The sequence below is a fragment of the Hevea brasiliensis genome, chromosome 7 (assembly GCF_030052815.1).
Source record: "Hevea brasiliensis isolate MT/VB/25A 57/8 chromosome 7, ASM3005281v1, whole genome shotgun sequence".
NCBI classification, from domain to species: Eukaryota; Viridiplantae; Streptophyta; class Magnoliopsida; order Malpighiales; family Euphorbiaceae; genus Hevea; species Hevea brasiliensis.
The window spans coordinates 89,184,481-89,256,569 of record NC_079499.1 but is presented as its reverse complement, the minus strand read 5'-3'; the positions used below and the strand labels follow the sequence as shown (position 1 = coordinate 89,256,569).

At 33.0% G+C, this 72,089-nt stretch overlaps 2 protein-coding genes, 1 non-coding gene and 1 pseudogene across 4 annotated transcripts; 3 read left to right on the top strand and 1 right to left on the bottom strand.

The window, feature by feature from the left end:
* Positions 1-25,963: 25,963 nt before the first annotated feature.
* Positions 25,964-27,345, bottom strand: LOC110658702 (elongation of fatty acids protein 3-like; annotated as a pseudogene).
* An 8,605-nt stretch (positions 27,346-35,950) lies between these two features.
* On the top strand, positions 35,951-37,650 carry LOC110658703 (uncharacterized). Of its 2 annotated transcripts, none has more exons than XM_021816429.2 (2): positions 35,951-36,218; positions 36,741-37,650. In XM_021816429.2, the coding sequence occupies exon 2, from the start codon at positions 36,749-36,751 to the stop codon at positions 37,442-37,444; it is 696 nt and encodes a 231-aa protein (XP_021672121.2). In that variant the 5' UTR covers positions 35,951-36,218; positions 36,741-36,748; the 3' UTR covers positions 37,445-37,650. The 2 variants fall into 2 exon arrangements, with proteins under 2 accessions (XP_021672121.2, XP_021672120.2); XM_021816428.2 differs by having other exon boundaries at positions 35,952-36,218; positions 36,719-37,650.
* Positions 37,651-45,117: 7,467 nt separating this feature from the next.
* On the top strand, positions 45,118-45,225 carry LOC131181841 (small nucleolar RNA R71). Its single transcript, XR_009150317.1, has one exon. It is a non-coding gene; the product is annotated as a small nucleolar RNA R71 (small nucleolar RNA).
* Positions 45,226-52,639: 7,414 nt separating this feature from the next.
* Positions 52,640-54,110, top strand: LOC110658704 (probable galacturonosyltransferase-like 1). The gene has a single exon (XM_021816430.2). The coding sequence runs from the start codon at positions 52,842-52,844 to the stop codon at positions 53,865-53,867; it is 1,026 nt and encodes a 341-aa protein (XP_021672122.2). The 5' UTR covers positions 52,640-52,841; the 3' UTR covers positions 53,868-54,110.
* Positions 54,111-72,089: the final 17,979 nt, after the last annotated feature.

The window sequence follows — 72,089 nt, the reverse complement described above, 5'->3', positions numbered from 1 at the left end:
TTTCTTTAACAAGATCTTAATCTAATGGTCTAAAATTAAATTCTAAAATATGTAATGGCTAGATTAATTTAGGACTATTTTATTTTATTACTTTTTGATGTAAAGGTCTAGATTTTTCTTACAAATGCACAAAATTACTTTAACTAACTCCTAATCGAAGGGTTTAAAATTAAACCCTAAAAATGGATGGCTAAGATTAATTTGTACCATTTTTGTCATTTTAACTTTTTTAATCATAAGATTTAAATTAATTCTTACGAAAATAAAGGTCAAAATTAAAAGGTACAAAATGGTTTAATTAATTCTTAATCCAATGATGGAAATTAAACCCTAAGAAAAATTAAAGGTTAGGATTAAAAGTATCAAATTTGTTTTTATTCTCCTAAATCTAATGGCTAATAAATAAAGTTAAAAGAAAATCAAGGGTGGTGATTAATTGAAACAATTTTACTCTTTTTCTTCAATGTTTCTAAAATTAAATTTTAAATCTAAAGGATTAAATTAAATTTTGATAAAATGATGGTCAAGATCAAAATTGATAGAAAAGGAATTTTTTTAAATTAAAACTGAAATTAAAAGAAATGCAATCTAACTAAGAGTCAGAGATGGAAAAAAAATAAAATTCAAATTAAAATTTGATTAGGCTAAAAATGAAAGTTAAAATTGAAGATGGATTAAATTTCATAATTAGAATTAAAACTTGTTTTAAATTAACAATTGAATTGACATATAGAAATAAACAAAATTTAATTATTATAAATTATCATTTTTATTATAATATCCAGATAAAATATAGTGTCTACACCTGCCCCTCTTTACATGCTTTCGGTTAGAGGAAATGAGAAAAAAATTTTGAGTTTCCTCTAAACAGGAAACATAAAAAGACGTAGACCCATATTTTGGATGGGTGAAACCTAAAACTAAGTCAAATTTTAAAGACACTTGGAATACAAGGTTTGATGAACTAAAATTTGAAAATGAACTGAAATTCAAAATCAGAAGAAGAAACAACAAAATGAGAAATTAAATTACGAAATCTTAAATGAACATGGATTTTAAGGTTCAACATGTAAATTGTGAGAAAATTAAAATGACATGGACTTCAGGGGCTAAAAAGTAAATTATAGAAAAAAAAAACATAGACTTTGGGACTAGAGGTTGATAAAAAAATTAACTTGGACTTTCATAACCCGAGGTCAATAATAGAAAAGTAAATTGTAGAAAATAAAATCAATTTGGACTTTGAGACAAGAGGTTGATAACAAGAAAGTAAATTGCATAAAATAAAATCAACTTAGACTTTAAGACCAGAGGTTGATAATCGGAAAGTAAATTGTAGAAAAAAAATCAACTTGGACCTTCAGTCCAGAGGTTGATAATAGAAAAGTAAATTACAAAAAATAAAATCAAAATAAGCCTTGAGTCTAGAGGTTGATAGCATGAAAGTAAATTTCAGAATAAAATCAACATAGGCCTTGAGTCCAGAGGTTGATAAGCAGAAAATTAAATTGTAGATATAAAAATTAACATGAGCCTTGAGTCCAGAGGTTGATAAGCAAGAAATTAAATTACAAAAATAAATATCAATATGGGCCTTGAGTCCAGAGGTTGATAAACAGAAAATTAAATTGCCAAAATAAAAATAAACATGGGCCATTAGTCCAGAGGTTGATAACATAAAAATTAAATGCAGAAGTTAAAATCAACACTGGCCTTGAGTCCAGAGGTTGATAACATAAAAATTAAATGTATAAATTAAAATTAACATGGACCTTGACTGTAGGGGTTGATGACAGGAAGATGTAGAAAGAAAGTAATTTGGCATTTGGGATATTAAGGGCGAATAATTATCATTGGACATGTGCCTACATGATAAATCAATATGTTGATTTTGAGCTTGCTAAGAGCATCCATTTATTAAGGAAAAGCTGTGCATATGATAGATGCTTAATTACTAACTACTAAACAATAACTAAAATTTAAATATAATAAATACAATGGAGCTAAATGAGGATAATACATGCATGACTTTATTAGTATTTCGACTTTGAAGAAAATCTGATGAAAAATCTTGCCCACCGTTGAGAATTTACTTAATCCTGAACTTCAAATCCAATGAGTTGATTGGAGCATCAATAGTAGTTCCAAAGACTCGCTATTTTATCCTCTTTTACTCCCCTTCTCCCATACTTTCCTTCATCATCCTTTCTTCTTTTTCTTTTTTCTTTTATTTTTATTTTTTTTAAATCACTTTTTTAGGACGCCCTTTTGGGTTTCATCATTCCCTCATTTTGCAGAAAGCACTCTTTTGGGTTTTCTCCCTCTTTCTCTCATTTTGCTAGGAGCACCTTTTCAGGTTTTCACTCATACTTTTTACTTTTTTTTTTCGTGTTCCAGTCTCTTAGTAGTCTCTCTTGTCTATATGCTTCTTAACCATCAGTTACCTTATCTAATGTAATTTCAAAGCAATATATATATAGTTACCTACATTTGATAAATTCTTATTTTATAATAAAACATTCAGAAGAGAATAGCGCATATTCCAAAGCAAAAGCAAGTGATAAGTTATGCACAAGGTATCATAATAGGAATATTGAAATAATTCATTTGAATATAAGCTTTTAACAATAGAAGGCAAGGTACATAAGAAATCTACAAATTTGGAGAAAGGATAGGATTATCTCATGAATTCCTTTTAATTAACTTCTAAGACCACTCATTTTCGTGAATACCAGTAATACCAAAAAATGAGAACACCTTTGCCATGATGAGCAGTTATAGTTTTGATTATATTGATCCTCCTTATCCCTCTAATCTATATATTATAGGTTTTTGAAGGATGCCTTTTATGGGTTTTCATCCTTTTTTTCTTAAGTCATTTTTTTAAGATACCCTTTTGAGTTTTCATCATTTCCTCATTTGTAGCAAGCACCTTTTTGAGTTTTTGCCTTCTTTCCCTCATTTTGCTAGGATGGCCTTTTTAGGTTTTCACTCCCACCTTTTTTTAAGCATAATAACTTTTTATAACATCTGTATTTGCTAGTTTTGGTAGTTCTTTGCCATCCATATGAGTCAAGATCAAAGCACCACCAGAAAATACTTTCTTTACTATATATAGTCCCTTATAAATTGGTGACCATTTGCCTCAAGGATCACTTTGGTTTGGCAATATTTTTCTCAAAACAAGATCTCTGGGTTGGAATTCTTGAGGGCATACTTTCTTATCAAATGATCTAGCCATTCTGCTTTGATATAATTGCCCGTGACAAACTACAGCTAGCCTTTTCTCATCAATCAAATTTAGCTGGTCAAATCTTATTTTGACCCATTCAATTTCATCCAATTCTGCCTCTATCAAGATCTGTAGAGAGAAAATTTCCATCTCTATCGGTAAAACTACCTCCAAGCCATACATTAATGAATATAAAGTTGCCCCAATTGATGTCCTTATTGTAATATGGTAAGTATAAAGAGCAAAAAGAAGCATGCCATGCCAATATTTGTAAGTGATGGTCATTTTCTGAATTATTCTTTTGGGATTCTTATTTATAGCCTTGATAGCTCCATTCATTTAAGGCCAATAGGGTGATGAATTAAGGTGATAGATTTTATACTAATCACACAACTTCTTGACATTTGAGCCATTGAAATTTTTAGCATTATCAGTGATAATCTCACTAGGGAGGCCATATTTGCAAATGATGTTGTTCTTGAGAAACTTTATAACTGCATTCTGAGTGACATGAGCATATGACGCAGCCTCAACCCATTTAATGAAATAATCAATAGTTATCAAAATGAATATGTGCCCATTGGAGGCTTTGGGATTAATTGGACCAATGACGCTGATGCCCCACATCACAAATGGCCACAGGGCTACCAAATTGTAAAGTTGATGGGAGGGGCATTTATTCAATTAGAATAAATTTGACACTTATGACATCTTCAAAAGTAATAAATACAGTCCTTTTCTAAGGTGGCCCAAAAATATCCTCGCCACAAGATTTTCCTAGCCATCATATGTCCATTGGTGTGTGTGGTACAATTCCCCTCATGAGTTTCAAAAAGAATTCTTTTGGCCTCATTTGTATCCACGCTTCTTAACAATTCACCATTAAAGTTTCTTTTGTATAGGATTTCGTTACTGGGGAAATACCCTAAGGCTAATCTTCTAATCATCCTTCTTTCATTCTTGCTTGCCCTTTGCGGGTATTCCCTTGTTTTAATGTACTGTCGAATGTCATGATACTAAGGCTTCCCATCTATCTCTTCTTAAATTACAAGGCAGTATGCTGGATCATCTCTTGCTTTTATAAATAATAACTGCACCTTTTGCCCTTTTTCTATTTGAGTCATAACTGTTAGTGTGGCTAAAGCATCTCTGAATTGGTTCTTATCATGACCTAAATGAGTAAAAGAGATCTCATCAAATTTCTTAATCAATCAAGGAGATATTTTTGGCATGTGATCAACTTAGGGTCTCCGGTTTGCCATTCCCCTTTCACTCAGTGGATTATCAAAGCTAAATCTCCAAACACTTCTAATTTCTTTACTTTCATCTCTATAGCAGCTTATAAGCTACTCTTCATATTCAGTGACATTATTAGTACCCTCAAATCTCAGCTTAACTGCTACTAGAAAGTGTTTCCAATATTGAGATTGTTATAACAAGCACGCAAATCTAAGGCACACACACCAATCGCACAATCACACAGTATTGAAAAGACAAGAAAAATAACACAGGATTTAACGTGGTTCAACTATAAGGTCTACGTACACGGGCAAGAAAAGAGAAAAAAAAGGTTCTACTATGATGAAAAGAGCAAGATACAATCAATCAGAACTACAAACCCTAACCCTAGTGTGTTTCCCAAATATCTCACAACTCTGTCGCAGAGGGTAGAATATTACAATATTTATAATGGTCCATACCGTGGAGACGTTGCCCTTGCACCCCCAAGGAGATCAATGGTGGGCTTCGGGCCTGGGCTTATCGGTCCATGCCCTCCACTACTACTATAAGTCTCACTTTTTATCCTAATCGGGTCACAACGTGAAACTTTCGGGTCCGGTCACAATTCGAGTCCATGAAAAAATATATCCAAAATTCAAGCCACAAAATATAACAATTCTTCCCCTTTGCTTGAGCTCCCTTTATCATCAACAAATATAACCACAAAATACTCTGTCTTGCCATATGCCCTCGCAAGGGCATTACTGAGCACTACAAATACCAACCAAGTCTGACTGGGACTCCCTTGGTCATCATATCTGCTGGATTATCATGTGTAGAGACTTTCTGCACAACTATAGTCCCCTGAGATATAATGTCACGAATGAAGTGATGTTTGACATCAATGCGCTTAGTTCACTCATGGTACATCTGATTATTTGTGAGATGTATTGCACTATGCCTGTCTCAAAACACTGTTGCCTTATTCTGTATCAACCCAAGATCACCCACTAAACCTTGTAACCATAAAACTTTCTTTACTGCCTCTGCTAAGGCTATATATTCAGCCTCTGTGGTAGACAAAGCAATTGTAGCTTGCAATGTTGCCTTCCAACTTATAGCACTTCCAGAAAGAGTAAACAAATAACCTGTCAAAGATCTCCTCTTGTCTAAGTCCCCTGTAAAATCTGAATTCACATAGCCAACGACTGAATCACTCATCTTGGCCTTGTCAAATGTCAAACCAACATCTGTAGTACCCTTCAAATACCTTAAAATCCATTTCACTACCTGCCAATGCTCTTTCCAAGGACACGCCATGAATCTACTCACAACATTAACTGCATGTGAAATGTCAGGATGGGTGCATACCATAGCATATATGATGCTACCAATAGCACTCGAATAGGGAACACTGGACATGTGCTCCATCTCCTCATTTGTTTTAGGTGACATGTTTGTAGATAACTTGAAATGGGTAGCTAACGGAACAGTCACAGGCTTAGCATTATTCATGTTGAAACGCTTAAGCACTTTCTAAACATAGGCCTGTTGAGATAAGAAAAACTTCACAACACTTCTATCCCTAGTAATTTCCATTCCCAATATCTTCTTTGCAGCACCCAAATCTTTTATCTCAAATTCATCACTCAACTGCTTTTTTAGAATGTTAATTTGTGACATGCTTTTAGCAGCAATAAGCATGTCATTCACATACAACAGCAAATAAAGAAAGGAATCATCTGAAAGCTTCTTATGATACACACAACTATCATATGAACTACGATTAAAGCCATTACGAACCATGAATATATCAAATCTTTTGTACCACTGCCTAGGAGACTATTTCAAACCACATAAAGATTTCTTAAGTAAGCAAACATGGTTTTCCATACCTAGAATGAGAAATCCCTCAGGCTAACTCATATAAATTTGCTTCTCCAGCTCAACATGCAAAAATATTGTCTTCACATCTAGTTGCTCAAGCTCTAGATTATAAAGAGCAACCATAGCAAGCAAAACTCTGATAGAACTGTGCTTCACAACTAGAGAAAACACTTCATTAAAGTCAATCCCCTCCCTCTGAGTAAAACCTTTTGCCACCAACTGTGCCTTATATCGAGGTGCTTCAACCCCTGGGGTGCCTTCCTTTTTCTTGAACACCCATTTGCAACCTACCACTTTTTGTCCCTTAGGCAATGTTATAAGCTCCTAAGTCTGATTCTTGTGAAGAGATTCAATTTCTTCACTCATAGCACCGACCCACTGATCTACATCTGAACAAGAAATAGCTTCTCTATAATTGCTGGGTTCATGCACATCAACTGTCTGAGCAACTGATAAGGCAAACGCAACTAGATCTGCATATGCATATCTCTGTGGTGGTCTAATCTGTCTTCTCTCTCTACTAGTTGCAATGCTATATGGTTCTTGTTGCTGTTGGTCAGGTGCATCCTCTTATTGATCAGGATCTTGCACCTCATCCTTTGAATCACTGGACTAAACTGCTGAAGTATCAATATCAAGCTCCACCTGTTCTCTGACGCTGTGATCTGATTCTGCTATTGACTTCTCCCTCTAACTATACAATGAAGCAAACTCATTAAATGTCACATCCCTGCTGATAATTAATCCTGGAGACTTTGGATCATTGCACCACAACCTGTAGCCTTTTACTCTAGATGCATACCCTAGAAATATGCATTTTCTTGCCCTCGGCTCAAGCTTACCATCTCTCACCTGAGTAAAAGTAGGGCAATCAAATATTCTCAGCTGAGAGTAATCAGCAGGTGAACCGAACTAGATCTCAAAAGAGTTTTGCACTCAATAGCTGTAGATGGAGATCTATTAACCAAGAAACAGGCTGTATTAATTGCTTCAGCCCAGAAATCCTTTCCCAATCCTAAATGTGAGAGCATGCTTCGTGCTTTGTCATAAAGCATTCCGTTCATGCATTCTGCAATACCATTATGTTGTGGTGTCCTTATACAAGTGCGATGTCTCACTATAGCTTCATTGCTGCAAAATGCATTAAACTAACGATTGCAAAATTTCAACCTGTTATCAGTTCTAAGACGCTTGACCTTCTTTTCTGTCTGCTTCTTAATCATCGTCTTCCACTTTACAAAGGTTGAAAATGGCTCATCTTTTATTTTAAGAAAATATACCCACACCATCCGAGAGTAATCATCAATCAAAGTCATGAAGTACCCGGCACCGCTCTCGGAAGGGATTTTGTTAGGACCCTATAGATCTGAGTGGATATAATCCACCATTCCTCTGGTCTTGTGCATTGCTTTTTTGTCAAATGTCACCCTAGTCTGTTTGCCAAATACACAGCATTCACAAAAGTCCATAGATTCTATTTTCTGCCCGTTCAATAAATCCCGCATGCTTAACACAGATAATCCTCTTTCACTCATATGACCAAGACGCATATGCCATAATTGAGTCTGATTCTGATTATTGCTTTCGGATGCTACTGCAGCTTCCCCTGAAACTGTACTGCTCCGAAGAAAATACAATCTTGTAAACAAAATGCTCTTCATGAGAACCATAGAGCCCTTGCACACTTTGAGAACTCCATTCTCTAAATGGTATTTGAATCCATGAGAGTCAAGTGTCCCAAGAGAAATCAAGTTCCTCTTTAGTCCTGGAACATGCCAACACTCTATAGTTCTGATAAAGCCATCAAACATCTGAAGGAGCGAAAGCATGAAAAACACAAGTTTAGATCATTGAAATTCAAAATTTTTATCTAGGGTCAATGCATCATGCAAGATTCATTTTTATCTATTTGATTTCAATGATAAACAACATATTAAAACTCTTTTAATATATTTTGGATCTACATTTGCTATTTAAGATTTTAGAATTAATCAGATTAATTATTAGAACCCTAGATTAGATCAAGAACAAGTGCACAAACCTTTTGATGCACTGTAGTGTGCTTGGTACCTTTGGGATGCATCTTTAGGACACCAGATGTTGTCCTTCTAGCTTGTCCACACCAAGATCACCTATGGTAGCCCTTGAATAGCTTCTAAAGCTTTTTCTATGAATTAGAAAATCAAGTTTTGCCTTTTGAGAGATTTCAAATGTAAACAGGACACTAGAAACAATTTCTAGCATTTTTAATTCAAGAGATTGTTTGCTAATCTCTTTGAATTGATGAGAGATGAAGAAGAAGAAGGGAGAGGGCAGCCAAGGGTGGTAGCACAAAGAGAGAATAATAGCTTGTTATTTTTCTCTTTTCATAGCAACACATTATATAGCTAGGTCACCACTTAAAACCCTTGCCACATGTCACCCTCTGATTGGTTATAGGTTTAATTGACCCAATCACATTGTGCCAAGTGTTAAACCTATATTAATCTTGACTTTGATCATCTTACATGATTAAAAGACATTTGGCAAGCTTATGTGTAGTGCCATGTGTCACCATCTCATAGTGCCACATGTTACTCTGTGAAATGACCAAAATACCCCTATGTCTTAATTTTGAGTTCTCAACCCAAAATAATCATTTCTCTTCTTCTAATCAATTTATATCAAATATAAATTAATTAATTAACCTTTATTAATTAATTTCTCATTAATTAATTTCATATTTAAACACTTTAAATATAAACTTAACTTATACTATACATCCAATAACCTAGATTTGGTTTCAAGCCATGCTAGAGAATTTACAATCTAATTGCAAACCAAACCTATTTAATTAATCAATTAAACTTTTTAATTAATTAATTAAATCATATTTAATTTGGTGATTACTTCTGTATGAGTGTGACTTACTAGGCTCATCACTAATTGGCAATGAGACATGATATCAACTCTTAATATCATCAGAACTCTTTCTTACCATAAATGATTTCTCTAAATCATTTTATGCACCTTATAGAACATGGTTAACACCTAGCATAGCATGCCATGGCCACCCAATTAGTAATAAAGTTTACCTTAAATGAACTTATAATCATATGTTACCATGCACTAGAATCTCTCTGTTACAAAATCCCAATTCGAGCTGGAGTCATGATTTATGTCAAACCCCATTTGCTATGAATATTATGTTCTCTTTTAATTCCAGTTCTTGATTAAAAGATTTTTCTCATTAGAAACTCTTTTCTGATTAAATCTATCTGTCCTGGCCAGGAACTTGAAACATCAAGAATAATTAAATAAAGATAGGATTTTATCCCTATTTACTTAGAGGAACCGATTCCATCTTGATCAATACCTACCTCCATATAAAACTAGTAGGAGCCAACACATGCCCATATACCCATACACAGTACAAGTATGAAAGCAGTATCAAACTCAAACCACCTATATACAAGATAACTGTGCTATCTCAAGTCTAAAGATTATATGCATTGATATGATTTATGACAATGCATTGACAAGAGTAAACTCCATGTGCTTGTCATAAGTGTCAATGGTTCGGCCTACTTATCATGTATAAATGCCTACCATGTATGTTATATGGCATGAGACTCACCATTACATCTTATTTATATCTCATATAAATAACTTGGGAACGAACATGAATACAATCTTTCTGGATAAGTCGTGTCCTTATTGTGAAGTATCCTCAATTGTGAACCAATTTATGATACTTTGTACTAGAAATACTGTCACTCATATTCTTAACAACTTAAGAATAGAATTTCTAACAAAATATCAATGGACCTTTTCTATTACACATAAATATATTATGTAAACGGAAAAGTGAAAATGCCTTTTATTAATAAAAACATGTACAAGATACATACTAAATGATATGCTTTAGGGCATACTACTAACAATCTCTCACTAGCACTAGAGCCATTCATTACAATATTTAAGACCCATCTTCTCAAGATGTCGGTCTAGCTGAGTCTGTGACATAGGCTTAGTGAATGGATCAGTTGGATTTTCAGCTGATGCTATTTTCTGCATGGCTACATCACTTTGTCCAACTATTTCTTTGATAATGCGGTAGCGCCTTTCTATGTGTTTGGATTTCTGGTGAGATCGGGGTTCCTTAGCCTGTATGATTGCTCCATTATTGTCACAATGAAGTGGAATTGCTAACTCAATGAAGGAACTACTGTAAGTTCTGTCATAAACTTATTTATCCAAACAGCTTCCTTTGCAGCATCTGATGCAGCAATATACTCAGTATCGTAGTGGAATCTGCAGTCGTACTCTGTTTGGAACTCTTCCAACTGACTGCACCTCCATTACAAATGAACACATACCCAGAGGTAGACTTTCTATCATCGATATATGATTGGAAATCAGAATTAGTATAAACATCCAATTGCAAGTCTCCATCTCCATAAGTCAAGAATAAATCCTTAGTTCTTCTAAAGTACTTAAGGATATTCTTGATAGCTATCCAGTGTTCCAAACCTGGATTGGATTGATACCTACTAGTCAAACTAACAGCATATGCGATATCCGGCCTAGTACACAACATTGCATATATTAAACTTTTAATAGCTGAAGCATATGGAATCCTGGCCATTTTATCTCTTTCTTCAGGTGTCTTTGGAGACATCTCTTTAGAAAGGTGGATACCATGTCTCACTGGTAACAATCCTCTCTTGGAATCAAGCATGTTAAACCTCTTTAACACCTTTTTCAAGTATAGACTTTGGGACAAACCAATTATTCTTTTCGCTCTATCTCTATAGATGTGAATCCCAAGAATATAGGTTACCTCTCCTAAGTCTTTCATGAAGAATGTATTTGACAACCATACCTTTCTAGTTGTCAACATACCTGTGTCATTACCCATCAACAAAATATCATCCACATATAAGACAAGGAAAGTGACAGCACTATCACTAACCTTCTTATATACACATGGCTCATCCTCATTTTTGATAAAACCAAATGACTTAATGGCTTCATCAAAACGGATGTTTCAACTCCTCGAAGCTTGTTTCAACCCATAAATGGATCACTTTAGCTTGCATACCTTGGAACCATCTTGGGATTCAAAACCCCTAGGTTGTTCCATGAAAATGTTTTCTTCAATGTATCCATTAAGAAAAGCTATTTTGACATCCATCTGCTAAATCTCATAATCGTAGTATGTAGCTATTGCTAATAGAATCCTAATTGATTTAAGCATGGCAACAGGCGAGAAAGTCTCCTCATAGTCGATTCCTTGCCTTTGGCGAAACCCTTTCGCTACTAGCCTTGCCTTATAGGTCTCTACCTTTCCTTCAGAACCAATTTTCTTCTTGAAAACCCATTTGTTTCCTATAGGTACAATACCTTCAGGTGGGTCAACAAGATCCCAAACTTGATTCTTATACATGGAATCAATTTCGGATTTCATAGCATCAATCCATTTTGAAGAGTTTATATATGATATAGCTTCTTCATAGGTAAGTGGATCATCTCCATGATCTACTTCTTCATGAGTAGACAACTCTTGTTCTTCTTCATGAAGGAAACCATATCTCACTGGTGGGTGAGATACCCTGGTTGTTCTACGAGGAACAGCTATAGATGTTATATCAATAGGTGTAGGTTGACTAGATGGATCTATATCCATCTGATTTGTTGGTTGGTCAGAATTCTCCAATTCTAACTCTATTTGCCTTCCTTTGCCTCCTTTTTGAACAAACTATTGTTCAAGAAATGTGGCATCCCTACTTATCACAACCTTTGGTGATGTAAGCAAATAAAAATGGTATCCAAAACTATCTTTTGGATATCCAACAAATTGACCCTTTTCTGATCTGGTTTCCAATTTATCAGTGTTCAGCTTTTTGATATAAGCTGGATAACCCCAAATCTTAAGATGCTTAAGACTTGGCTTTCTTCCATGCCATATCTCATAAGGTGAGGAAGAAACTGATTTTGATGGAATCCTATTCAGAATATACAAAGCTGATTCTAATGCAAATCACCAAAAAGAGATTGGCATATCAGTATAGCTCATCATACTACGTACCATATCCAATAGGGTACGATTTCTCCTTTCAGATACACCATTCAGCTGTGGTGTTCCTAGAGGAGTAAGCTAGGAAATAATGCCGTGCTCTCTCAAGTATCATCAAATTTAGTACTCAAATATTCACCTCCACGATCTGATCGAAGAGCTTTAATACTCTTTCTTGTTTGATTTTCTACTTCAGATTTAAATTCTTTGAACTTTTCAAAGGATTCATGTTTGTATTTCATCAAATACAAATACCCAAATCTTGATTTATCATCAGTAAAGGTAATAAAGTAATGAAAACCACCTCTAGCCATTTCCTTAAATGGACCACATACATCACTATGTATGAGCTCCAAAATATTTTCAGCTCTTAGCCCTTGTCCAATAAAGGGTGTCTAGTCATTTTGCCCTGAAGGCAAGATTCACAAGTTGGAGTAGGCTCAGAGCCCATGAGGATAGAATCCCCATTTTCTCCAGTTTTGTAATCCTATCTTTTGCAACATGACCTAACCTTAAGTGCCAAATACATTTTGAACTTGAGTCGATTTTCACCATGGCATTGCATTCATTTAGATCACTTGCATTCATTTTGTGTTTGTCATTATTATCCAAATAATAAAGGCCATCATTCATATAACCCAAACCAACATATTTATTTCCAAAATAAATATTGCAAACATCATCTGTGAATTGAAATTCATAGCCATTTCTAGTCAAACTTGATACAGAAATGATGTTCTTAAAAGCATCAGGTACATATAAAATATTATCCAAACACATAACATGTCTAAACATGTAAAAAGATTTAGATCCTATGGCTAAAGCTTCAACAGTTGAGCCATTGCCAATCCGGACTCTAACATCTCGAGAATGCAAGCTGCTACTATTTGCTAGTTCTTGCATATCGTAAGAAATGTGAGAACTGGCACCAGTATCTAAAACCCTAGCTGTAGATGAACTATGAGTATCATCAGAATCTAAATAACAAGTTATAGACATACCTTTCAAAAGTCTATCCTTCTTGTCCTTCAGAGAAGTAAGATACTCTGGGCAAATTCTTTTCCAGTGCCCATCCTTTTGGCAGTAGAAACACTTTTCTTTGCCTCTATTAGCTTTAGTCTTCCCTTTCTGTTTAGCTATTTTCTTGGAAGGACCAGGAATCTGAAGTTTCTTTTTCTTATTGCCCTTCTTTCTGTTGGACTTTCTAGCATAAGAAGATGCAATCAAAGCTACGTCTTTTCCTTTATTGCTCGGCATATTCTTTTAGGCAATAACCAGCATGTTGAGTAAACCAGCCAAGGTGCATTCCTGTTTAGTCATATGGATATTTGTTACAAAATTCCCAAAAGACTCAGGAAGGGACTGAAGGATCAAATCCATCTGCAGTTGGAAATCCATGTTAAAGTCAAGATGTTCCAGCTGCTCAATCAGCCGAATCATCTTATGGACATGATCCCCAACATTTTGTCCCTTAGACATCCTCATGCGGAATAGCTGCCTAGATATCTCGTACCTAGCATTCCTGCTGTGCTCACCATACAACTCTTGTAGGTGAAGGAGGATCTCACTCGCACTCTGCATGTTTTCATGCTGCTTCTGTAACTCATTACTCATGGAAGCAAGCATGTAACGCTTAGCTCTCATATCATGCTCCTTCCACTTGTCCAAAGTTTCATGTTTCTCTTGAGTGGCCTCTGGAGGTAAGGGACCAGGAACATTTGAGTCTAGAACATATCCTATATGTTCAAGATTCAGGACAAGTTTCAAATTTCTTAGCCAATCAGACAGATTAGGTCCTGTCAACCTATTGTGATCAAGTATGCTTGCAAGGATATTGGATAGTGGTGGCTGTTCTGTGCTCATTATTATCTGAAAACTAATTGTAAAAAATAATCAGATTAATTAGTAAATGTATCATGTAATTAACCAAAATGATTATGGTTTTTTAATCAAATTGGTCCTCCCACTAACTTAGCGAATCCTACACTTCCAAAGTAGAAAACAGAAATTCTAGTTGGATGGATTTCTAGTGGGTGATTGAATTCTTATAATTCTATTGATCATCCTCAGGTACATCCATTATTGGAATTACAATAAATTATAAGTGAGCAACTCTTTGCCCATCACATCTCATGTGAGGTTCAATCCTTTACCTAGCCCCTAATGCTCAAAATCTCAGGTACATCCATTATTGACTTATCTTACATTAGTTAAGTTGATCCCATTGAGCCAGTAATTATGCAAATAATTTTAATGTCCTTAGGTACATCCAATATTGGCCACCAAACCATTTACATATTTACAACATCTCATGCTTAACAATTATTCTTAAGAAAATCTCTTAAGTTAATTATCTTATGCAAGTATTTAAAATTTCTTAAAATAATTGCCTCAATGGAGAGCCCATGTTATAATTAATTTAATTATACCATTTCCAACTTAATCATTTGTTTGGAAGATTTTATGATCGTCCTAATTACTATTAAGGTCTCACTTTGCATATTATCCAATTAGCATGCATATATCATATACTTGCACACATTCCCATACATCTCATGCATTCGTGGATAATAAATAAATATGGTATGATCATGGACTTTTTTAAGGGATTCAATTCTGAGCCAGCAAGAATTGAATCAGAGCATTCCTAGGTGCATTTCATTCATTCATATTACAAGAGTTGTTGAAGGAGCACATAATCAACACTTGATCTTGAATTCCTCCCACTGGTCCCACCAATGCTCTTGACCTCCTTGATCTTCTTGCAATCCAATTACATAGTAATCTTTGGCATACCAAGGCGAAATTTACAAGAACTAAATAAATGAAATTACAACCCAAAATTATTACAACCTTAATAATACATGCCCAATAATAAATTAAAATAAATTAAAATAAATTAATTAATTTACAACCCAAAGAAACATAAAAGAAATAAATCTAATCACATTGGTCTTTTATAGTCCTTGATCATCCATTATGCATATCACTATTTAACAATTAAATAAAACATACATACTTAAATTAAATTGAATATCTCATATTCAACTTAAAAATCCAGATTTGAATACGATTCAAACAAATTTAAAAATTCAGATTTGAATTTTATTCAAATAAATTTAAAAATTCAGATTTGAATCACATTCAAACAAATTTAAAAATTCAGATTTGTATCACATTCAAACGACTTTTAAAAATTCAGATTTGAATCACATTCAAACAACTTTAAAAATTTAGATTTGAATCACATTCAAACAACTTTTAAAATTCAGATTTGAATCACATTCAAATAATTTTAAAAATTCATATTTGAATCACATTCAAACAACTTTTAAAATTCAGATTTGAATCACATTAAAACAATTTTAAAAATTAAGATCTGAATCAAAATTTAATTGTGTGATTAAAACCCTAATTAAAAAATTTAATTAGACATAGGATGGTGACCATCATTGGTGACCACAAAGCGTGCGCACCAATGGTGTTGGTCACCAAGGCACCACCTTTCTTTGCAACCAGCAATGGATCTATCATCTCATGATCATACCACACAATTAAATCATATAATCAACAATTTAAATGACAAATATAGTGGCTTTGATACCAATTGAAAGAGCGGAAGCATGAAAAATACAAGTTTAGATCATTAAAATTCAAAATTTTTATCTAGGGTCACATGCATCATGCAAGATTCATTTATATCTATTTGATTTCAATGATAAACAGTATATTAAAACTCTTTTAATATATTTTGGATCTACATTTGCCATTTAAGATTTTAGAATTAATCAGATTAATTATTAGAACCCTAGATTAGATCAAGAATAAGTGCACTAACCTTTTGATGCACTGCAGTGTGTTTGGCACATTTGGGATACATCTTTAGGACACCAGATGTTGTCCCTTTAGCTTGTCCACACCAAGATCACCTATGACAGCCCTTGAATAGCTTCTAAAGCTTTTTCTATGAATTAGAAAATCAAGTTTTGCCTTTTGAGAGATTTCAGATGTAAATAGGACACTAGAAACAATTTCTAGTATTTTTAATTCAAGAGATTGTTTGCTAATCTCTTTGAATTGATGAGAGATGAAGAAGAAGAAGGGAGAGGGCAGCCAAGGGTGGTGGCACAAAGAGAGAATAGCAGCTTGTTATTTTTTTCTTTTCATAACAACACATTATATAGCTAGGTCACCATTTAAAACCCTTGCCACATGTCACCCTCTGATTGGTTCTAGGTTTAATTGACCCAATCACATTGTGCCAAGTGTCAAACCTATGTTTAATCTTGACTTTGATCATCTTACATGATTAAAAGACATTTGGCAAGCTTATGTGTAGTGCCATGTGTCACCATCTCATGGTACCACATGTCACTCTGTGAAATGACCAAAATACTCCTGTGTCTTAATTTTAAGTTCTCAACCCAAAATAATTATTTCTCTTCTTCTAATCAATTTATATCAAATATAAAATAATTAATTAATCTTTATTAATTAATTTCTCATTAATTAAATTCATATTTAAACACTTTAAATATAAACTTAACTTATACTATACATCTAATAACGTAGATTTGGTTTCAAGCCATGCTAGGGACTTTGCAATCTAATTTTAAACCAAACTATTTAATTAATCAATTAAACTCTTTAATTAATTAATTAAATCATATTTAATTTGGTGATTACTTGCTTATGCGTGTGACTTACTAGGCTCATTACTAATTGGCAATGAGACATGATATCAACTCTTAATATCATTAGAACTCTTTCTTACCATAAATGATTTCTCTAAATCATTTTATGCACCTCATAGACCATGGTTAACACCTAGCATAGCATGCCATGGCCACCCAATTAGTAATAAGGTTTACCTTAAATGAACCTATAATCATATGTTACCATGCACTAGAATCTCTCTGTTACAAAATCCCAATTCGAGCTGGAGTCATGATTTATATCAAACCCCATTTGCTATGAATATTATGTTCTCTTTTAATACCAGTTCTTGATTAAAAGATTTTTCTCATTAGAAACTCTTTTCTGATTAAATCTATCTGTCCTAGCTAGGAACTTAAAACATCAAGAACAATTAAATGAACATAGGATTTTATCCCTATTTACTTAGAGAAACAGATTCCATCTTGATCAACACCTACCTCCATATAAAACTAATAGGAGCCAATAGATGCACATATACCCATACACAGTACAAGTATGAAAGTAGTATCAAACTCAAACCACCTATATACAAGATAACTATGCTATCTCAGGTCTAACGATTATATGCACTTATATGATTTATGACAATGCATTGACAAGAGTAAACTCCATGTGCTTATCATAAGTGTCACTGGTTCGGCCTACTTATCATGTATAAGTGCCTATCATGTATGTTATATGGCATGAGACTCACCATTCCATCTTATTTATATCTCATATAAATAAGTTGGGAACAAACATGAATACAATCTTTCTGGATAAGTCATGTCCTTATTGTGAAGTATCCTCGATTGTGAACCTATTTATGATATTTTGTACTAGAAATACTGTCACTCATATTCTTAACAACTTAATAATAGAATTTCTAACAAAATATCAATGGACCTTTTCTATTACACATAAATATATTATGTAAACGGAAAAGTGAAAATGCCTTTTATTAACAAAAATATGTACAAGATACATACTAAATGATATGTTCTAGGGCATTCTACTAACAACATCCTTAATCTAATGTTACCAAATCCTTCAACAGATAATGCACGATCATTACCTAAAAACACCTTGCCACTCATCTGTTTATAAGTGACAAATCAGTTTCTGTGTGAACACATGTTATAAGTAGCACCAGTATTAAGAATCCAAGAATTTTGTCCATGATCTGAACTCACTGATAAAATTTCTTCAACACTGTTATCACTATTAGAATTAATAAAACTATCAACCACATTTGCAAAATTTTCTGGTTGCTTTCCATTTTTATTTTTCAACTTGGGACAGTCTCTCCTGTAGTGACCTTGCTCCTCGCACTCAAAACAGTTGGCCTTTTTCATTCTTGACTTAGATCTAGCCTTAGATTTCTTCCTGCTGGAAAAACCCTCCCTTGAATGTGTTCTTCCCCTGCTCACCAAACCTTCCCCCTTAAATCTTTCTCTATTATCTGGAAATTTCTTTTTCAACTCCTTCAATATAAGAGAACTACTAACATCGTCTAGTGAAATACTGTCTTTTCCATACAACAGAGTATCAACAAAAGTTTTATAGGAGGGTGGCAAAGAACATAACACAATAAAGGCCTGATCCTCATTATCAATCTCAATATCAATATCAATATTCTTTAGGTCCATAATGATTGAATTGAATTCATCCAAATGTTCTTTAATGGATGTACCTTCACTCATTCTTAGATTGTAAAGCCTTTTCTTCAGATACAGGCTATTGATCAATGATTTGGTAGAGTATAACTCCTTTAATTTCCTTCATGCCGCAGATGCTGAGCTTTCACCAGGAATCTCGCGTAGGACATTATCAGTTACACTTATGAAAATCGCACTCAAGGCTCTCTCGTTTAGATCAGCCTTCTTCGCCTCTTTCATACCTTCTGGAAAGTTATTCTCAATTGCCTTCCATAGACCTTGTAGGATCAAGGAAGATTTAATTTTAATCTTCCATAGACGTAAACTTGATCCACCATCAAACTTCTTATAACACCATCACTGTAACCATTCCATACATTCTACTGTTCCGGTGACCGATGTCGGTCCGTACAGCTAGAATGTTTGGAAAAAAATATTTAAACTAAAGTAAGGAACCATAATTAACTCAAATATTAATAAGAAAAATGTAGGAAAAAATTTTAGAAATAAAATACAACCAAGTTAAATGAGCCGGTGGCCTAGCGATGGGTAATCCCGTGGGAAGTTGCGGTCTTCGCAGCTAAAAGCCCTAAACCCGGGAGAAAATTCATAAAATAATTTTTGAGACTCCAGAGAAGAGTCATTGAGGTTTTTATGACATTAGAATACCAAGAAAATTCTTAGAAAAATTTTTCAATTGGTACAGACAATTTTGGTCTATTAAGCCAAACGGAAGGCATTTTGGTCATTTTACCTTTAGAGGTGATTTTTGACGTACTTGTCCAGTTAAGTAAATAATTATTATGATCTAAAATATGAATAAATATTGTTAAAAATTGAATTGAAAATGAGTAGCAAAGAAAAGAAAAGAAAAGAAAATGAATTAAAATTGCAATTTTGACCTCATGCTAATGTCACTAAGCACTCTCACCCAATCATATTGTGACACATGTCTTTAAATCACTTAAAATGAGCAAAATGGGCATAAAAATTGAAGAAATAATCTGCTTCTTCTTCACAAATGAACCAACTCCCTCTCTTCTATGATTGAAGCTTCACCCAAGCTTCCAAACCTCTACCAAAACCACCTCAAAACCTCATCTTCCCTTCACAAAAATTTGTCTCTACCACTAGAGCTAGACTTGGGCAGCCATTAGAAGAGGAGAAAGTGAAAGAAAGTGAGGTGTGAATAAGCTTAGAAAATCACCAAAGAGGTTAGTGCCATATTCTTTGCTTTTACATCTTTCTAAACATGAATTTAAGCTAAGTTAAGTTGAGAATTTGATAAAAATTGAATTAATGAGGCATGATTATGTTCCATGAAATTTTGGCAGCCTTGACATGAGTTAGGCTTAGGAGAATTCTTTGATTTAAAGTGACATATTAGCTGCCCCTAGTATAAATTATATGATTAGTATAGCAAATTAGGGGTAAGATGCATGAATTAGAGGCTTGGTCAATTAGGGTTAGGGTTTTGAAATTTAATTTTAGTGGTGGATGAAAATAGACATAAACTAAAGTTGTAATGGTCAATTAGTGACATTTGGCTATGTTTGATTAGGAAATGAAGTGATTTGTGCCATGGGAATTGAAGTTAGGTATGCTACCCTTGAGTGCCCCACAGGTCTGGATGTGAGTCCAGTATGTTTGGGCAGCTATAAATGGAGTTGTATAGGTTCAGGACAATTGGACATGAAACTAAACACATAATGACACAACTTTGGTGAAGAAACCCTGCCCAAAAAACCAAAGCAAGTTGACCTAAAAATTGCCCTGATCTGGGTGACTTGCAATTTGCCTGGGCAAAATGACCAAATAAACAGTATTTATTTATTTGGTCATAACTCAATGCAGAAAGATCCAATTGACTTGAAATTTTACCAGCAGAAAGCTGAGACATAGATCTACAACTTTCATGAAGAACACAAATCTAAATTCTAACCATAACCTAGTCAAATTGCCAACCAAACTTAGGTTACCAAATCTGGCAGAACCAGTTTTGCCCAGAATTTTGGATTCTATCCAATCCGGCCAGTTATGGTTTTTAGGCCATAACTTGAGCTACAAAACTCCAAATGGAGTGATTCAGAAAAAAGAAATGTAACTAGACCAAAATAAGGAACGACTTTCATGAAGACAATTTTGCCAAATTCCTACTATACAAATGACCAATGGAACAGTAAACATGAGGCTTGAAATCTGAAAATTTTGAATAACTAACACTAAGCTTTGAAATGGAATTGGCAACTAATGCCAACAACTTTAGAATGCAAAATGTGGTATGTTGATGATATTTGAACCAATATACCTATTATCTATGAAAAAGTCAACATTTTAGTTGACTAATAAAATAAATAGTAACCTTACACATAAAGTACAAATATTCAAGAAATGACTTTGTAATATTCTCTAGTAGGCCTAATGTGATTGGTTTGCATAGGTTGGCATGCCAATAGGGTTCTGATAGCAGTACTGCATATGATGTATGGCTTTATTGCCATTCTGTGATGTGATAGCCTATGGCTATATTGATTATGATGTTTTACTTGGCTTTATGCCTTATTGCTTTTATGGCTTATTAGCCATTATGTTTGCACATCGGGAGACACATTGTGATCGATGGTGTGACGGCTCGAGATACCTGGTACCCAGTGCTAGTTTACCCGTTTATCCAATCCGGTCAATTTGTATAGGTTACTTGGGCATAGAAAAGTGTAACTATAATTGAACTAATTATTAAAGAAAATACGTAAATTAAATATCAAGAATGATTACAATAAAATACAAAGAAGCTCAAAATCATCAAGAAAATAATTAACAAAATGCATGAAGAAGTTAATATTATAAAATGTAATTAGCCCTCGACTAAATAATAAGTTAGTAATTATTCATTTCTTATGAACACAATAACTAGGAAATTATTACTTTTATTTGCATATTATATTTTCTTGTATTATTGGCACCACTAAACTTTATGCTTAACGCGTCGTTTTTGCAATGCGTAGGTACTGAAGATTTGGACAGAGGGCCTAGTAGACCACAGATTGGGTAAGGCCGTTCACAGTTCTGCATAGTGTCCATGTCACCTCACAAGCTACAGTGCATTGGTAGGACACTAGGTTCCATTTTGTATTTTTGTGATTTTTGTAAGTTTTGTAATTAAACTTTTATTTTATCATGTATATTTGAAACCTATGTAATATAATTTTATATTAATGTAAGTATTTGTAACTTTGTGTTTATAAATAACATATGAGGATTTATTTATGATTTGAGCCTGATGATGATGTGAAATGAATGAATGACAAATGGAGGAATTGTTAAGAAATTATTGTAAATTGATGTGATACAAATGGAGTTTGAGAATGATTAGAAATTATTGGAAGTGTTTTTCACAGGTTCCGAAGAACTGTTTTCTCTATTTTTAGCCGGCACTCTGCCAGATTTTCTATAAAATTTTCGGAGCCGCAAATTAATTTATAATTTCAATAAATGATCTAAATGAGATCAATTTCATAAATTTCACTTAATAACTATAATAAATAAATTAAGAACTGATAAATATCAATGAGATAAATTATGGTGTTCCGGTATACTGTGTGGCATATCTTGCTCGACTACACTGTAGATGGATAAGGGGTGTCACACTTCTCCATCTCATACTTCGTTGAAGATGACGCCACCTAGATTTTGCTCACAAACCTTTGATACTAGTTTGTTATAACAAGCATGCAAATCTAAGATACACACACAAATTGCATAATCACACAGTATTGAAAAGAAAAGAAGAATAACACAGGTTTAACGTGGTTCAACCATGAGGTCTACGTCCACAGGCAAGACAAGAGAAAAAAAATTCCACTATGATGAAAAGACTAAGATACAATCAATCATAACTCTCAAACCCTAACCCCAGTGTATTTCTCGAATATCTCACAACTCTGCCGTAAATGGTAGAATATTACAATATTTATAATGGTCCATACTGCAGTGGTGTTGCCCCCACACCCCCAAGGAGATCAGTGGTGGGCTTCGGGCCCAGGCCTATCGGCCCAGGCCTATCGGCCCATGCCCTCCACTACCACCATAGATCTCACTTTTTATCCCAATCAGGTTGCAGCACAAAACTTTCGGGTCAGATCACAATTTGAGTCCATGAAAAAATATATTCAAAATTCAAGCCACAAAATATAACAGGGATATTAAACCTGCTCCAATTCCACTACTTGAGAGGTTAATTGCTCCATGGAAATATATTTGCCATACATCATCTTGCCCCTTTGTTTCTTCATTTATTACATTAATATGTTCATCTAGGAATTAAAATCCAAAGCCTCATAGTTAATTATTCGATTTTCTATCAAGAGATTTGCTATCACACTTCCTTTTACTTCTTTCCTTGTCATGTAGATAATGTCATATTGTGATAGTATGACTTGCCACTTTTCTATCCTTCCCAGTATAAATCGGCTTTCAAATATATACTTGATTGGATCCATTCGAGAAATGAGCCAAGTTTTGTAGTTCAACATGTAATGCTTGAGATGATGTGTTATCCAAGCTAGTGCATAACAAACCCTTTCCATAAATGAATATCACGCTTCACATTCATTGAACTTTTTGCTTAAATAATAAATAGCTCTTTTCTTTCTTTTTGTGTCATCATGTTGTTGTAGAACACATCCCATAAAGACTTGAAGAACTGCTATGTATAAGATCAATGGTCTACCTGGCATTGGGAGAATTAGGAAATGTGGATTTGATAAATAAAGGCCTCCTGACATGCTTCATCCCATTTTGTAGTATTATTCTTCTTTAATAATTTACAGATTGGCTCGGTTTTAGCTATGAGATTAGAGATGAATCTGGAGATGTAATTCAGTTTCCCAAGAAAGCTACACATATCCCTTTCTATTTTCAGAGATGGCATTTCTTGAATGTTTGTGATTTTATTTGGGTCAATTTCTATCCCTTTCTCATTGGCTATATGTCATGTAGACGATGTCATATTGTGATAGTATGACTTGCACTTTGCTATCCTTTCCAGTATAAATGGGCTTTCAAATATATACTTGATTGGATCTATTCGAGAAATGAGCCAAGTTTTGTAGTTCAACATGTAATGCTTGAGATGATGTGTTATCCAAGCTAGTGCATAACAAGCCCTTTCCATAAATGAATATCACGCTTCACATTCATTGAACTTTTTGCTTAAATAATAAATAGCTCTTTTCTTTCTTCTTGTGTCCTCATGTTGTTGTAGAACACATCCCATAGAGACTTGAAGAACTGCTATGTATAAGATCAATGGTTTACCTAGCGTTGGGGGAATTAGGACAGCTGGATTTGATAAATAAAGGCCTTTTGACATGCTTCATCCCATTTTGTAGTATTATTCTTCTTTAATAATTTACAGATTGGCTAGGTTTTAGCTGTGAGATTAGAGATGAATCTGGAGATGCAATTCAGTTTTCCAAGAAAGCTACACACATCCCTTTCTATTTTCAGAGATGGCATTTCTTGAATGTTTGTGATTTTATTTGGGTCAATTTCTATCCCTTTCTCATTGGCTATAAATCCAAATAATTTTTTGGATTTTGCCTGAATATCCATTTTCCTGGGTTTAATTTTAGCTTGTATTTTCTTAGCCTTTCGAACACCTTTCTTATAACTGCTATATGGCTTTCTACCCCTCTTGACTTGATAATCATGTCGTCCTCATAAACTTCTACTTCTTCATGCATCATATCGTGGAACAATGTTACCATGGCATAGTTTTAACATAAATCAACTCCAAATTGTTTTCTATTTTTCACATATTAATTTTTTATTTTAGTTAATTATTTTTTATAAAATTTTATATTTAATTAAAGTAAAAGTAAGATTAAGAATTTTAAATTTATATAAACTCTAAAATTAAGAATTTTAAATTTAAATAAACTAAAATTAATTTTAATAATAATAATATAATTATAATTAATTTAAAAAATAAAAAAATATATATTTTTAATAAAATTAATATTTTCCTTCTCACATTTATATATAATATAAATTAATGATTTGCTCTGTAATAATCGTAAAGAGCAAAGGTTTGCAAAGGGATAACTATTATACGTTGAAATCTAAGGCTACTTAGCCACATAAGTTAGGAAGAATTAGATAAAAACAAAGCCCAATGCATATTGTTTTAAAAAAAAAAAATTAAAATCAGTTTTTGGTTTTGAAAAAATAAAAAACAACCAAACAAACCCTTGCTTTTAAATGCACAATAATTTACTTTTCAAGTATACTTAATTTATATTTCTTGTAATCATTCAATATAGAATTTCCTGACAAAATGCATTCTAAATTTAGTTTTTCATTTACTGCTTTACAATCATTCTACATAGAAATCAGAAAATAAATTCATTTATTTTATATTGAAATCTCAGTTTTTCTAATACATCTGCAATTTATTCTCACGTAGAAAAAGGAAATAATTTTTTTTACACAATGACTTTTATTACCCACCGATCATAATAACTTCCTTTGAAAGAAATTATTTACAAGAAAAAAATTAATTAAACTTTCACAAAATTATGCTTAATGTTTACTTTTTCCAAAATATAATTTTTTAAATTAAAAAAATAAATTCTTTTATTTTAAATATAATAATTGATCAAAAGAAATTAATTAAATTGGATTCTTGTAAGATTTTACATTCTAAAGAGTATGAGCCTTCTAATTACCCAAATTCCATGCAAATGACTCAATGAATATGGCTTGTGCAAGTAGCAGCCAATATGTTTTTATGAAAACTATATAGCATGTAAATAGATGACCAAAGGATGTTGAATTTTCACAATGGACAATGATGGCAAAATAGAATATGGCCTTACGAAATACCAAATACCAAATGCCAAAAATAAGGGGCTCTGCTATATGCCAAAAAATGAAGTCCTTGTCACCTGTCGCTTTTCAAAGCCTACCTCATACCATTCTGGTGGACCAAAATATATACCCTTTAATGATTCTAAAACTATCATCTTAGTAATCTGTATGCTATAGGAATATACCACATACCAAATTCCTACCATAAGATACGCTTTTTCTGCTGATAATTAAGATCCCAAAAGTTCTTCACCAAAGAGGAGGCTATCTAATACCAAATTAGCAAGCTCCTCTCAGCATAAGTAGAGTTGCAAATTAAAATTAACTAGTATTGATTGGTACTAAAAGATTTGATGTTATATATAATTAAGTATGATCTTACAAGCATATCAACATTTTCTTTTACAATATATATCAACATTTTCTATCTAAACATGAAAGCTCACCTTGCCTAAGTAAAATGTTGCTCTATGGTCATACACTTCTTCTGTTTTCCCTTTTTGGAAAGAAGGGTGTTTTGCCCTGCCCTGCCCTCCTATTACCTGGCTAGCAACAAATTACAGTAATCACAAAAACCACTACACAAAATTAGAAACTTTAGAAAAAGAGAAAAGAAAAGAAAAATCATTCAGTCTTCATTTTTAAATTTCTTCATCTCTTCCTCTCTAATCGCTAGATAATGATGATGATGATTCAGATTCAGATTCTTCTTCTTATTTCCCAAATGCATCTTGACATAAAAATTCAAGAACAGCAACAGGATAGCTCCATTAAGCACTGAATTGAAGAGCCAGGGCCCAATTCCATTACACCCTCCTTTGATAAAGTGAAGCATAAGCACCCCAACATGGCAATCAAGGTTGCAACCCAATAACACCGTCCGGCAATTCACTAGGAAAGGGAAGCAAGCACTGGGTAAACCTATTGCCGTCCAAAATCTATACCCATAAACCACAGAGTAAGACAGAGTAGCCAAGAGAATTGCCAAGACTTGAAATGATTGCGAGAATTCAAGCCACAAGAATGACATAAAGATCAATATAGAGTTGTTAAACATCTGAAAAAAAGCCAGTTTACGTAGTCGCAAAATTGAGAAGAAAGTATAGAACATGTGGAGGAATCGAGAAAGATAGTGCATGTGTGACCAGAAGAAAACGCGACCAGAAGGGCATGTCCCAAGAGGAAAACAGAGGAGCCACTAAAATGGGGTCTTTGAGCGCAGCCAAAACATCGGGTCTCTCAGATCTCCGCCACTGTGGAAAGGAGAATGCCAGCAAAAATGGTTGCCGAAATTAACACCATGGAGAGACTATGAAAGGCAGGGATGGGACCAAGAGGGATGGCACGGCCACGACAGAGAAGAATTGAAAAGAAAAGATGGGCAAATGCGCATAACCCGAGGTATAAGATAATGGAGGAGAAGAGGAATGACCAGGTTGAGCACCATGATTAGGTGTGACTCCATCGGAAAGTGACAATGGAGGGATGCTCGGAGAGGTAATAGGTTAGGGTATCAAAGACGGCGCCCATCATCACCGAGGACGGAGGATGTAACGGTGGGGTAGAGGCTGAGGAGAGGAGTAGCACCGCCCTGGCAGTGGTGATTGTGAAGTCATCCAGGGTTGTGTCTGTTAATGTTTTCTTAGGTTGAAATTGGAGGGCTGTCGTCTCCGTTGGTGAAAGGTCGAGAACCGGTTAAAATAGGGGACGTGAAACGACTAGTAGCCATCAAGTGTTTGAAATCTATTTCTATTTTCGGATACACGTGTACTATTTTAATTCGTTTGCACTTGTTTATCAACAAATCACTTTTATATTATTTATTTTTATTTGCAAATATAATTATATAATTTTACTGGAGTTTTTTTTTTTTTTTCCTTTTAGGTCTTAATATCCATTCAGCTCTTAAAAAGCTAAATTTAAAAATTTAATAAATACAGCTATTAAATCATTTTTTTAACTTAGCAATGATAAAATTATAATGGTATAATTTGGTTTATGCATTAAGTAGTTTTTAACTACTATGTCAAAAAAAGTAGATGCCAAAATCATTTCAGAAAATAGACCCTAGTCAATTCTAAATCAACACCTCTGTCTCTAACCATGGTCACTAGATCTATCCATAGAAGAAATAAGCTTCAACATTTCACCCTTTTGGGTTCAAATACATGGCCTACCACCCAACCAAATCAACCACAAGAATGTTGAAATTATAGCCGAGGTGATGGGATGTTTGCTGGATGTTGATCTTACACAAGATGGGGTCATTGGCTACCCTAGTTTCTTGCGAATAAGGGTTAACCTTCCTCTTGATCATCCATTTCCTACAGGATTCAACAATACAAAATCAAACGGTGAACAACATTGGGTATCATTCAAGTTTGAAAAGCTGCCAGACTTATGTTTCAATTGACATATAATGGGCCACATCAGCCAGAACTACAAATCCTAGCAATCCAGCATGGACATAGGCAACCCAAGTGCTAAAACCTCTAAATATGGACTATGGCTTTGAGCTAAAATATTATTTCAAATTATTTATATATAAAAAAAAAATTAATAACATTAATATATGTATGAAAATCTTATCAGATTAAAATTGTTAAGCTTTTTGTTAATTAAATTATTAAACTAAAATTTAATTATTTTAATATCAATTGAATTAAAATTAATTATAATTAAAATTAAAAAATCGTTAATCTTCCGCACAAACACTATAAAAAATAATCAATTTTACAATCAATTATTACAATCGACTAAAATCGGTTATTGTTAGCAATTAATTTTGTAATTGATTTATAATTATTTTTTTAGTAAAATAGTTATTTTTTAAAAATTGAACAATTGATTCAAAAATCAATTGCTAAATAGCAATTGATTTAGAATCAATTGCTAAATAGCAATCGATTTATAAATGATTGTTAAATCAGTTGTAAATCAATAGTAGAAAAACTTTAAATATACTATTAGAAACTAATTTTAAAATTGGTTGCTATTAGCAACTGATAAAGAAATCAGTTGCTAAATTCGGTTGCTAATAGCAACCGATTTTAAAATCAATTGCTAACAGCAATCAATTTAAAAGATTACTTACTAAATTAAAGAACTATTTTAATTGGCTCCAAAGTTAGCAACTAATTTGCAATCGGTTACAAAAATCGATTCCTAAAATTAGTTATTATTCGCAACCGATTCCAATAGTATTTGATTTTTGCAACCAATTATAAATCGATTGTTAAATTTTTCCCTCCAAAAAATTACTGTCCAATTTTTGTTTTCTTTTTTTTTTATTTGCAACTGATTTACGATTTGATTGCTAATAGTGATCGATTTTTACAACCGATTAAAATCTGTTGCTATTATCAACTAATTTTACAATTGATTTTTCCCCAAAACATTTTTGTCCAATTTTTGTTTTCTTCTTTTTCTGTTTTATTTATAACTGATTTACGAATTAACTGCTAACAACAACCGATTTTTCTCCTAACAAATTACTGCCCATTTTTTTTAAAATTTTGATTTGCAACTGATTTTGTAAATCGGTTGCTAATAACAACTAATTTTTGAAACCGATTTTTTCTCTAAAAAAAATTCTAGCCTATTTTTTTTGTTTTTTATTTTGATTTGCAAATGATTTGCGAATTTGTTATTAATAGTAACTAATTTTATAACCGATTGTGAATCAGTTGCAAATTCTCCTCCCCTATCAACTAATTTTACAATTGATTTTTCCCCAAAACATTTTCGTCCAATTTTTGTTTTCTTCTTTTTCTATTTTATTTATAACTGATTTACGAATTAACTGCTAATAACAACCGATTTTTCTCCTTACAAATTACTGCCTATTTTTTTAAAAATTTTGATTTGCAACTGATTTGCGAATCGGTTACTAATAACAACTAATTTTTGAAACCGATTTTTTCCCTCAAAAAAATTCTATCCTATTTTTTTGTTTTTTATTTTGATTTGCAAATGATTTGCGAATTTGTTATTAATAGTAACTAATTTTATAATCGATTGTGAATCGGTTGCAAATTCTCCACCCCCTCCAAAAAAAAAAAAATCCCGCCCAATTTTAAAAGAAATTAGCAACCGACAATCGGTTACTAACTCACTTATATAAACTACTACTCATTTTCTTTCCAATTACTCTTTTTTTTTTCCTCTCTTTCTTCTATTTTCTTTCATTTTCTTGATCATCTTTTTCATTCTCATGTATTTTATTCATCATTTTTTCCTTTCTAATATATTTTCTTCATAATCTTTTTCTTTTTCATCTATTGTTTTCATCAATTTTTTTCTTATCTATTTTCTTTTTCATCTTTTTTTTTCTCATATATTTTCTTTTTCATCATCTTTTCTATCTCATCTATTTTCTTTTTCATCATATTTTTTCTTTCTCATCTATTTTCTCTATCATCTTTTTCTTTATCATTTTCTTTTTTCATCATCTTTTTCTTTCTCATCTTTTTTTTATTTATTTTTCTTTGGCATAAAATAAAAATTTTTGTATAAATATATTTTTTGTTAGTAAATTATTTGTAGTATTAATTTTTAAAGTAATTTTTTTGTTATAGTATATTTCTCAAATATTTTTTTCTTCATCGTTTTTTCTTTCTCATCTATTTTCATTTTCATCATTTTTTTCTTTCTCATTTATTTTCTTCATTATCTTTTTCTTTATCATCTTTTTCCTTCTTCATCGTCTTTTTCTTTCTCATCTTTTTTATTTAATTTATTTTTCTTTAACATAAAATAAAAATTTTGTTATAAATATATTTTTTGTTAGTAAATTATTTGTAGTATTAATTTTTAGTAATTTTTTTTGCTATAATATATACAGTGACGAAATCAAAAATTGGCATTAGGGGGGCAAATTTATAATTTTTTTTTTCTCTTTAAAAAAAAATGGTCACTTTAAGTCGAAGTTGAAAAAAATAGCTTCTAAATTTTAAAAATCTTTTTTCATAAAACACACATCAATAATTTTATTTTTACTCATGATGTTAACTTAAAATTTTATTAGCTCACCATTCAAATTATAAAGTAATGACTTTATAAGTTCACAATTTATATGTGAATATAATTACCAAAATAAAATACAAGTAGTTAAAAGTTAATAAAAATTTTCATCAAATTTTTCATCCATCCAAACTAAATATCAAAGTTAATAAAAATCCTCAAAATGAAAATATCAATTTTAATTATAAAATAGAATGAAAAAGAAAAAAAAAAGAGTAGAGAATAGTATTAGGGAATGGATTTAAAAGCAATTGAGTTTTGAGTTTTGAGTTTTGAGAACTTGAGCTTATAGGGTATATATATAAGTAAATATGATTTGTTATTTTGATGGATTAAAATGTTTATTTAATTAAGAGCTTGAATAATGAAATGTGCTAAGTTAATATTTGAAATAACTCAACTCAACTCAACTCAACTAAGCCTTTATCCCAAAAATTTGGGGTCGGCTATATGGATTCACTTTCTCCACTTTGAACGATTTTGGGTTAAATCCTCAAAAATGTGTAATGCTTCTAGGTCATGTTGTACTACTCTCCTCTAAGTTAATTTAGGTCTGCCCCTTTTTTTCTTTCTATCCTCTAACCTAATGTGCTCTACTTGTCTAACTGGAGCCTTCGTATATCTACGCTTCACATGACCAAACCACCTCAATCTCCCTTCTCTCAACTTATCTTCAATTGGCACCACTCCTACCTTTTCTCTAATACTCTCATTACGGACTTTATCTAGTCTAGTATGGCCACTCATCCACCTTAACATTCTCATCTCTGCAACTCTTATCTTAGATGCATACGACTCTTTCAGTGCCCAACACTCACTACCATATAACATAGCCGGTCGTATGGCTGTACGGTAAAATTTCCCTTTCAATTTATTCGGAATCTTACGATCACATAAAACTCCTGTGGCACGTCTCCACTTCAACTATTCGGCTTTAATCCTATGACTAACATCCTCCTCACATCCCCCATCTACTTGAAGGACTGAGCCTAGATATTTAAAGTGATTACTTTGGGGCAGTATCACTCCATTCAAATTAACTCCTTCCCTATCACCAGTTTGGCCTTCACTGAACTTGCAATGCATGTATTCTGTCTTCGTTCTACTTAACTTAAAATCCTTTGACTCTAGAGTACTTCTCCAAAGTTCTAGCTTTCTATTGACTCCTTCTCGTGTCTCATCTATCAGCACAATATCATCCGCAAACATCATGCACCAAGGAATACTCTCTTGTATATGTTTCGTCAGTTCATCTAAAACTAATGTAAAAAGGTAAGGGCTTATGGCTGATACTTGGTGTAATCCAATTGAGATCGGAAAATCTCTTGTGTCCCCTCCCACTGTGCACACAATAGTAGTTGCTTCTTCATACATATCTTTCAATACTTGTATATACCTAATAGATACCCTCTTTTGTTCTAACACATTCCATAAGACCTCTCTTGGAATACTATCGTCAGCCTTCTCCAAATCAATAAAAATCATGTGTAGATCTTTCTTCACATCTCTATATTTCTCCATCAAGCTTCTAATGAGAAAGATCACTTCCAAAGTTGAACGACTAGGCATGAAACCAAATTGATTGAGAGAGATAGAAGTATCATAACATAGTCAATGCTCCACAACTCTCTCCCACAACTTCATTGTGTGGCTCATGAGTTTAATTCTCCTATAGTTTGAGCAACTCTGTATGTCTCCCTTATTTTTAAAAATAGGTACTAAAATACTCTTCCTCCATTCATCAGGCATTTTCTTTGAGTTTAGAATTTTATTAAATAATTTAGTTAATCATGCCACTCCCATATCTCCCAAATACTTCCACACTTCAATTGGTATTTCATCGGGTCCACAGGCTTTACCCACTTTCATTCTCTTAAGTGCTTCCTTTACTTTTAAAGATCTAATTCTTCTAGTATAATTCACATTCTTTTCTATTGTTTTATAATCTATATTCACGCTATTACCATTTTGACTATTATTAAAGAGATCATTAAAATAAATTTTCCATCTTTCCTTAATGTCATCATCTTTCACCAACACTTTTCCTTCTTTATCCTTAATGCACCTAACTTGATTGAGATCTTGACATTTCCTTTCTCTCTTCCTTGCTAATCTATAAATATCTTTCTCCCCTTCTTTAGTTCCAAGTTTCTCATATAACTTTTCAAAGGCTTGTGCTTTTGCTTGACTAACTGCCTTTTTTGCCTCTTTCTTTGCTATCTTATACTGTTTATATGCCTCATTATTATCACATTTAGGTAATTTCTTATACCATTCCCTTTTTCTCTTCACTGCCTTTTGTACTTCCTCATTCCACCACCATCTCTCTTTTGAGGGTGGTCCATGTCCTTTAAACTTTCAAAGTACTTTTCTAGCTACTTCTCTAATCTTTGATGCCATCTGTATCCACATATCATTAGCCTCCATATCCAGCTTCCATACTTCGGACTCGAGAAGCTCATTTTTGAACTTCACTTGCTTTACTCCTTTGAACTCCCACCACTTTGTTCGAGTTACACTATTTCTTCTAACCTTACTTGAATTGTTCCTAAACTTGACATCCAAGACCACTAACCGATGTTTACTTGTTAAAGCCTCTCCTGGAATGACCTTGCAATCCTTGCATAGAGCTCTATTTGTCTTCCTAGTTAAGAGGAAGTCGATTTGGCTTCTATGTTACCCACTTTTGAAAGTCACTAAATGTGACTCTCTTTTTATAAAGTAGGTATTTGCTAGTATTAGGTCGTATGCCATAGCAAAATCCAGGATGCTTTTTCCCTCCTCATTTCGACTACCAAAACCAAAACCTCCATGAACATTCTCATAACCTTGTTTATCACTTCTTACATGCCCATTCAAATCTCCACCAATGAAAACATTCTCTTCATTCGGTATGCTTTGCATTAAATCATCCATATCTTTCCAAAACCTTTGTTTACTCTCACTGTCTAGTCCTATTTGTGGGGCATAAGCACTAACTATATTTATTGTTTTTCCTTCTAGTACTAGCTTTACTAGTATAATTCTATCTTCTACTCTTTTCACAGCTATTACTGCGTCTTTCAATGTCCTGTCTATGATTATGCCCACTCAGTTCTTGTTTCTCTCCTTTTCGGTAAACCACAGTTTATACCCTGAATTACCCACTTCCTTACTTTTCTCTCCTACCCATTTAGTCTCCTGAATGCAAGCAATATTCACCCTTCTCCTTTCTAAGGTATCCAAAAGCTCCATTAATTTTCCTGTAAGTGATCCAACATTCCAAGTACTAACCCTGATCCTCCTCCTATCCTGCTCCTTCCTAATTGGTCTCCTTCTATGATATCTTCTATTGTTTTCTCTTCCTTTTGTTCTTACATAAATTTTTCTCTAATTCTATATGTTTTTATATCTTAAATTTATCAAGTCATTCAAATTATGGCTTTTTGATATGAGACTTTACTTTTGTTATTAATTTTATGAACCTCCCTCGTTTTCTTTGATATATCTTAACATAGAACCAGATGTAATTAGCGAGATATCTTGATAGAATAAAATTTTAACGATCAATTAATATAATTTTTAAAATATAAATATAATTTTTAAATAATGATATATTTGTGACCGGCCTCATTGCAACTGACTGAATCGGTTGCTAAATCGATTAACTACTGATTTTAACAAATTAGCAACCAATTCGGTTGGTTGCTAACATATATATATATATATATATATATTTTTTTTTTTTTGTAGTGAAAGGCTCATATCGGTTAGAATCACTGACACTTTGGCACTAACAATAATCAACAACAGCATAATTGAGCAAGATACTAAAGAAATAATAACACCGTCCAAGCCAGAAGCTAAAAGGATGAAGAACAACTCAATGAAAAGCCATATACTATAACTCTTGGCTCTGAAAATATTGTCGGGCTCAACAACGAAGATCTCACCATTGTTGTTGGTGTTAAACTGGTTGAAGACCTTTTGGCACTCACCCGTGTCTTGGAAGTAAAGAGTGATGGGCAAGGGTTCGTAAGCCATTATTGGGTTTGTGAGAAAGGATTGATTTGAGTTTCGATTTGGTTGAAAAGGAGAGGAGAAGAGGAGGCAATTATAGTAAAAAGGTGGGTAGGTGTTAGGGGAAGAGAACTAGAGAAAATATAGGAGATCCGAAAGACCTTAATTTGTTGGGAACTCCGGCTAAATTTCCAATCAAATTAAGGATTGTTACTATTAATTTTGGGGTTAAGTGTTGGTTAATGGACCCTATGTTAACAGAAAATAACTTTGTTATTTTTAGGCTTATTAAGCCCATTTAAATTGTTTAAGGACTTAATCAACCCCAACTTTTGTTTGAGAGTTTAATTGAATATTTAACATAAAAAGCTTTTTTTTAGCCCTTGACATATTAATTTTGTTCAATTTTAATAAAAAAAAAAATTAATAATGTAATCCTTTTTAGCTTTCTCTTGTGTTTCTTCTTCCATCTCTTCCTCTTTGTTCTTGCATAAATCTTTCTCTAATTCTATAAGTTTTTATATCTTAAATTTATCAAGTCATTCAAATTATGGCTTTTTGAAATGGGACTTTACTTTTGTTATTAATTTTGTGAACCTTTCTCATTTTCTTCGATAGATCTTAATATAGAGTCAGATGTAATTAGTGAGATATTTTAATAGAATAAAATTTTAACGATTAATTAATCTGAATTTTAAAATATAAATATAATTTTTAAATAATGATAATATTTAAAAATTAAATAATGATTTTCATGGATAAAAAATAATAAATTGTGAATTTTTTAGATAAAAACTTGTTAATTGACGAAATCAAATTTTAGGAGCTAATTAATATAATTTTAAATTATAAAATTATTTAATTAATATTAATTAGAAAATTTAGTTTAAAATTTTAAATTATAAACCATGATAAATTAAGCTGACGCAAAGATTTTATCCAATAGGCTTATGGTAATTAGAATTGATTTTGTGTGTGTGTGTATGTGTAGATTTTATCCAATAGGCTTATGGTAATTAGAATTGATTTTGTGTGTGTGTGTGTGTGAGCGAGCGAGCGAGCGATCTCATAGAAAGTAGAAATTTGGAGCGAAGCTTGCAGAGTTACAGCATGAAATCACTGTTCTTTAATGGTGATATTGATGTTGGACGTCCTCAAGCCCATATAATGGGCCTAAGCCTACGTGATTGCGTCCAGCATGCCCATGTAGTTATCAGGAAAGGACCGTCGATGTGGTCCAAGTCCAGCTCCTTTGCGTTCCTGGGCAGAAGGTGCATATCGTACGGTTTGATGTCATAAGCGCCTAAAGCACAAGATGTCATGGACACAGGACAGGTAAAAGAAGTAGGGATCTATAGTAGCAAAAAATCTGGCCCATAGTTCACCATGGGGGGAGGAATTTGCAGGGAAACTTCGGAGGAGCATTCTTAAGAATCTTCGAGAGAAGTTGTGGAGTTCTTGCCTAATATTTGGGTTCCTTTCGTAGACTTCGTATTTGGCTCTTTTTCTCTCCCCCCTCTCTTTCTTGTTCAGAGTTTAGCTTCATCAACTGTTCAAGAAAAGTGAAGCCCAGGTCAGTAATCTCTTCTTGCTCCTCCATTTCGTGTTTCTTGGTTCTTTATTTCGATTTTTTTTGTGTATTAAGTGGGAGTTATGTGAGCTGATTTGCAGATTCAACAGGGGAAAGAAATGGGGGAAATTGGGATTTTGTTTGCGTTATTTAAAAAAGAAAAAAATTGCTTTTTTGGGATTTTTTTTTCGCAATTTTTTTTTTAATTTGTCTTTTTCTTCTGTAATTGGATTGTGCGGACCCTAGTTTTTGTAGGCTGTGAATGGGGAATTTTACTGTGATTCTGTTGCTTTATGTTGGACTTGATGAATGTGTGTTTCTCATTCGGTTTTCTTGATTCTGAACTTCAATTGATGGCGTTTTCTATGGAGATTAAGTGTATTTAATTTGGTCTTTGTATGAAATTTCGTTGCTTTATATGGGGGGTTTTTCGTTGCTTTGTTCTATTCTAGTAGACAAGATTTTTGTTAAGGGTGTTTAGGTTAGTTTGTCTCTGATTACAGGCAGTGTCAGTTTGGCTTTTAGATATAGAGATGGCTAGTGGGTTTGGTCAATCAACAAGCATGCCGCCTGAAAGTTCGACTTGCTCGGGCAATAATGCTAATGATGCCGGTGATTTTGAATGCAATATATGCTTCGAATTAGCGCAAGATCCGATTGTAACCCTTTGTGGTCACCTCTTCTGTTGGCCTTGCCTGTATAGATGGCTACATCATCATTCTCATTCCCAGGAGTGCCCAGTTTGTAAGGCTCTTATACAAGAAGAAAAATTGGTTCCTCTTTATGGTAGAGGCAAAACACAGACAGATCCTCGAGCCAAATCTTATCCAGGTATTGATATTCCCAGTCGCCCTTCTGGGCAAAGACCTGAAACTGCCCCTCCCCCTCCCCCTCCACATGAAGCTAATAACTTTCCCAATTATGGGTTTGGATTGATGGGGGGATTCGTACCAATGGCTACTGCAAGGATTGGTAACTTTACATTGTCAACGGCTTTTGGTGGTCTTTCTTTATTCCCTGCATTGTTCAATGTTCAATTTCATGGTTTCCCGGATGCTACAGTATACAGGACAACATCTGGTTTTCCATATGGATATCATGCATTTCATGGTGGCCATGCACATGGATTCCCCCAGCCAATGAGTCGAGGTCACCATGCTGATAATGTTTTGAAGAATCTTCTTTTGTTGATCGTTGTCTTGGTGGTACTTGCTCTGCTTTGGTGGTAAATCAATCCTTTACCACTTGAATTTCAACTGTGATTAGTCATGTTGAGGTGTCATCCTGTGTCTGTATATATGCCAGCTGCTCTGGTGATTTCCTTTTATTCTTGCGAAAGATGTTAATAGATACTTTCTGATTCTGTAGTCATAAACACTTTTTGATGGATTTTATGTTTTCCAAGAATGGCTTGCAAATCGCATTCACTTTACCATTTGTATGTGCATTTTGTGCTTGTAAATTTCTTCAGCTTTACAGTTTTCATTTTTAGCTGACGCATAGAGACTTAGTTTTATAATTAGTTTTATCATCTTGTAAATTTTTTTTTTTTTTTGTCTAATGTGCAAAATCATTGTTGTCTGCTTGCTTGGTACCTCTTCTTTTGGTTGGAGAATATGCTCAAACAATTTCCTTTAGAGAGTTATACTTGTGAACTGGAAGTGAATGTTTTGGTAGAAAGCTTCATTTCTTCAGGTATAGGAAGCTACAATCTTACTTGCTCAGAAGTACTTTTACTATTCATTTTACTTGTAGATTTGCTTCAGATTGTTATTAGTACTTTTTCAAATATATTGGGGCTTGAGAAGCATTCGGAAGATTTCTGGAGGGAAGTTCCAACATGTAGAGCATGTTCAAATTCTTTTTTTTTTATCAGAAGAGCATGTACAAATGTGGAGAGAAGTTTTGTACTCTGTTATTGTCCTGGTCGGTAGTTGGATAATACGTAAGATTTGCATTACATTTCATACAGTGTACATGCATAAAGGAAAATGATAGTTCAGAAAAATCATGCTTGATTACAAAAGCCCTCCTGACGTTCAGGTGCTTGCAGAACTCATATGTCTAGTCAGGAGTTTCCTGTTATGGCCCTTTATATTTGCTTATGTGTCTCTTTGCCTAAGAGAGTATTCTCTTCGAATAAAATGTCCTTCCTAGATAACAACATAGGAGTTGTGCTTGTGAACTATCCCAATTGAATTATATTTCAGTAAACTAGAATTTTACCTGACATTAAAGCAAGTAATATCCTGAAAGGAGAATTCGGAGAATTAGCTAGCCGGGGAAATGGTAATGTAGCCATGAAAACGCATCTAACTTTCCTTATTAGTAGCTGTTTGTCTGATGTCAGCTGTTATCTTGGGAAATGATGAAGACAATGACTGGGTTGTCAAGCCAATACTTTTATATTGTAGCAATATTTTAATATTTAATAAGCCCAATCTAGTGACTCATCAACATAATTGTTGTTAAAAAAAATAATTGAGCGGATTGAATAATATTTCAAAAGGCAAATGTAGTACAAATAAAAAATTAAATTAAATTACTAATTGATGAGAAACAATTTTAATAATGAAATTTATACAAACTACAATGAATTTCAACTATTAGCTATAATCTTGATTGATACAAATTACAATTAAAAGTAACTATTAACTACAGTTTTGATAGGTTTACTAAATAAATTAATTCACATCTATTAGTTTTATTCAAAAGTTAAAACAATCATTCTCTTAGTCATCCACTTATTTCCTCTTTCTCTCTACTTCTCCTCCTCTATTTTTGTGGCTCTCTAATATCTCTACATTAACATTAAACTAAATACTCACAAAATTCACAAAATTGAAAATAAAAATTAAAAATATCTCCATCAAAAGACAAAAATTGTATGTGAAAATTTTCGAATTGAAAATCTAGCATGGTGTGCAAATTTATACCAAACTTGAAAACTTGTGTTTTTTTTATTTATTTTCACGTGTATTTGTAATTCTAATAAGATTTTTTATTTTTCAAGATAAGTTTTATTTATATGTTTTAATTTATTTAGAACTTTAAAATATTATAATTTAGAATTCTATAAATATTCATTATATTTTCATTATGAAAAGTTTTCAGATTTATTCAATAAAATTTTCTTCATTATAAAGCTATATTTGCTTTATTTTATCCTTGGATTTTGGATTGAATCCTGTTTATTTTAAGATCTTAGATTAGATCTTATTTATTTTAAAGGGTTTGATTGTGTGTTGATCTTTTTTTGCGCTACAAGCTGTGTTAAGTGATATCAGAGCAGGGATTTCACCCTTATTAAAATGGCTAATACTGGTGGTAGTGGTGGCAATCAACCTCATGATAGTGATCAAGGGTTGCACGCTATCTGTTGAGCAATTAAAGAGCAGATGAAAACTATAAAGCAATTAAATATGGATATAGACTATCAATTTTAACAGATTTGCTGCTTATTAGGAGTTCGTGGTGTTGAGAAGAGAAATCATAAATTAAATCAAGCCGCAGGAGTTAACCACGGTATAATCAATTATTATTCTGTTCTCTTTAATTTTAAAAGAACACTTGTTACTAATGATGAATATCGAAGAAGTTGTGTTTAGAAATTATGTACTTCAACAGAAATAAAAAAATATGTAGGTGGAAGCAAATTTTATTGAGACATCAAGGGGTGTTGAAGATTTGAAACAAGAACAAAGATATCAACCTACATCAGAAAAACAACTCGAAGCTGAAGATTCTAAGCTTGAAGGATTTGAAATTGAAGAATCTAAAACTTTGGTTGTATTGCCTTTTTCTATGGTGGATGATGATAAGTTCGAGCAAGAATTTCTTGAGCCATCTATTATAGAAAAGTAAGTTGAAATTTCTAAAGAAGAGCAAGGAGAGTTGGAGATGTCAATGGAACTTGAAAAAAAACCAATCATGAAGAAATCAATGAAGATCAAAAAATTTTCTAACCCTTTAACTCCAATTATCTTGGTTGATTTTATTTGTCCAAATGTTTTCATGGATATGAAGGACAACATGAAATTGCTCAATTCAATTTTATTCAAGTCAATTTTATTGATACCATTTAAGAAGGAGATATGATGTGATTTTTCAACGAAATTTTTTATTATTCAATACTTTAAAATTTGAGGTCGAATTTTCTCGCAAGTGTGGGTGAATGACGTGGTGCGCAAATCCATACCAGACTCGAAGCCTTGGTTTCCCTATTTCTAATGCGATTCTTTATTTTCTTAGATTAGTTTTATTTATATTTCTTAGTTTATTTAGGACTTTAAATTATAATTTCTATTTAATTTATGTCTTTATATATGTTTTCTATATAGATTATAACTCTTTAATTCATTCCTACCTATATTAGAATTTAAAATTCTATAAATACTCATTGTATTTTCATTATGTACAAGTTTTTAAATTTATTCAATGAAGTTTTCTTCTTTAATTCATTAAGTTTTTATACTCATTGTATTTTCATTATGGATTTGCGCACCGCATTATTCACCCACATTTTTTAGAAAATTCAGCCTTGAATTTCAAAGCGTTAAAGAACAAAAAAACTCCATTAAAGGATCACACCATATCTCCTTTTTGAATGATGTTCAATAAAGTTCAACTTGAACAAAATTGAATTGAAAAACTTCACATTATCCTTTGCATCCATTGAAACATCTGGATAAATAAAATTAACCAAGACAATAGGAATTAAAGGGTTAGATAAATTTCTAAGCTCCATCGATTCCTCCATGGTTGGCTATTCTTTAAGTTCCATTGACATCTCCAACTCTCCTTGCTTTTTCCTTATGAATTTCAACTTCTTCCTCTAGAGTAGATGGTTCTTGAAATTCTAGCTTGAACCCATCATCATCCACTATAATGAAAGGCAATACAACCAAAGTTTTAGATTCTTCAATTTCAAATCCTTCAAGCTTAAAATCATCAACTTCGAGTTGTTTTTCTGATGTAGGTTGATCTCTTTGTTCTTGTTTCAAATATTCAACACCCTTTGATATCTCAATAAAATTTGCTTCCACCTCCATATTCTTTTTTTCTATTGAAGTACACAATTCCTAAATACCATTTCTCCTATATTCATCATAAGTAACAATTGTTCTTTTAGAATTAAAGAGAACAGAATCATAATTGAGTCTACCGTGATTAACCCCTTTGGCTTGATTCAATTTATGGTTTCTCTTCTCAACACCACAAACTCCTAATAAGTGGCGAATATCTTGAAATTGACAGTTTATATCCATATGTAATTGCTTTATAGTGTTCATCTGCTCTTTGATTGCTCAACAAATAGCGTGCAACCCTTGATCACCGTTATGAGATCGATTGCCACCATTACCACAAGTATTGGCGATATTAATGATGGTGAAATCCCTGCTTTGGTACCACTTGACACAACGTGCAATGCAGAAAAGGATCAACACATGATCAATCCCTTGAAAATAAACAAGATCTAATACAAGATCTTAAGAAATACAAGATTTAATCCAGAATATAAGGATAACATAAAGCAAATATAGCTTTATGAAAAAGAAAACTTCATTGAATAAATCTAAAAACATTTACATAATGAAAATATAATGGGTATTTATAGAATTCTAAATCTTAATCTAGGTAGTAATGAATTAAAGAGTCCTAATCTAAATAGAAAATATATTTAAAAACCTAAATTAAATAAAAATAGTATTTTAGTCCTAAATAAATTAGAAAATATAAATAAAACTTATCTTGGAAAATAAAGAATATCATTAGAATTATAAATCCTTGTAAAAATAGAAAAACACAAATAATAATATTTTAATTGGTGATGATATCACCTGACGCAGCGTATAGTGCAGAAAAAGATTTTCACGTGATTAAACTCTTAAAAATAAATAAGATCTAGTCCAATATCTTAAGAAATATAATAGTCAATCCAGAATCTAAGGATAAAATAAAGCAAAAATAGTTTTATGAAAAAAAAACTTCATTAAATAATTATGAAAACTTGTACATAGTAAAAATATAATAGATATTTATAGAATTCTAAATTCTAATCTAGATAGGAATGAATTAGAGAGTTTTAATCTAAATAAAAACTATATTTAAAGGCTTAAATTAAATAAAAATAATATTTCAGAATCCTAAATTAACTAAAAAATATAAATAAAACCTGTTTAGAAAAATAAAATATCCCATTAGAATTACATATCCTTATGAAAATAGGAAAACACAAATTTTTAGATATGATATGAATTTGCATACCGCATCAAAATCAAAATTGAAGATTCACAACCCTTCCTTCAAACCCAAACATACACCATATATTTCTATCAAAACCAACTAAAAAGATCATACAAATCCTAATCTTTTAGGGATGAGGATTAAGTTGTTCGACGATAATAAGGCCAAGGACGAGGACGTCGATGTTTTAAATATCAAAATTGACAAGGAATCAGCCAACCCATATGAGATATAACTATTTAAATTCAAAATAGAAAAATCAAGCTACGATTTTTGATAAATATAAGGAGAAATTTGTGAAAATTAATTATATACTATAACAGTGATTCCAATAAAAAGTATACATGTATACACAGTGGGCTCCATAAAATTATATCTATTAAATAATTTTATTAATTTTATTTTTCAAAATTTTATAATTAAATATAATTATATATTATTATGCATCGCGGAAGCATGTAACTATAAAGAAGTAAAGTAAATATACCAAATACTAATATTTATGTGATTCACCCTTTCAACATAAAGCATGTCATCTTCTACTATCAATAGTAATAAATCATTATTACAAGTTCAAAACTATACTATCATAAATCCAATTACACCCAAGAAAACTCATACTATATGAAACTGCTCATAGTAAATATATTAGTTTATCCCTCTCAGTCTCCTCTAGACATAACCTAGTATATTTATTATTATAATACTACACCACAAAAGGTGTCTTCAACTGTATACTTCATTTTCCATCACATGAGAATATCCTTGTTGCTTTGTCTAAAAATCCAACCATTGCTTTCTTGACAACCTTTTGTGCATCTTTTTCTTTGAGAGACCTCACTTTTCTCTACTTGCTCAAGTTGAAAGATTAGTGCCATATGACAAGGTGGATTACTATTCAAATGTTGTGCAAATGCAGCCTCTTTTGGATTTTCATCATTGATAGTCCCTTCATGGACAAGACAACTTTCAAGAGAAGCCTTTGGATAGCTCTTTCTAAAGTGCTCTTTTGCTAACTCATCAACTATATCAATTCTCAAATAAGAGTCTACAGCTTCATGTTCCTTCTTCTTGTCATTGCCAATATTGAAGACTAACTGATCCTCTCCGACTCTAAGAGTAAGCTTTTCACCTTTCACGTCAATCAAAGCACCAGCTATAGCTAGGAAAGGCCTCCCCAAAATGATTGGCATATGAGAATCCTCTTCCATGTCCAAAATGACAAAGTTAATTGGGATGTAAAATTTTCCAACCTTCAGTGGTATATTTTCCAAGATCCCTTCTGGATACTTAATTGATCTGCACTTAATCAAGAGAAATGTGGGTTGGCTTAAGATCTCCCATGTTAAGCTTCTCATAGATGGAGAGGGGCATAAGGCTTACACTAGCCCCTAAATCACATAAAGCTTTTACAGAACATGATTCCCCAATGTGGCATGGAATTAAAAAATTCCGTGGATCCTTGAGCTTTGGAGGAAGTTTCCTTTGGAGGATAGCACTGCATTCCTCAGTTAAGGCTACAGTCTCATAATCTTCAAGTCTCCTCTTATTTGAGAGAATTTCTTTTAGAAACTTAGCATAAGAAGGCATTTGGGAAAGAGCATCGATAAAAGGCACATTTATATATAGCTTCTTCAAAACCTCTAAGAACTTCCCAAATTGCTTATTAAGCTTGGCTTTTTGAAATCTCTATGGAAAGGGAAGTTGTGGCTTGTAAGGTTCTGAAGGTATATATTTCTCTTCTTTCTCTCCAACCTCCTCTTTACCTTCTCTTGCACTCCCTTTTTCACTCTTTTGTTTTTCATCTCTCTCAACATCTTTCTCATTTTCTCTCTTCTCAACTTTTTTACTCTTCTCAGTATGCATTATTTTACCACTCCTCAATGTGATGGCATGACATTGCTCCCTTGGATTTTCTATCTGACTAGGAAGTCTTCCCATTGATTTGGTACCTGAAGAGCTTGCTTGTTGTGCAATCTGATTTTCCAGCATCCTATTGTGTGTTTGCATTTGTTCCAGTCTTGCTTTTATCTCTCTCATCTCTTCATCATGCTTTGTTTGATTAGCAAGAATTTGTTGTAATAAAGCCTTTGTAGTAGAACTTTGTTCTTGCTGTTTTGGTAGAGGTGCAGGATTTGCATTCTTTTGCTGAAAACTAGGTGGTGGTCGCCTTGGTTGTTGGTATTGATGCCCTTGTTGTTGTGGTGGAAAGTTCTGAGTTGAAGCTTGATTTTGCTGATTCTCCCATGAAAAATTGGGATGATTTCTCCAAGCATATGAAGGATAATCTACTCCACAGCACATTGTTCCTTCTGCATAAGTAACTTGTTGAGAACTTCCAGAGCATGATGATGAACTGACTAGCATACTTAAATCCTCCATTTTCTTAGCAAGGACATTAGTGAGTGCATCAAATTTGGCATTGATCATGTTGAATGGATCAAGCTCATACATTCCAGCAACTTGCCTTTTTTGAGTTGGAGTTGACCCTCTTGGACTACTCCATAGATGACTGTTCTTTGCTATTTTCTCTAACAACTCATAAGCTTCATCTTCATGCTTAATGATGAATTCCCCTCCAGTTTGAGCATCAATGATTCCTCTGATAGCAGGAGTGACATTTGTGTAAAAATTCTGGTTTATCATCCATTTAGGAATGGCATGATGTGGACATTGTCTCTCTAACTCCTTCCATCTCATCCATGACTCATAAAGAGTCTCATCTTCTCTTGGTCTAAAAGCAATCATTTGATTCCTCAACTCTTGAGTTTTTCCAGGTGGAAAGTATTGGGCAAGAAATGCATCAGTGAGCTGCTCCCAATTTGTAATTGAGTTGTGAGGTAAAGAATCAAGCCAATCCAATGCTTTATCTTTCAAAGAGAATGGAAATAATTTTAGCCTTACTGCATCATCAGACACTCCTGGTTGCTTTTGCATGTCACAGATTATAACAAACTTCTTAAGATGAGTATGAGGATTTTCTGAAGGATGACCTCCGAATTGAGAATTCTAAATCATTTGTAGTACTCCAAAATCCATCTTATAACTATTTGCATCAATTCTTGGTCTTGCTATACTCTCTCTTAAGTCATCAAAATGAGGAAATGCATAATCCATCATACTTCCCTTAGGCACATTAGCATTTACAATTTCTACACCATGAGCTGCATTTTCATTGTTTCGATCATTTTCAGCATTATCACCACCGATTCCAACTCTTTCTTCAGCCATTTCTTGTTCAATTTCAGTTGCTTTCAATGCTTCTTTTCTTCTTCTGGTTTCTTTCTTGTTGGCTCTATAAAACTTCTCAATTTCTGGATTAAATAATAAGGATGTGTCACTTGTGCTTCTAGCTCTTCTCATAAAAGATTAAGAGTACCTAAAAAAAAAAAGAACAAACAAATACAAAATAAAAAGATAACAAAGATAAAACTATAAACAACTAAAATAATCAAGAATTCAATCTTAAACAAACAACTCCCAGGCAACGGCGCCAAAAACTTGATGTGTCCCAACCGCAAGTGCACGGGTCGTTCAAGTAGTATAGAAAAAGATATAGTTCCTACGGAGAGTTGTGTTTTCTATTGAATTTTTGATGTAAAATAAAATATGTTAAAATTGTATTTTAATCAGATTAATAAAAGAAATTTAGGAATTTGAAGCATAAGGTATGAAAATTGCAAAACTAAATTCAAACAATGACTAATTTAATAATTCGCAAAATAAAGAAATTGATAATATTAATAATGAAAATTAATAAAATGAGATTAAACTAAATACTTAAAAGTAAAATCCCAAGCAATAATTGATAAAAGACGATTCTGGAGTTAAGGGTTCATATTTAAGTCATTTTGAAATTTTCCCTAACTAGCCTAATCCATGAAATTTATGGGTTTAAAGGAGATTAATTCTAAAATCCTTTGAAAACTCTTTCGAATGAGACAAAGAGTGCCTTAATTAACTTAATCCTACTTTCGTAGAGTTAAAATTAACCAAGACCCATTAGGCTCTTTAATCAATCTATTAAAACCCTCTTAACCTTTAGTCTATTTCTAGATCTAAGTTAATTAAGTCCAATTTCTTGATTAACTATCACTTGGTTTTCTCCTTTCGATGCTTCAACCAAGGATTAAGAACATAATTTAATGGGGCCCTTCATTAAGCATGTGAATAAGCACACAAGAAATGGATTAAACCTCATAAATTTCATTAAATTGGGACTAACCCAGTTCAAATCCACAAAATTAACTAAAATATTACATCCCTTACTCTAGAATCAAAGAAAACTACTCACAATCCATGTTTAACACAAGAAATTCTAAGTAAAAGAGGAAATAAATCATGAAAATACATTAAAACTAAAGAAACCCGATACAAGAAGTGTAGGAAATATGCAAGAAAGGAAAGAAAACTCCAAATCTGTCTGGAAATGGAGGGGGTGACGTTTTAGCTCCCCTTTTTTACTCTTCAGCTGCTGCTCCTCTTCTTTTTTCTTTTCTCCCCCCTTTCTAAAATGGGATAAGGGCCTATTTATAACTTTTTCTCTGACAAGTAGCTCCAAAATGGTGTGTTTGAGATGTGTTTTTATGAGGAAATCTTCTGCCAGCTCATTATGAAGACTTTATGGAACTGCATAAGTGGACTGCATAAGTTATGCAGTCCCTTATGCAGTTCCTGAGCTCTATGTGCGAAGTTGCATGAGTAGGGTACAAGTCAGCATAAGTTATGCAGTTTTCCGTGAGGTTGCATAAGCAAGGCATGAATCTGTCTGTGCGAAGTTGCATGAGCAAGGTGCAAGACTGCATAAGTTATGCAGTTTTCCATGAGGTTGCATAAGCAAAGCATGAATCTGCATAAGTTATGCAGTAACTTATGCAGATTTCGGCAGGTTTAGGAAATTATTTCTTCTCCCTGTGCAGAACTGCACAACTTATGCAGCAAGTTATACGCAATTTGGCCAATTCATACTTTAACTTTGAAACTTGTTTTTGACATCTTTGGCTGTAGAAATCACTCCTCAAAGGCAAAATTTCTTTTTAGTCCCTCAAAAACACCATTTTACCTACAAAACAAAGTAAAATTACAAATTAATCCAAAAATTGGTAATAATGAAAAATTATCTAAATAACTAATGAAATTAGCTAAAAGTAACTAACAATCAAATAAAATGGCCATAAAATTAAATCTAAATGACTATGCAAAATGTATGTATCAATCTATAATTCCATCTCAAATCAAATAGGGAAAGCAATCTTCAATAGGGCAATTCTCCATGAAAGCGTTTACTTGGCTTTTATTCAAAAGAAATATTGCATAGAGATGTCCTTCACTTGCTTCATATGGCTTAGAAATTATGAAACTAAAATGTTTGTTGAAAGTTCTCTTAAAAGAAAGAGTAAGTTGGTAATAATTGACAATAGTCATGGCCCATTGCAAGATTTTTCAAAGCTTTTTTTTTTTTTTTCAGTAGTCAATGGCCTCTTTAGTCATGCGTGATTTTAGCTCGTTATTGTTGTGAGGTGGATTCTTCTTTTGTTAATTTCTTGGTTGATTAGCCTAGGACACTCTTATATCTATGGACTAAATTCAGGAGGTTGAGATGTCATGATTCAGTTTGGTAGTTTGGTCTTGTCTCTTAGCTTTGTTTGTGTCTTGTGTTGCAACTTTATTTTAGTCCACTAAGTGGCGAATGTGCTATTAGCTTTGGGCATGATCCATTTTTTGCTCAAGTTGCTCATACAATATAATTCTTCTTATATGCGTTCTTTTATTTATTTATTCATGTTTTTACATCTATCTAATTCAATTTGATTCCTTTGACTATTCTCACAGTGAATATAAATTGTAGCCAACATGACGACGCTAAAGAGCTAGTGCGTCACTAATTTGACGATGCTTATAAAGAAAATATCGGCAAGTTAATGTTACTGATACAAAGGTTTAGTGTCGTAAAAATATGGAACGACGGCAATTATAGCAAAGCAAGCACCGACGTTAAGAAAGCAATAGTAAACATTAGCGTCCCTAAATTAAATTATTATTGTCCCTAGTAGAGTTTTTTTTTAGTGTATATAAGAGAAAAGCTATTTTCTATTGCATAATTAAAATAAATATTATTCATTTAATTTTTTTTTATAAAAAAATAAATATTTAATTACCTTTTATTAAGCTTGATATCGTCCTTACTAATTTCTATTGGTGCTAGTGAAACAAAAACTTTTTTTTTCTCACATTAAAGTTAATATTACTAAAGGAAATGATTAATTGCTTTTATAATTTGGACAACTAGTAAATTTACGAGAATTTGATCATAAGCTCAATTAATGCAATGAAATTAAATAAAATTAATGTCATTATATTGAATTATGGCTTATATTTATTAAAGAAAATTTTGCTATTTATTAAAAATGCTGACTGATAAAAGAGAAGAGTTTCACGATAATAACAAAATATTGAGTATTTTTTATTATTGAAATAATTATATAACTTTTATTTATATTAAAAATATAGAGTATATAATTAAAGATTATGTTATAATAAATTTTTTAAAAGTGAAAAAAAAAATAATGCTTGTAAGTAAATAATTGTATGCTTATTTATTTATTTATTTATTTTTATTTTGCATGTTTGTCTAAAGGCGTTCTTTTAAATAGAAAATTTGATAATGCATTAATATGCATAATAATATAAGTACATATAGCACAATCTTCTCATAAAAAAAAATATAGACAATTACAAACACTGCCAAAAGGTAAATCTGAATAGAGAAAACTAATCTTTTAGATATTAATTTATTTTTTTTATTTTGAAAGATCAAATAAATTTTGTAATATTATTTTTTGGAGAATTTATTACTTTTATAATCTATAAAGGAGTTTAACCCATCAAATCTTAATAAAAGAATATGATTCACTATTAAATTTTATTAATAAAAAATTATTATTCGTATTCAAAGATCTAAAATTTTTAATTAGTGATTCATTTTGTATTTTAAATTATTAAAAAGATTATTAAATAAAATAATAAATAAATAAAATCCCACTGGAGGTGAGAAAATAAGATGACAATAGTAAAAGCGTAATCTTAATATTAAAATTAAGGAGAAAACCTCTTAATCATTCCTAATGGACGCATTATTGTGAGTATATACAGAAGGGAGAGAAAAAGTTATGGCAGCCATTGTAATTAAATTCTACAAAAGCAAAATTGGATGTGATTATCTCGTAAATGAGGGAGAAAACAAACCGCATGCCAGTAGCATTGGCAAAATATTTAATTTAATCTTTGTACTTTTTAGAGAAATTTAATTTATTTTATTGTTAATTTATTTTTTAAATTAATTTAAAATTTATAAATTAAATTTTTTAATTTTTTATTTAAATAAAAATTAAAAATTTTAATTTTTTGTTTTTTACTAAATTTCTTAATTTTTTTATTTAAACTTAAAAATTAAAAAAATTTGTTTTTTTAAATTAAGTTCAAATTAAATTTTTTTAATTAATTTATATGAAAAATTAAAAATCAGTTAAATTATACTTCTCAATTAATACTGGGATAAAATTGAACTTTAAATCTATTAGTATTATTATCACTATTTCAATTTTTTTTCTAATAATAATATGAATGAAATTGACACGTCAGAAACACGTCATTAGTTTCCATGATTTTCACTTCTAAGTCTCTATCCAAGAATCCTAACTTCTGAACCGTGGGACCCCAACTTTATGCCTCTTCTATACAGGTGGCAGTTGTGGGTTCCACAGAAGGAGCTGCCTGGGATTTTTGTTTGAATATTGTTGAAGCTCAATTAAGCCCTTTGGCCAATGTAACCGTACAATGAGGTGATGTGTCCAGTTTTTTTATCATTAGTTTCGAAGATAAATTAATAAATTGATAAGGACTCGCCATGCTTTCTGCGGGTCATGACTAATTGTGGTTGAGCTCTGTTTTTAATGTTCACGTAAAATGTCAGAACCAGGAATTATTTTGAATTTTATAATTAAATATTTAACATTTAATTTTAAATTACTTTTTAAGTAACATATTTAAAGAGCTCATATTTTTTGGAGTACTTTCAATATATAGTAATTCCAAAGAGTTCTTAGATAATTATAAATGTAATTATGTGTGAATATTTGATTAATGAAATTAAATCAGATTGAATTTAAGTTAATCAAAATAATTTAATTGATTTACATACTTAAAAGAATTCAAATTTTAAATTTTAAATTTAATTAAAAGAAAAATACATTCCCAACCTATAACGAGTTGATTAATTGATAATGTGCACTTAAATCTAAGTAGAATTGTCATTTATTAAAAGAGTTTTAACATAATCACATCCCGATAAAAATTGATTAATTGTTCATCTGATCATAAAACGTTAATCAATGTATAAAATGTCAATTAAGATGTAATTTGATTAATTTTTCTTCATTTTTAAATTATAAAAAATAAAAAAATTTTAAATTAAGTCTTCTTATTTATCTGTGTTAAGATTATTAGCCTTTATAGTTAAAAAAGCGAATTCTAGGTACATAGTTTATCGGTCATTAAACAAACATATATATATATATATATATATATATATATATATATATATATATATATATATTCATCAATATTCTGTTAGGCAAAAATTGGAGAGGGTTGGGATTGGGATTCGGCAACAGAAATTGTGTATGGTTTGGTGGAAGGTGAGACGGCTGTGATGGAGCTTTCTTGGACGTGGATGGATCAACTATAAAAAAATAAAGGGAAGAAGTTGAGATATCTTTACACAATCTTTCTCATTAATTTACAATTTGATTTTGACATTTGTCCTCTAAAGACCTAGACTATTAGGTTTTAATGCCTCTACACTCATCAAATCGTAGATAGTTCTGTTTCTTTATTTTAATGTGCCTTCTATCCTTCTCTTCTTCTTTGAATTAAGTATTACAAATTTGGGTTTGGGTGAGCAATATTTAAGTAAAATCGAATTAATTCAAAACTTTGCTTCAAATTTATCTAAAATTTAATTTAATTTAATATTTTAATTTATTTAATTTCATTCAATTTTAAATAAAAAAATTCAAAATACCAATTCAAATCGATATATTATATATTTACATGCACACATCTTGTGAATTTAGTCGTTTAAAGTTTGTGAGCCCAATCTCTGTAGCCTAGGGTTCAAATCTCATCCTCTCTCTCTCTCTTTATATATATATATATATATATATATATATATATGAATTTTTACCTTCTCCTTTTCTCCCTCTTCATTTGCCCCTCCTCGTTTGCTCGTCTTAAAATAACATCACATTCTCTAGTGAGATTCAAATATCGTCTTATTAATTTCTTCTCCTTGTTAACTATGAGATTCATATATGTAAATGAAACTAATATTTATTAATTGATTGTTGATTATTGTTTTTTTTAGCACATTTTAATTGTTGAATATGGTTTATTTATTTATTCATTTTCATTTGGTTTGGATACTCGTAGTTTGTTGGCGAGGATAATATTATGTATTTAAAATTTTGTTTATTTTAAGAAAAATAAATTGTACGTAAAAAATATTTTTTATGAAAAATATTTTTTTTCACGATGTTTAATTTATTATATGTATTTATATATATGCATAATACTTTCACATTTTAATAAAATTATTAAAATTTAAAAAATAAAAAATAACCCCTTCTTTTAAAAAGAGGAAGTTATTTTATTAAAAATAATTTAATTTTTCATTAATCAAGAAAATATTTTCTATTAATTCATTTTTCTAAGTGTTTCAAATGCTATAAAAATTATAGAAAATATTTTAAAGGAATACATATTCTTCTTATTAATTTCTTTTTCTTATTTTTTGAGATTCAAATATGTAAATGAAATCAATAATTATTAATTGATTGTAGTTGTTTTTTTTTAACAAATTTTGATTGTTGAATGTAGTTTATTTTATTTTAGTTTTTCGTTTGGTTTAAATGCTATGCATTTATTTAGAATGAAATATAAGATGTTGAAGAATTAATCAATAGAATTTAATTGAATTGATTTATTTCTGTTTCATTTAATTTAATTACTTAAAAAATTAATTTAATTCAATTTTTTCGATTTCATTAAATTTTAAACCAAATTGACCCTATTAAATGCGCATAATATAATTATTATTTTTTAATTTGATTAAAAATAAGTAAACAGTTCTGTAAACAAATGTACACTTACCAATCCCTCACAGTTATTTATTATTTATTAAGCATTAAATAAGCATAGTAAAAAAATATAAATGTATGTAGGAAAATTTATATAGATTTCTTAAAATATAAATATAAAGGTCAAACAAGACCCTTCACCTCTTCTTCTTTACATTTCTAAATCATCCTACTCCCCAACACCATGCCCAAACTTCCACTGCGACCCCTCTCTCTCCTCCTCCTCTTCATCGCCACAATCAATGCCGCCGCCTGCTGCAGTAATTCTCAAAAATTCAAGGAAGCTCCACAATTCTACAACTCTCCAAACTGCCCCTACCTCTCCTCCAACGACATGTGCTCTCAAGAAGCTGTCCACGTGGCCATGAATCTTGACTTTCCTTACCTCCGCGGCACCATGGCAGCCATTCACTCTATCCTCCAACACTCTTCGTGCCCGGAAAATCTCCGGTTCAACTTCATTTCTTCCCCTTCCTCCACCTCTCTCCACCACGCCATCAACTCATCCTTCCCTTACCTCCGCTCCCAAATCTACACCTTCCACACCTCATCCGTCTCCGGCCTCATCTCCACCTCCATCCGCGCCGCTCTCGACTCTCCTCTCAACTACGCCCGCAATTACCTCGCCGATCTCCTCCCTCCTTGCGTCAAAAAAGTCGTATACTTAGACTCCGATATAATTCTAGTAGACGACATTTCGGTGTTAGCTGCCTCACCACTCGTCGAAGCCGCAGTCTTGGCAGCGCCAGAGTACTGCAACGCTAACTTCACCGCTTACTTCACTCCTACGTTCTGGTCGAATCCATCTCTGTCGCTAACGTTCGCGGGACGCAATGCGTGTTATTTTAACACGGGAGTGATGGTAATCGATTTGGAAAGATGGAGACAAGGAGATTACACGAAAAAGATCGTTGAATGGATGGAATTACAGAAGAGGATAAGGATCTACGTGCTGGGTTCGCTGCCTCCATTCTTGCTGGTTTTTGCAGGGAATATTTCGCCTGTGGATCACCGGTGGAACCAGCATGGGCTTGGAGGGGACAACTTTCGAGGGCTTTGCAGAGACTTGCATCCTGGACCCGTTAGCCTCTTGCATTGGAGCGGCAAAGGGAAACCATGGGCTCGCCTCGACTCCAACCGGCCATGCCCTTTGGATGCTCTCTGGGCTCCTTATGATCTGTTGCAGACAAATTTCGATCTCGATTCTTGAAGAGAGTTTAGAGAATGGTATAATTCATTCCATAAAATAATGCAGATTATATATTTTTATATAATTTTTTTTTGAAGATAAAAAGTTTTGGAGTGTTTAATGAAGTAATGCAGCAGAGGAAATCATATAGAGCCATTAACAGGCTTCAGAGCTTGCTTAATTTCTCTAATATAGGGAATTGTATGGAGGAAGAGTTTATTCAATTTTATTTTGTCTTATATCTAAATATAATTATGTTTTGCACGCTTGGTTTTTTATTTTAATTTGTTTCAAATTCTCAATTTAACTGGTTTGCCAAAATTATTTCAATTCTAATTGCATAATAAAATATAAATTGATGGCTAATTAACCTGGTTTGTTCTAGTTGGTGAAGGTTTATTATTCACTAAGTTAGATTTAAATCCCTAATAAAATAAAATAATAATACTAACATGAAATTTGACATGTTTAAAATTGAATGGTGTAATTTTGTAGTATTTGGATAGAGCCCATGAAAATGAAATAATTAGATTGTCTCTTTAATAGATGCAATACATTTAATCATTTGGACCACTTCTTTATTAATTATCTCATTGTCTGGACAAACCCAACAAGATTGTTTGACCAAATAATATCTAAAATTTTCTAATATTAAAAAAATAAAATTATTAATCCGCAATTTTCTTGTGCTTGAAAAAGCCAAGCAAAATTTGAGGGTTATTTAACACTCAAATTCTTTTTATAGCCTTTTAACTCTAATTTTAATTTAAAATTATCAGATATAATTTTAAATTTTAATTGAAGAGTTATACATGAAAAATTATTAAAGTATCAAAATAATTTAGGAGCAGCATGAAAAGATGATAAATAGTATTTTAAGAGATTTATTTTATTTTATAATTAAATTTTTTTATTATAAATATTATTAATTAAAAATATATTGTATTTTATTAATTAAATTATACTTTTTATTAATTAAATTATACTTTTTATTAAAAAAATTATTCATTGATTATATTTAAAATTAAAATATACTATGCAACACCCTCACTTTAGATAGTCCGTACGTTCTACTGTTTCGGTGACCAATGTCTGTTCGGATAGTCAAAATATCTGAAACTATATTTAGACTAGATTGATGAGTCATAAATAATTGAAATAATGATAAGAAAAATTTAGGAAAAATTTTATAAATGAAATACAACAAAGTTAAATGAGCCGATGCCCCGGCGATGGGTGACCCAACGGGAAGTGACTGTAAAGATAGTTGTAAACCCTATACCTGTAGAGGAAATCTGTGGAATGATTTCTGGGATGCCAGAGAAGAGTTATGGAGCCCTAGTTAGCATTAGAATGCCAAGAAAATGTTAGGAGAATTTTTAAGATCGGCATAGATAGTTTTGGCTCCTTAAGCCAAACGGAGAGCATTTTGGTCATTTCGCCTTCAGAGACGATTTTTTATCAACTTGTCCATTTATGTAAGTGAATTATATGACATAAAATATGAATAAAAATTTATGAAAATTAAATTGAAAATGAGTAGAAAAGAAAAAAAAAAGAAAATTGATTAAAATGAGACTTATGACATCACTATGATATCATTTAAAAAGCTCCCACCAATCACAATGCAATAAGCTTTCTTAAAATAATTAAAAGAGATAAAAATCAAAGAAAAAAAATCAGATTTTCCTTCTCCTTCTTCAGCTGGTCGAACCACTCCTCACATCCACCATTGTTGTCCCTTCAACCAAGCTTCATTTCCCACCAATTTACACCATAAAACCCCTTGTCCCTTTCATTAAAAATTGTCTTTGCACCTTGTGCAAGCTAAAGGCAGCAAAAAGAAGAAGAAAAAGAGAGGTTTTGCAAGCTTGGAAAGTAACTCTATCAAGTTTAGTGCTACCTTCTTCCCTTTCTCTTCTTTAAACTTGAAATTGAGTAGGAAAATGGAAAGAAATTCAAGAGAAATTGAGAAACTATTCATGTTTAATTCAAGAGAAATTTTGGCCAGCTTATGAGTTAAGGGAATTGATGAATTTGAATGAGATAAATTGTTATTATTGAAGTTGTTTAGTATGTATATATGATTAGAATGTTAGTTTTGCATGGGTTTATGCTTGATTTGCAAATATTGAATTCGGGTTTGATCATAAATTTAGGGTTTTTATGTAATTGTTAGAGATTAACTTGTTGAGATTGATTGTTAACTAATTGAAGTGCTATGAATGACAAATTGTAATATGGGAGTAGGGAGGAATGAATATTGGGAGTGCTTCTCTTATGCAGGAAATTCAGACCTATGTCCAGTGTCTTTTTTGAGTTATAACTGAAGTTGTGTAACTCCAATTGGTGTGAGACTAATTAGAGGTGAAACTATACTCAAAATACCCTATTTTTCATGAAGAAACCATGCCCAAATTCTGTCAAAATCTTGGTCAATTTACTATCCCAATCCGAATATCCAAACACAGAACCCAGAAAAATGACTAAATGAATAGTACGTGTTCATTTGGCCATAACTCTCTCTAGACAGGTCCAAATGATCTAAATTTTATACCATTAGAAAGATTAGACATAGGACTACAACTTTCATTAAGAACACCAAGCCTAGAAATGCCTCTAACCAAATGAAATTACTGACTCAAGTTAGGTCACCAAACTGACCAGAATCAATTCTGTCCAGAATTTTCTGGACATAGACCATCCGACCAGTTTTGGAAAAATGACCATAACTTGGTTTATAAAAATCCAAATGCAATGAAACCAATGGAAAAATTTTTATAAGACATATGTCTACAATATTGGTCTTTTGACCAAAACTCAAAACCCAAAGGAACGAGGTCAAATGGTTAGAAGAAGTTAACACATCAAAATCTAGAGTTTGACCAAATTACACTTGACCCCAGAATAGTGTTTATAGTATATCTTCTACTAGGAAACTCCAATTAGGATGAGCCACACTGATCTAGAACCCTAAGAAACAGGGCTCCAACTTTGTTTTATACATGGTCCTCAAATTATGAACATAAGAACCCTAAAATAGAGGTCAAAGTTACTAACCTGAACCTGGACCCTAGACCCTGAGGACACAGGGTACCTGAGTCTAGGCTAGTGATTTGGCCATAAGTAATTCTACAAAATTTGGAAAATTGTAATTGAAATTTTTGAGGGACCATAATACATAGGGTAATAATTTTATGAAGAATATTAGGCCTAAAAATAACTATAACATGTCCAATTAATTAGACAAAAACAGACTCCAGAATATGCCTAATTCTGGACCCAAAAAGAGACAGTGAGCTAGTTATGGTTATTTAACCATAACTTGAGTTCTAAAACTCCAATTAATATGATTCAAAAAGGAAAACAAAGACAAGACATAGAGGAACAAATTCTATGAAGGGAGTGTGGCCAAATAGTGGCCACATCCTGATCAATTTGCCATGTAAAGACAGTGCACCAAATCTGGACCTAAAGAAAAATCCATAAAATAACTAGGCATATGAGATAAAATGAATTAGAATAAATTGTTAAGCATAAAAATAACATGAATTAATGAAATTTTAAATACTTAATAATATTATTCTGCTCAAAGTATGCCTAGACTCATTTATATAGCATGGATCGATTGGTATACCAATTAGGTGAAGGAGCGGAAGCATGGTGATTAGTTCATTAGAGCATTGAATTTCAAAAAATTTTAAAAAATTTTCTTCTAAGGTTACATGCATCATACCACATTTCTTATGTACCTAATTAATTTCAATGCTCAATTGCATATTAAAACACTTTTAATATGTATTAGGATCTATGTTTTCCATTCAAGATTGTGAATTAATAAATTAATTCATTTAAACCCTAGTTTAAAAGAGAAGTTAGAGCACTAACCTCTTTGAAGCATCTATGGATATAATTGGCACCTTTAGGAAGTATCTAGGACCCCAAGTGTTGTCCCTCTAGCTTGTCCACACCAAGATCACCAATAGGCAGCCTCCAATTTGCTTCTCAAGCCTTTGCCAACCAATTATAAATTGGATTTTTGCCTTTAGAGAGGTTGTATGTGTGTATAGGACACTAAAAACAATTTCTAACAATTTTAATTCAAAGGGAATGGAGTGATTCTCTTTGAATTGATGAGAAAAGATGAAGAGAAGAGAGGGAGAGAGGTGTGCCGCCACACATAAGAGAGAAAGGAGAGGTGGCTAATTTTTTCTTATAACTTCTCTTTATATAATTATGTCAGGTAATCACTTAAACCCTATGCCACATGTCACCACCACATTGCATCTTAATTTTAATTGACTCAATCACATTAAGCCAAATATCGAAGCAAGACTTAATCTTGACTTTGATCATCTTACATGATAGGAAGACAAATGGCAAGCTTATATGATGCTATGTGTCACCATCTCATGGTGCCACATGTCACCATGTGAAATGACCAAATTACCCTTATGTTGTAATTTTGAGTTCTCAACCCAAAATCATTATTTCTCCTCTTTAAATCAATTTATATCAAATATAAATAAATAAATTAATCTCTATTAATTAATTTCTCACAATTAAATTCATATTTAAACACTTTAAATATAAATTTAACTTATAATATACATCCAATAACCTAGATTTGGTTTCAAGTCATGCTTGGGATTTTGCAATCTTATTGCAAACCAAACCTATTTAATTAATTAATTAAACTCTTTAATTAATCAATTAAATCACATTTTACTTGGTGATTATCTTGTGTATGTGTGTGACTTACTAGGCTCATCACTAATTGGCAATGAGATATGATATTAACTCTTAATATCATCAGAACTCTTTCTTACCATAAATGATTTCTCTAAATCATTTTAGGCATCTCATAGACCATGGTTGACACCTAGCATAGCGTGCCACGACCACCCAATCAGTAACAAGGTATACCTTAAATGAACCTATAATTATATGGTACCGTGCACTAGAATCTCTCTATTACAAAATCCCAATTCGAGCTGGAGTCATGGTTTATATCAAACCCCATTTGCTATGAATATTATTTTCTCTTTTAATTCTAGTTCTTGATTAATTAGATTTTCTTATCAAAAACTCTTTTCTTACTAAATCTGTCTGTCCTGGCCAGGAACTTGAAACATCAAGAACAATTAAATGAACATAGGATTTTATCCCTATTTACTTAGGGTAACAGATTTCATCTTGATCAACACCTATCTCCATATATAACTAGTAGAAGCCAACACATGCCCATATACCTATACACAGTATAAGTATGAAAGCAATATGAAAGCAGTATCAAACTCAAACCACCTATATACAAGATAACTGTGTTATCTCAGGTCTAAAGATTACATGCACTGATATGATATATGACAATGCATTGATAAGAGTAAACTCCATATACTTGTCATATGCGTCACTGGTTCGGCCTACTTATCTTGTATAAATGCCTATCATGTTTGTTATATGGCATAAGACTCACCATTCCATCTTATTTATATCTTATATAAATACCTTAGGAACAAACATGATTACAATCTTTCTGGATAAGTCATGTCCTGTGTGAAGTATCCTTGATTGTGAACCAATTTATAATACTTTATGCTAGAAATACCGTCACTCATATTTTTAATAACTTAAGAATAGAATTTCTAACAAAATATCAATGGACCTTTTCTTTTACACATAAATATATTATGTAAATGAAAAAGTGAAATTGCCTTTTTATTAATAAAATATGTATAATATACATACTAAATGATATCCTCTAGGGCATGCTACTAATAATCTCCCACTAGCACTAGAGCCATTCATTTGCAATATCTTAGACCCATCTTCTCAAGATGTCGGTCTAACTGAGCTTGTGACATAGGCTTAGTGAATGGATCAGCTGAATTTTCAGTTGATGCTATTTTCTGCATGGCTACATCGCCTCGTCCAATTATCTCTCTGATAATGTGATAGCGCCTTTCTATGTGTTTGAATTTCTGGTGAGACTGAGGTTCCTTATCCAAACAGCCTCTTTTACAGCATCTGATGCAGCAATATACTTGGCCTCTGTAGTGGAATCAGCAGTCGTACTCTGTTTGAAACTCTTCCAACTGACTGTACCTCCATTACAAATGAACACAAACCTAGAGGTAAACTTTCTATCATCGATATCTGATTGGAAATCAGAATCAGTATAACCATCCAATTGCAAGTCACCACCTCCATAAATCAAGAATAAATCCTTAGTTCTTCTCAAGTACTTAAGGATATTCTTGACAGCTATCCAGTGTTTCAAACCTGGATTGGATTGAAACCTGCTAGTCAAACTAATAGCATATGTGATATCCGGCTTTAATACACATTATTGCATACATCAAACTTTCAATAGCTAAAGCATATGGAATCCTGGCCATTTTATCTCTTTTTTCAGGTATCTTTGAAGACATCTCTTCAGAAAGGTGGATACCATGTCTTACTGGTAATAATCCTCTCTTGGAATCAAGCATGTTAAACCTCTTTAACACCTTTTCCAAATGTAGACTTTGGGATAAACCAATTATTCTTTTCACTCTATTTCTATAGATGCGAATCCCAAGAATATAGGTTGCTTCCCCTAAGTCTTTCATAGAGAATGTATTTGACAACCATTCATTGACAGTTATCAGCATACCTATGTCATTACCTATCAACAGCATGTCATCCACATATGAGACAAGGAAAGTGATAGCACTATCACTAACCTTTTTATATACAAATGGTTCATCCACATTTTTGATAAAACCAAATGACTTAATGGCTTCATCAAAACAGATGTTCCAACTCCTTGAAGCTTGTTTCAACCCATAAATGGATCACTTTAGCTTGCATATCTTGGAACCATCTTGGGATTCGAAACCCCTAGGTTGTTCCATGAAAATGTTTTCTTCAATGTATCAATTGAGAAAAGCTGTTTTGACATCCATCAGCTAAATCACATAATCATAGTATGCAGCTATTGCTAATAGAATCCTAATTGATTTAAGCATGACAATAGGCGAAAAAGTATCCTCATAGTCGATTCCTTGCCTTTGGCGAAACCCTTTCACTACTAGCCTTGCTTTGTAGGTCTCTACCTTTCCATCAGAACTACTTTTCTTCTTGAAAACCCATTTATTCCCTATAGGTATAATATCTTCAGGTGGGTTAACAAGGTCCCAAACTTGGTTTTTATGCATGGAATCTGTAACACCCCTCACCCGACTACAGTGTAGCCGAGCAAAGTGTGCCACATTCGGTGCCGGAGCACCCTATCTTATCTTACTTTATTCCTTTCATATTTTGATCTCGTTATATTTTAATATTAATTATTTTTCGACGGAGAAACCAGCGGAGTTTCCCCTATTTTATTACCAGTTGACGTATTTTACTATTTACCTGTTTGAAAGTTTCAATAATATTTTACAATTAAAATCTCATCAATTATTTTCATAACCATCTCATAATTCACATCTCATTCATATATCTCAATTTCATATTCATTTCCATGCATTATCTATATATTTCAAATCTGTCTTCGAATCCATACAATCTCATTCATGCTCAAATCACATAAGTAAAATTTTCAAATTTCTTTAATTTACATAATTTCATAATTTACATGATATATAAATTAATTACATATGAAAAAGCTAATTTATTAAATTACATTACATTTCTATTAATTACCTGCTCATGATCTACATTATAATACAATATCTAGCATTTTATACTAAATACAAAATATGATCTATATGGGCCCTATCTACATGCATTACTGAGGAGGTGACAACCTTGAATACTTCAGGCACTTCTGCAGATCTGGACTCCAAAAATCTTAGTCAAAGTACCTGCGCGAGGAAACAAATCCATCGCGCTAAGCATTGCTGCTTAGTGGTGCAATAATAGAACAAGAAAATAAAATATACAAATAAAGAAAGAACGAAGCATAATTTGAATATTTAAGAATCAATTTAATTTAATATAATGTGTCTAATATTAATTATCTTTTGTTCTCATTTGTTTCGCTTTGAAAGCGTTTAATTCCGAAATTCACAGGGATAATGTACAATATACAGAATTAATAAAAATACTCAGTTTATATTTATATGGCAATAGAAGGTACATTTAAAATATTTAGTTAAGTTATACCTATTTTTGCAACTCTTTTATCATTTTACTTAACAATTTTTATGTGGTTTGGATCATTTCATAATTGTAACTAATTCTTTTGAAGTCTTATTAACTCATTTATTTGATTTCGAATATTTTTAATTACTAATAGTCTTAATTTATTTTAATAAATTACATTGCCCAAGTAACCTACGACAGGCTGACTAAACTGGATAACGGGTCGTTGGCTCTGGACACCGCGGTGTCTCGGGCCGTCATACCATGGGACGCAGAACATCAACCACGTATGCAGTCAGTATGGCTAAAAAGCCATGATATCATATAATCGGGCATAAGAGCCATGAATACGGGCATAAGAGCCATGAATACGGGCATAGAGCTATGAATATAGGCATAAAGCCTTTTGCAGTACTGCTAAAACAATACCCTATTGGCATGCCAAATTATCCAATCTGACACACATGTCTAGGCAATACAAGGGCACATAATATCATTAAATATTAATATATTGTATTTTATGACTTCATTATTTCATGATAAATTTCGATTATAATTCATACATTCATTTGATCATTTATATGATCACAATTCACATCAATTATCCTTTTATACCATTGTACTCAAAACATTTTTCTTTTCTCATTTATACATTCAAGAATCTACTAATGTAATTACAATTTTTATATTTTAAGTTGAGTTATTAATATGTTATGAATTCCATTTGTGATGGGCATATAAGCCCTAACTAATTATTCACATCAATTTGGTGACTTATTTTTCATATTTCAAGTAATCCATAAATATTTCATGGATTTCAAATTTATGGCCTTAATTTCTTTTTAACAATTTTGACTAGGATGCATAGTCCACATTTGTCATACAATTCTAAGCAATTAAGCTTAGAATTGGTTCTAGGTCTTCATCTTAATTTACTAATCATTTTGATTACTATTCACCTTACTAGTCAACCCAAAATGTTGACCTTTTTATACTTAATGGATATATTAATTCTAATTACACCAAGATCCCACATTTTTAGTTTTACATTTGCTAGTATTAATTGCCAATTGCAATTTAAAATCCCTTAGATGCATTTCTAATTTCAAATTTTGAATTTTCAAGTTTTGGTGTCACTATTCACCTTATTGGTCAACAAAAATGTTGACTTTTGGATAGAAAATAGGTACATTGGTTTTAACACACCCAACATACCACATTTTGCATTGAAAACTTGTTGGCATTAAGCATTAATACCATTTCTAAACTTAAACCAAGGGAAGCAGAATTTTCAGTTTTTGAAGCCTAACTTTACTGTTCCATTAAGCACTGTTGCAGTGGGAATTTGAGGAATTGGTAAACATAAAAGTTGTTCCTTATTTTGTCTAGTTGAATTTCTTTTTTTGAATCACTCCATTTGGAGTTTTGTAGCTCCAGATATGGTCCAAAAACCACAGTTGGCCGGATTGGAAAAACTGCAGAATTACCAAATCTACAGTACCATGAATAGTGACTATGACTGCCATTTGGGTTAGGTTATGGTCATAATTTGGGGTAGGTTTCTTCATGAAAGTTGTTTATCTATGTCTTAAATTGTTGCTGTAAAAATTTCAGGTCAATTGACCATATCTACAGTGAGTTATGGCCAAATGAATTCATTTGGTCATTTCTACAGGTGCTGTTGCAGGGTATCCGGATTGGGGCCAACTTTTGGTCCACTTGCTTTGGTATTTTGGGCATGGTTTCTTCAGAAAAAATGTGCCATTATAAGCCTAGTTTCATGTCCAATTGGTCAAACATAAATTGGACCTACACAGCCAAAGTTATGGCTGTCTAAATGGGCTGGAATCACAGCCTCATTACTGTTGTCTCTAGGCAGCCTTCCCATTTCAATTTGCCATACATTAGCTCACTTCAAATTATGATTAACTTGCCTCAAATGGTCATTAATTGACCATTAGAATGTCCATTAATCATTTCATAAGACAAGTCCAATTTTTCACTCCCAAAACCCTAATTTTCCCTTTCAATTCACCCATACACCTAGTTAAGCACTTTCATTCATTCTATATGTGTATATACACCTTAAACATAATCTCTAATTCATTTTAAGTCCATAAACCATCAAAAACACTCCATCATTGTTCCTTCCTTAGGGCTTCCGAAATTCATGGTGGACATACACATATATTTGGTTCATTTAATTCACAAATTCTTACTCAATTCAAGTCACCAACATGGAAATAAAGAGCTTAAGGTGTATAAGTGCACTAACCTCTTGTAGGGTAGAATTTTCCAAGCTCAAACTTCACTTTCCTTCCTTTTCTAGGCTGCCAAACACTTCCCCAAGAGGTATGGACAAGTTTTAATGAAAGGTGTCTAGGGTTTTATAGTGGAAATTCATGGGAAAATGGAAATGATGCAAGAAATTTTTATGGAGGGCTATGGAAGAGAGGTCACGTTTTGAGGAAGAAGAAGAAGAGGATGACCAGAATTTTTGGTCCATTTTGTATCTTTTAAATATTTTAAGAATGCTTGTTAACTTGTGATTGGTTGGGAGTAAGTGAGTGACATCATGTGATGTCATTATCTTTAATTTTCTTTATTTTCTTTTCTTTTCTTTTCTACTAACTTCAAATTAATTTTTCATCAACATTAATTCATATTTTATGTCATAATAATTATTTACTCAACTGGACAAGTTGGCCAAAAATCGTCTCTGAAGGCGAAATGACCAAAATGCCCTCCGTTTGGCTTAACGGGTCAAAATTGTCTGTACCGATTGAAAATTTTTTCTAAATGTTTTCTTGGCATTCTAATGCCATAGGAACCTCAATGACCCTTCTCTGGAGTCCCAAAAATTATTTTATGAATTTTTCCCTTGGTCTAGGGCTCCTCGTTGCGAGAACCGCAACTTCACTCTGGTTACCCATCGCTTGGGCACCGGATCGTTTAACTTGGTTGTATTTTATTTCAAAAATTTTTCCTAAATTTTTCTTATTAATATTTGAGTTAATTATGGTTCCTGACTTTAGTTTAAATATTTTTCCGAATGTTCTAGCTGTTCGGACTGACACTGGTCACCGGAACAGTAGAATGTACGGAGTTGCTACCGAGAGGGTGTTACAACTCTTCCCCTCTAATTTAAATTTCGTCCTCGAAATTTACTGGGTGTTTTGGGTTCTAAGATAATTCTTTTACCTTTCTATTACTCCATCTGTCTACCTCTTTTGTATATATGGTACTATTTAGTTTTTTTTTCGAATCTATCATTATACACTTAGGCATATCATAAAGGAAATACTTTACCTCAAATTCACATCTGGGGCTTCTTGTTCCTCTCCGACTTGGGTAACATTTGGAAATGGTGTTAATGTTGTACTTGGTCCTTCCACGACCTCTGTTTGGGTCCGTGGTAAATTCCTCTTAGGACAATCTTTCAGACGATGGTCTATGGCCCCACATCTATAACAGGCTCCAGTCAATCCCCTACATTCACCTTTATGCCACTTGTTACAATGGCCACATTTTCTTGCTTGTCCTGGCGCACTCACTACTAGTGTTTCTGGTTGATCTCTTCTAGGTATAGGCCTGGGTTTGGATCTCCTACTTTGATCAGATGTCTGGCTTAACTGTTCTCTCAGTCTCTTATTACTAGACTGTCCAAATTTCCTCTTTTGCTGATCACCACTCCTCTTCTGTTCCTCTTCATGAACACAGCTAATATATTTCTTTCTGAACTCTATCAGAAAGAATTCCCAAGTTACGTTGGCTGGTGGCACTACCTTGGTTACAACATCCCACCACCGATATGCAACCAGTAACAATGAAACAAAGACACTCCAAACTCGCTCGTGTGCAATAGAGTCGCTACAAGACTCTTTTAGTCCTTTCTAACCAATACTCACCGCTCTGAGAATCGTATTCCTTTCTACCATTGAAATCTACACTCCATATTTCCTAATTTTTCCTAGAGGTGATTTCACAAGGTGGTGGAATAACCCACTATCCGTCCAAGAATTCAACATCTGCTCAAACAAGGCCTGTTGGGGTTGTACAGGCACCTCTTGCACTGGTGGAGTAGGATCTCCCCGATTTCCAATATCACTCCCAGTCGGAATACGAATTACTACTTCTTCTTCTACTGCCCTCTGCGATTCTGAGTCCATACCTTAACCTAAAATAACCAAGAAAACAGATCTGCATTAGTGTCACCTCAACTCATATAAATGCAATGCATGTTATGCACACAATCTTATTCTATCTATCTATGCCTAAGAACGCTTAAACCGCGCTCTGATACCAATAAATGTAACACCCCTCACCCGACTACAGTGTAGCCGAGCAAAGTGTGCTACATTCGGTGCCGGAGCACCCTATCTTATTTTACTTTATTCCTTTCATATTTTGATCTCGTTATATTTTAATATTAATTATTTTTCGACGGAGAAACCAGCGGAGTTTCCCTTATTTTATTACCAGTTGACGTATTTTACTATTTACCTGTTTGAAAGTTTCAATAATATTTTACAATTAAAATCTCATCAATTATTTTCATAACCATCTCATAATTCACATCTCATTCATATATCTCAATTTCATATTCATTTCCATGCATTATCTATATATTTCAAATCTGTCTTTGAATCCATACAATCTCATTCATGCTCAAATCACATAAGTAAAATTTTCAAATTTCTTTAATTTACATAATTTCATAATTTACATGATATATAAATTAATTACATATGAAAAAGCTAATTTATTAAATTACATTACATTTCTATTAATTACCTGCTCATAATCTGCATTATAATACAATATCTAGCATTTTATACTAAATACAAAATATGATCTATATGGGCCCTATCTACATGCATTACTGAGGAGGTGACAACCTTGAATACTTCAGGCACTTCTGTAGATCTGGACTCCAAAAATCTTAGTCAAAGTACCTGCGCGAGGAAACAAATCCATCGCGCTAAGCATTGCTGCTTAGTGGTGCAATAATAGAACAAGATATTAGAGTATAGCTCATTGTCGGTCACCGGGGGATGCACTTCTACCGCCTTTTCTCTCCATCTCTGGGCATATTCCTTGAAGCTTTCTCTGTCTTTCTGTACCAGGTTCTGGAAGTTGAAGCTTGGTGAGGATCATTTGTTGTAGGAGGTGGAGGAGGTAGTGGTAGGCTAGGCTCTGTTGTGGGTTTATTCTGGGACATTTCCCTCATTAGTCTCATAAGTTCTGAGACCTGATCTTTCAATTCGGAAACTTGCCCCTGTAGGTTCTGTACTTGTTCCTGATCTTCCATTATCTTCTTTGTCCGAGATCTTGTTAAGTACACTCGCTTGGGCTGAACCGTGTGCTTGGTCAGACTTGCCTTGTTTGAAGCAATATTGATTTCCTGTAAGGAGTAAAAAAAGAAAATTTTAAATGAACTTTGAATTTTGCAAAGAAACTAAAAGTCTGATGCGGGACGAAGGATACAGATGGCATTTGAGAGCGAGTTGAAATCGTAAAGGATAATCGCATCAATTTTATCATGGCATCGTTCGATAGTCTGACTGTGAATGACTGGATTGAATGCGCAGTTATGATACCTGTCCATATAGCGCATTCAATCTTTCACATAACCCTAGCGAGGGAGTTCCTACGGGAGTCATATTATTCATTCACAAATTTACTAAACAATGGTCCAGAAATCATTTCATTAACTGAATAATTTGTACATCGTATCCTCTACATTGGCCTAGGCTCTGGAAGGTTCTTTATAATAAGATGACATCTTCTGAGATACTTATATAACCTTTCTTCTTGCTTGGCAGGGTCGAATGCTTTGAGAGCATATTCGGATTCAGGTAATAGTTCTTGTTTTCCCTGTGCTATCGTTCTTTCCAGCTGGTCAACATTCTCTTTCAGTCCTTGATAGAGAGCAGCTTGTTTTTCTTTCTCTTTCCTTTCCTTAGCACACTCTTTCAAGATATCGTTGATGAGTAGTGCCTGTTCTTTTAATTCGAGCTTCTTCTTTTTGTTTTCCTGTTTATACTCTTCAACGAGCACCTCTTGGTATTTCATCTTTTCCTGAAGCTTACTATTCTGCACTTTCACTTCTTTTACCTCAGCTTGGAGAGAGTCTTTTTCCTTTTCCCACTGTTCCTCTTGCTCTTCGAACCCCATCCTTTCGGCCCTTGCCTCTTCCTTGAGCCTTCTCACTTTTCTTTTAAGTTTCTGCTGTTGGTCCTCCAACTGTTTTATTTGTTCTTGCAGTTGTGAGTTCTCGGTGTTTGCTTTTTGTAGTGAGTCAAGCAGACGATTATCAGCTTCTTCTAATAGGACGTTTTGGCGAGGGTTGCTGTCCTCGAATTCTGTAGTTGAGTGTTCTCGGTCCCTGTCAGCTCTCCATTTAAGATAATCGCCCGAGGCACTTGGGCCTTTAGGCGATCTCTCCATCAGAGTAATGTTTTCCCAAGACTTGCGAGCCAGTTTCAATCCTTCCTCTTCCTTGAACTCATGGTAGAAGTGACCTTGGTGGTATTCTTCAATGTTGATCATGGACTGCGTTGAGCCAAACTGCCTCATTACCAATGCCGGAGTGTAACTTGTATATCCGGTTACTCCGATTAGGGATACCGACTGATTACCTCCCGTACCGATCAAAACGGGTTGGCCTGACGTCCACAGCTTCCTCCAACAGTAATCATGGCTATTGAAACTCAAAATCCGTTCCCACCACTGCTGTTCATTCTTCGGACTGATTACTAACCGGGTCATCTTCTCGATGGGAGGCTGGTCAAGGTACCAAGTTAATCCCTTTGTCTCCACAGGACACATGTGACTGATAATCCAGAGGTATAGCAACTGAGAACAACACTTAATGGACCCTTTTCCCTGTTGTCTGCAGTAGGTTAGGGTTAACAAGGTTTCCGCAAGAATTGCCGATATCGGATTGATCTCCTGCCTTTTTACCGTCCAGAATACTTCCACCGCACTGCAAGTTATGATTCCCAATGGTCCCGGGAACAAAATCAGACCATAGATTCCCAAGGCGAGTGCCACTGAAGCTTGATCCCACTGTTTCTTTTGGAGGTACTGATCTAACCACTTCTGGAGATATGTCCAATACCAACCATGTGTGTTTCCTTTGACAGTTTCTTTTGACTTTGCCTCCTTCGAAGGGATGCCCAACAAATGTGTTAATCATTTCCAGGTCTGCCTATGCTCAAGGTGTAGGTAGATCCGATTCTGTGTTGAATAAGGAATCCCTAATAATGCCTGATATTCTTCCATAGTGGGAACTGTATCAATATCATTGAAAGAGAATACCCCGTACTTAGGGTTCCAAACCGACAACATGGCCTTTAATGCCGGGATTTGGACCTTGACTCGCATTAAGGTTGCAATCCTCCCATACTTCTCTTCAAATCGTGCCTTGACCTGATCGGGAAGCGACCTCCATCCATTAAACAGACCCTCGAGGCTGTTCATTCTGACTTCAATTTTATTCAGATCTAATGAAGGTAGTAAGCTAGCATGTGCCTTGGAAACATCATTTTGTGGGGGTACTGGAGTATGAATCGATTTGGACCAAAGTTTAGCATTCTGAACTTCTTCTGCCGACTGACTCGAGGATGCCATGATAAATATGATGCCTATCCTTTTACAGACTCTTGGTTTGGTAATGCCTGCGGGAAAACTCGTTAGCAAGATAAATTAGGGTAATTTTGAATCATACTGTTGACAGGATGACACGTACACATTTATCAAAGTAGGAAAATGTGTAGGTGTTTTAGTAGAATTCAAGATTACCCTCACAAAAATGAACAAAAGGAAATTAAAGCAGAAAAGGATAAGAGTAAGTATGCCCCTTTTGTCCTATAATAGGGAGACTCCTAATATCGCATTGCGCTTCCTATTTTGATAGTTCTATCTTAAACGTTAGCTTACGACGGCTTTCAGCTATCGTGATAGTTTAGCTCAGGATCTAATTTTCTAAAAGCCACAGGTTCCCAAATTACCCCTACTGTAAACAGTAGGGCCCCATTCTATAACCATGATATTATCGGGAAAATTCCACGAGTATCACAGTGGATAGAACAAGTTTCAATTTGAGCAGAAGCCTTCACGGATACTAACGGGGTAGAACCCACGGGTACCGCTACATGACTCCCTCCTACTTTCCTAAAAGGGTAAGAAAGCCCGGGTATAGGGCCAAAGTGTGTGAGGACATCGTGTGAGTGTTCAGTGTGTGAAGGGACACCTTTATCTCTTCCCAATTCAGGGGGATTTTATTTTTCCATTTTTCCCTTTTTTCTTTTCTTTTTTTTTTTTTGAAACGAAGAGCACTGTAGGAAATAAAACAGGCAAAACAAGCAAAATAGTTAGCCGCAATAACAATAATTAACGTATAAAACATCGCTGAATGAGCCCATCTAACTATAATTTGATCGGACAAAATTAAATCTACTTTTGGACCACTAGACCGGGGTTAAGTCAGTCTTTGTACGTCCCCAGCGGAGTCGCCAAGCTGTCGCAAGGGATTTTGCGGTCGCCTGAACGAACCCTCACCGAAGTGGGAAAGAGTGAGGAGTCGCCACCTTAGTTTTGAGGGAAACTAAAGAAAACCATTTGTGAAAATAAATTGAAATGAAACCACTTCAAGACAGAGATTCTAGGTTCGGGGTCCGTAAACGGGTGGGGAAGGTGTTAGGCACCCCACCTCGTCCCTTAATAAGGGTAAGTAGATTTAATTTTGTATTAGTTAGGAGGGCTTAAATGGACATGTTAATCCTTTTGTCAAAAGGAGATTTTAATTTTTCACTAAATTCGGATCACCCAGATACATAAGTAAATGAGACAACCTTAGTGAATTGACGTCACATATCATTTTTGGTTTTGGGTTTGTTTTGCGTGTAGGTTAAAATTAGGTGTGAGAATCGGATAAGAACTCTCCTCCGATCTCTCTTAAATTCTGAGAGGAGATCGGATAAGAATCCTCCTCCGGTCTCTTTTGGGGTATTTAAAATTTAGGATTGAGGATCGGATAAGAACTCTCCTCCGATCTCTTTTAAGTATTCATTAAAATTTTAGCTCAGGGATCGGATAAGAATTTTCCTCCAATTTCTATTTAATGTTTATTAAAATTTTGAGTTGAGACCGGATAAGAACTCTCCTCCGATCTCTATTTAATATTTATTAAAATTTTGAGTTGAGACCGGATAAGAACTCTCCTCCGATCTCTATTTATTTTGAATTTTGAGTTGAGAATCGGATAAGAACCCTCTTCCGATCTCTTTTTAAATTAACAGGAACCTTAATGGGATCTTTCTGATCCCCCAAATTTTAATTTCAGCTACATGTCATAAGGTCCTAAAGCTAAGGATTCTGACGTTCTAAGGTGCTGGGGGTAAGGATTTTAATTGATATTTTGTGACTAAATAAGAGAAGCTGGACTGAATTTTGCTGACTTCCCCTAAGGTCACTTTACCAGTACCTATTAATGTCCGATCTATTCTGTTTCGTTTACTCTGGTTTTATTCCACTTTATGGCATCTTGCCGAATTGTCGTTTACGTCAGCCTAATAGTTTGGCTATTTTCCTGACGTGTTATTCAGGCTCTCTCTCTTAAAAGAGACCCTTAAGTTGCAGTTACCTACGTTTTACCCAACCACTTACACGCTACTAGGAGATAAAAAACTTGCATTCAGAAATGACGAAGATTAATAAAATGATGGACTGATCACTAAAGAGATAACTCGGGAGTAACGTTTTTTTTGGGGTTCTTTTGCACAAAATGAACTTAGAGAAAATTACATACGTAAGAAGAACAAAGAAAGTGCGAAAAGTAAACATAAACAGTTAATAAAACAGCAGTATGAGCTCTTACCTGTAAGGAGCCAAATCTATTGAAATAACTACGGGGTGACAAATAGTGATAAGGCAGCGGATTGATTAGCCTGAGGGTTGATGTTCGTCGTGAACTTAAAGGGTGCTTAGCTAAAATGCAATCAGATTAGATAAAAACCGAGTGGAATGAAGTTTAGCTTGGACAATAGGAATGAAAACAGAGATGATAAGGGCTGAAAGTGAGAATGTGACCAGATAATGAACAAA

Excerpts from the sequence above, each read along its gene's own strand:
- LOC110658703 (XM_021816429.2), top strand. The coding sequence starts at position 36,749 with ATGGCTAGTGGGTTTGGTCAATCAACAAGCATGCCGCCTGAAAGTTCG.
- LOC110658704 (XM_021816430.2), top strand. The coding sequence starts at position 52,842 with ATGCCCAAACTTCCACTGCGACCCCTCTCTCTCCTCCTCCTCTTCATC.